We start from the raw sequence: 72,089 nt of genomic DNA, 5'->3' as shown, positions 1-72,089 counted from the left end.
ATTGTCCATTCTAAAATATGTTTGGGATCAATGTCCAAGTTGTGTAAAAGTTGAAACCACCAAGCTGCTGTCATGAGTTGAAATTCAGTTTGGATGTAGCACCTTATCCTCATTACTCCATTTACTGTGAGCAATATATCTGTACCCATAACAACAACTAAACAAAACTCAACTATGATGCTACTACCGCCATGCTTGGACAATGTTTTTGAAAGGCTCACTTTGACTCCTTCCGTTCAAGATCTCATATCTGTATAGAAATGTAAGTACAGTCTGAACACTGGATTTTATTTTTTATTATATATAATTCATGGATTGATTGCTGTTGAAGAAAACAAATTTAAAGATATTTATAATATAATGCCCAACATTTAAAGAGAGGTAAACAAATGTGTGCCTACTTGGCTGTAAAATGTTTCTCATTGTTTCATCAATAGTCAGCATTAAATAATCACTTAGATTAACTTTGCCAACTCATCCTCATATGGGTGCAGCAGATTTAGATTTTGCGATGATCTTTGCGTACTCCTGCCCAGACTGGTAGATGGTTCGACTCAGTTCAGCATCAGAGAAGTCCACATGGAACAGGCCAAAACGAACGCTGAATCCATCAGCCCATTCAAAGTTGTCCATCAGTGACCATGCAAAATAGCCACAGACATTCACCTCATCCTCTTCCATAGCTAGACAAAAATAAATAATGTAGACATGAGTTTGCAATATAGGACATTTCGCTTATGTCTTTTTATCTTTCTCCTGTTGTGTCAAACAAGTCAGAAAGTTACAAACATGAAGATTTAATCAAAACAATGGTAAGACTATGATGTAAAGAAAGAATAACTGATGCCTGCTTAGATGCTTATCTCTATGCAAACTGCATATTATCACTGTTGCATACTGTCGAAAAACACGATGTAGAAGCTCTGTGACTCTCTGCACTTCATCAACTTCACCAATCCTGTTGTATTAAATGATGCTTTAAACATCTGCATGTCATAACCCCGTCATCTCCACTTAATGTTAATGTTTACTGCACTCTTTTTTTCTTCTTCTTTGTTATACCACAGAAAACAATCTACCTTTAGCCACTTCCGAGATGGTACTTTTGTAAAACTTGCATCGGTTGACATCCTCGATTTGGACTGGGCCAACCTGAGCGAAGCCATTCTCTGTGATGTAGACTTTGGGGTTGTTGAAGACATCCTGGAAAATCACAGAACAAATGTTTTTTGTCAATAACGCACCGCAGTTGTCAGGTACTCAGAGAGGAGACAGATTGGCTGCATTTTTAACAGTGCCAGATTCAAGTTAATGGCCTGTGACAAGGCACAACTGCAGGAAATTGCTTGTTTTGCCAACAGTTATTTCCAACAAAGTAACTCTTTAACACAATGTGGCAGCATTAGCTAAGCATCAGTATGCCCCCGGTGGTGTCTAAGAGAGAATATTGGAACAGATGTTTTTATTGTACCTTAATATATTTAAGAAGTTTTCTTAATCCACATGGGACAACAGCCAGCCAGGACACCCCACAGACAGGCCAGGATGGATCCAAGACCTCCTCTGCATTCAAGTCCCTCTTCATACTCAACATCTGGTCACTGCAACCTCCTGATGTGACCTTACGAGATGTGTAGTAGTTTAGTGCAAAAAAGTCAGCTGTTCCAAGCACTGGAGGGTCATCCTTTGAGAACCTGGGGAGTCTCATGTCGCCGCTGTATCCCATCATCTTGGACTGAGTTTCTATGGCAGATCTCATTATATCCGGATAGTCTCCGGTCACAAAAATAGGCCAGGCAAACCACCCCAAGGTGAAGGCGAGGTCACGTTCGGCAGAGGTGACGTCCTCGTGACAGCTTGGATCTAATGGCTCAAACCAGTCGCTGTTGAGCGCCAGGGATACTTCCCCCTTCTGTGTTGCTCTGTATACAGAGTTGTAACTGTGCCAAGCCATGGCATGAGCTCGGAGCATGTTATGCCCCACCATGTAGGCCGCAGTGCCTTTTTCTTTTAACCCTGGAGCGTGGAGGCCTACTTCATAACCTAGTTTGGCACATGTGTGTGGCTCATTGATAGTAATCCAGAGTTTGACACGATCCCCAAATGTTTCAAAGCAAAACTTGGCATAGTCGTTAAACAGGGCTGCTACACCAGGTGACTTCCAGCCCCCAAGGTTTTGGATTGCTTGAGGCAGGTCAAAGTGGTACAGAGTGACCATCACGGACACTTTGCATGCCAGTAAGTCATTAATCACTCTGTTATAGTACTGTACACCTGTTGGAGAAACATTCAAAAATCATTATTTTTATACTTGAATTTTTTTCTGCCATAGGTCGTTTTAAGAATACAGTATTACCTCTCTGGTTAACACACTTGGTCGTCCCATCAGGCAGGAGGCGGGACCAAGAAAAAGACAGGCGGTAGTGTGTTAAGCCAAGCTGCTGGATACACTCCAGATCCTTATTCCAGAGCTCGTAGCTGTTACAGGCTACGTCCCCATTTTGATTTTCCAAAACTCCACTCTTTTCATGACAAAATGTGTCCCAAATACTCGCCCCCTTTCCATCAGCCTGCCATCCACCTAAAAAATATTCAAATTTAAATACAAGGAGAGGTTAAATGTACTAAAATCCAGAGAAACATACATTCTGTTAAAGTAGTTGTTTTTAATCCTAAATTTAATAGAACTCTAAATTCCTTTTATGTAATTTTACTCTTTGCAAGTCTTTGACAAAGTTACTTCTGAAAGCCTATATGACCTATAATTTGTATAAAGAGAGTAGTCAGTCATTCCTGGATCATTAGCAGCTAGTGTCCTATAGTTTTTACATGAACTGTCTTGGCAGAGATAGATTTCCAGCTATACAACACTTTCAAACTTCAGTGTTGCCTTTTAGGGTTCTCAATTGTTTGTTGTAAGATTATTTTTACAACATTAAGTTCAATTTAATTCACTGAGGTAAAATGGCCAAGTGCTCCAAGATCTAAACAGAAATAAATAGGTGAGCACATCTTTGTAGTTGTTCTTACTATTTTACAGAGCTGGTTACCTACTCATATGGGAACTGCTCAGAGATCTTAAGCTTTTTCCTTTTTTTATCCAGATCCCTATATCTGTTGAAGCAGACGGTGGTCGGTGCCGAGCTGGATTATGTTGGTGGTGAGTCATTCCTTTCAATAGTTGCCAGATGTTTGCTCAGTATAATAGATTGCTACAACTTCGATTACTCTATGTGACCTAATGAGCTTCCCTACTACATTTAAATTAAAACAATGATCTGAATTCATACTTCACAGTTCATATTTTAATAGTTCATCTTTTTTCATTTTTGATTCACTTTATAAACAATTTTCTTTGGTTCTAGAAAGCCGCTTTAGAAGACACCAATATAAATAAACTGAATTCAGAGGCGTAGCCAGAACATTTTTATAAGGGTGGCCAGGCAATAACCAATGTAGACTGAGGGGTGGCCGAAAGCAGATAGGCGCCAGAACTTCAGGGTCAATCAACACTGTTCCAACAGGAAAACTAAAGAGCAAAACATCCATATTTACTAAATAAAGACAAACTATACTTTCCTAAAGCCTTTGCTAACAAATAGATGCATATATTTTAACATCTGTGTTTTCTAAATAAAAGGTATAGTGGATAAAACTCTTTTAGTTTTGAGATATGGAGCGTAAATCTTTTCCATTGTCATTACTTACCTACTTGTATCACTAAACATTCTGCATAAAATTGATATTTACACACACTAATATCTACATAAATTGATTATTTAATTGATAGATTTTATTAAAATTGTAATTTATCTTTTATTTCACCGAAGACTCCCAAATGACTTGAAGAGACACATTTTCTCTTCACCCCATATAACACAAAATCTAGCTCTGAAAAGAGCATGAATTCTGTACTTAACATCTTTGATGTTAGTATATTGATGTGCATAATTAAACACAAAAAAATAAAATGTTTTGAATATTCCTCTTGAGAGTATTTTTGCTGCCACCATATGTATTAGAGAGGAGAAAATGGTAGGGGTAGCCAATGATTTGCTAAGGGTGGCCATGGCCTGCCCTGGCCCCCCATCTAGGTCCGCCCCTGTCTGAACTGAACTTAACTGAAAATCAGGTGCAGCTTGACATCTCCAGCAATACATCCATCCATCTTGCATATTCCTATGTATGGGAGGTGGGGTTCATCCTGGTACAGGTTGCCAAGCTTGACATCTCATTATTTCAATTTTCAAAAATAGTATGATTTTTTTTTAACGTCCTGCATAGATGAACTTCTGGTTTTATGAACTATGTTCATTGGTTTTATTTTATAATAGGATTTTTATTTTATTTATTTTTTTTTTTTGTGGTTATATTTTTATAACTTAACTTAGCCTAGTTGTGTCTTATCATTTCTGTGCAGCACGCTGGTGGCTGATTTTTATGGTGCAATTCAAATAAATCCAACTGTATCATTTGCATAACTCAACTGTCAGAATACTTGTCTTTAACTGCCCGTAGTATCCTCTATCTAATCTATTAGAAAAGTAGGTTATGCATATTTTTTAAATCAGCATGTATTTTCTTACAGAGAATTTAAATAGGTCATGCATCCTCACATAAATAGGATACTTTTGTTTAAATAAAGTGTCTCGTGTCTGTGTTTACCTTCTATTTGGTAAGCAGAGGTTGCCGCTCCCCAAACAAAGTCTTGCGGGAACATGTTTCCTTCACTGTGAAAATCAGATTGAGCGGCTTTTATCGCTGCTTTTAGCGATGAGAGGTTAATTATCTTTCAGTATTTGAAATGTGTCACCTCTCACTCAGAGTTTGTTAAGATGAGATCACGATTATCTGTCTTAGTGATGTCATGAAATGAGCCGAGGCTTCGAGACGCGTGTCAAGGCTTCTTCTTCTTCTTCTTCTATTGAGTTTTCTGGCAGTTTGCATCCTGTGTGCATTACCGCCATCAACTGGACGGAGATGTAATTCAGAAATATAATGTCTGTATATCTTTATATCTTCATGAAACTAAATTCTATCTATACTTACACACACGCACATACACACACTAAATTCTCCCAGCTAATTCTGTATCTTTTAAATATTTAATAAGTGCTTTAATTATCTTATCTGATTGATGCTTCCCTAATAAATCTGCCATCTTTACTGAACTCCCCATTACCCTTTCCAGTTCTTTCCTCTCTTTTGTATATTTGCTACAATAGATCAACACATGTTCTACTCCTTCGATTTCTCCGCAATAACAACAATTACCCGTTGGATGTTTCCCTATTATTTTTAGACCTGCATTTAAACTAGTATGCCCAATCCTTAACCTGTTTATCCATATTTCCTCTCTTCTACTCATTATACTGTTATATCCTATGCTAATATCTTTATGTATTTTATATAAATGTCTTCCTTTTTTTTCTAAATTCCATCTCTTCTGCCATACCTTATTTATTTTATCTTTAATAATTACTTTTATTTCTGTTCTACTTAGCGGGACATCATATTCAATTTCTCCTACTTTAACTGCTTCTTTAGCTAACTTATCTACTTTTTCATTACCTAAGATTCCTTTGTGTGCTGGAACCCATGTGAATTGAATACTTATATTTTGTTGCCTTATACCATACATTAAATAACTGACTTCATCTAAAAGATCTTGACGGCTTTCAGATTTTCCACTTTTAAAACTAGTCAGGCAAGACATTGAATCTGAACAGATAACTACATTTCTAGGCTTCACCTCCAGCACCCATTGCAATGCTAAAATAATTGCCAACATCTCTGCTGAAAAAAATTGATAAATTATCTGTTGTTCTTCTCTTGATAGAAATATTTTCTTTTGGAATATATACTGCTACTCCTGTTTTACCATTTTCCTCTTTTGATGCATCTGTATATATTTGTGCCATATTTTCATACCTTACTTCTAAATGCTGCTGAATAATTTGATACAAACCTCCACAAGACTCTTCTATTTTTTTAGTTTCTAAATTTACTATTGGCATTTCGAAAAACCATGGAGCAATTTTAGATGTACTTACAGTTTTACAGTATGTTATATTACTTATCCCAGAATACTCTGCATAAATATTTCCTTCCCATCCAAAACTGCTTATATTATGGCCATATTCCCAACATTCTCTGAATATCTGTTTCGTAGGGTGATTTTCCTCATGCCCTTGTAAATTTAACCAGTAATTTATTGACAGTTTCATCCTCCTTAAGTCCAGTGGCATTTCTCCAGTAATCACTTGAAGAGCAGGAACTGGAGATGTTCGGCGTGTCAAGGCTTGTTCACTGATCTCTATTTAGTCATTGGATTGCGGATTGCCCAAAAAAAGTGAAGCCACCGGCCGCCATGTTGGTACTCCCCACTCCCACGGAGATACGCAGTAAAAATGCAGTTTGCTGGCTGTGGGAAGAAGTTTCTCAGGGAATTTAGACTCAGTAGATCTACTAACCAAGAAAATCCATATATACCCCAATTTATCATATATATTATGTAGTGTAACATTAGTGCAACACTGAAAACAGAAAGTAGTTCACTGTGAAATATCAGCGTAGTAATTCTTTATTAAGTGGGTGATGCTGTTTTTTCTGTACTGTTTGTGTTGTATTTCTCATTTGGAAAAATCAATTGTTGAAATATATGACATGTTATATTGTATGGAAAAAATTAACTCAAACTTTTTTAAAGGCCAATGCACAGCATAAAAGTATATGGCATCATGCATGCACAATTTGCAAATAGGAAATTACTACAGCATTGGCAGACATGTACTTGTAATTCAGTCTTGATGTAAAATTTTGAAATTATATGCAATATGTTATAACAACAATAATGTCATCAATACATACTTCAGTGGTGTTATGCTCCGTTAACACATTCATTTTGTTGTAATGGATTTGTATAATATTTTACATGATTTAAAGACTTCATTGACTGCATATTGACTATGCAACGTGATGTGCCTTTTTTATTTTAAGTTAAAGTAATCTACTTATGCTATGAAACAGCAAGTTTGTCAAAGTGATTAATTTATCTTTATTTTAAAAGTCTTAAATCCCCCTTAAAATGAGAACATCATCTGTGTTTTATGCTGTAGTGCACGTATTGTTTACATTGCGACCGGTCTAACTAGGGAGTACTAATATGGCCGCCGGTAGCTTCACTTCGACCCCGTACTACCAAGGGGCAATCAGCAATGCAGTGAGTAAATGGAGATCAGTGGGCTTGCTTTATTTGGGGGAGGAACCAAAATAGATGACGTCGGAAGCCCCGCATACCATGTGACCGCTTCGGGAAGTTGAGTTTGCAGGAGAGTTGGATAGAGTTTGAATATATTCTAAGAATAGATTGGTTGGAAAAACAACTAATGTAGTTGGTTAAAACTAGTTTGGTTAGAGTAAACAATGTAATGATCAAAATCTAAGCAGGCCACTGGTAAAATAAGTAATGGGTTTTAAATAGTATTGTTGTAGTGGCGTCAGTTGTAAGAGCTGGTCTTCTGCACCTGTGATCAATGGTTCAAGACCCTCCCCAGACTTTTAAAGGTTGCGATAAAACAGTATTTTGGTTAATGTGACTAATTTGTATTGGTTTGCCCTTATACAAATATATATATCAGTAAAAACACTACCAAATTAAATTGATTAGTTTAAGCAAAAGATTGGTTGAGCACATAAATTCCAACCAAATTAAAAAACTGTGAAAAAACTATTGTTTTTCAATAAAAATGACTAACACCTCTCATTTTCCTCATCATTGCCCAGTTTGCACACTTTCACTGTCTGCTTGAGCTTTTTTCCCAAAAATCGCAGAAAAACCAGTGTACCTTAAATTATTTTTCTCTTCTAAGATATTTTACACACAAAAAACCTTCAAAGGATTTTATTATAAAGACCAATCATAAACAATTTCAGGAAAGGGGAAAAAAACAAGAAAAACACAGATAATATTACTAACTGTAGTTCTGCTTTCCACCAGTAGGTGGTGACATGTTCACATGAAGCTTCATGAACTGTTGGGATTGTTGAAGCAATTTTGCCATAGGTTCAAAAGCCTCATGAGGCTTCATCTCACCATCACTACTTTGTCCTAAAAACGCTATCGTTTTCAATACAGGAAGAGTGGTGCGTCATTCGTGACCGTGCCAACTATTTGTACCGCATCTTTTAGATCAGGGTTCTTCAAAGTTTTCCAGGTTAAAGACCCTCAAACTGAGCGGGGACCCTCCAATTATATATATTGTATGAAATGTTATATCAAACTGTTGAAGACCTCAGTTTTAGATGAGAGCAGATAAGGAACGCTTGTATCTGCCAGGTCCATCTGTGCACTTTTAGCTTGGAAAATACTGATTTTAGCTTAACGGGGTGATCTGGACCATTACAAAGTAATACAACTATTAATGGTGTTGGTAACAGTCACATGGCAGAATTTATCTGGAGTAAATGTTTACTACTGTGTCAGAAAGTTTTTTGTTGTTTTTTTTGTCACAGTGGTTTCTAGAATTATTAGACAGCAGAATCTAGGCATGCTTATTTGTAGGCCTTGAACATTTCAGTTGTAATACAATTCAAAGTAAAATATCATACATGAAGAGAAAAGAGAAACAATAAAAGTAATGAAAGGTTAGTCTACAAAATTACAATAATGATGTTTCTGTTATTTTTGAGTTGAATATTCATAGGTGACCCTAAACATCATTATTTTGTCACCTTGATTTAGATAAATTTAAGGGCTCCATCTGAAGACATAATACAATAGAAATGCATAATGCATAAATTATGATATAATTTATGCATTATAATATGAGATAATACAATTTCCCCATTGTGTGACAATAAAGAGATTATCTACTCTATTCTATTGTAAATTATGATATGAGCTGAAACAGAAAGCTTCACTTTAATTTCAGCAATTATGTCTGAATTTTATCTACTAGCTTATCTGCTGAGTTAGGTGACAAAATCAAGGTTGGCTAATGAGTTTAAGGATTTATGAACACTATGAAAAGTCTAAAATTGAAATGAGAAACAATAATGGGTTAAATAGGGAAATGTTCCCATTTGTATGAATCCAAAGAATTTTTTTTTCTTTTACACAGAGAACTGTACAGTGAGATAATGGATTAAATGAATAATTTCCTGTAGCATTCTTAATGGCAATGGAGCTGATTGTGTCTGTTGGAGAACAGCTCCTGTTGTCTCTGCAGTTTAATGAAGGGGATGGGAAGGACTGTCTGTGTTTACATGCTGTCATTTCTGTTCATTTGTTATCAATAAAGGAAGTAAATCAGATATTAGTCTCATGCATAAGATCACTTTCTTTTATCAAATGAAAATAACTAATAATTAAATAACTTACTATTGAGGCCGTATTAGTGACTCTGCTATAAGTGAGGAGACAAACATATTTAAGCCCACCAGTAAATAAACTTGCTGTCTCTTAGACAGAATATTTGCTACTATTGCTGTCTTCAACACTATACCATTTTAACAGTTCAAAAAGAGCCAAAACCAAGTTGTAATCAGATGTGAATGTGGTTTTGTAGTTATCTGGCTTTCTCTCTATATTTTTTTTTTCTTCACAAAATGAAAATGCTATTAAATTAAGCATTAATATGTAAATTAAAGAAAGCCAGAAAGGTCACTAGAATTTCAGTTATAGCCACATGGTGGCGCATAAAGTTTCTTTCAGGAGAATTCACTTTTAATCCTGGTGCTTTTGTTTTCCTTTTTACTTCATTGTGCTTTAGGTGAATGGTTCATTTCAGAAAGTGAATGGTGTCTGAAATTATTATAGCAAAGAAATAAATAGTAACTCAATGACAAATTTTAAACTGTAGAGCTTACAACATTAGAGTGATTTTTGTGGTGATAATTTCAACATCTTTACTGCACTGAAGTGTTGCAGATACTGTGCAAGTAGCAGCTTTAAAAATGCAAATATTAATTTCAGGCTCATGACCTAAGTGAGCCTTACAGATAAATCTTGATTGGGACGCCCCTACAGAACCAAAAGAAGGTTTGCATCCAAAACCTAAACCTGGGGTAAAGAGAAGAAAGAGAAAATTCAATCTGGAAGACTCTTATCAGCTTCACTTGAACCCCTTGCGATTTCCCTCATTCAGCTTCAGTAAATTAACTCGGTGGGGCGCACCTTTTCCAAAGCCAATCATCTTGCAAGATCCCCTTCATTTAACTCCTGGCGCAGCTTGTCTGGGCCCTGGGGGAAGACTACTCTCTCCTTTTCTAGGTTACTCATCCAAACAAATGTTGATTCACAGCATTTTTGTCTTCTGCTGTGGCCAGAGAGCTGAAGAATCTATTTAGTTTATGACTTCATCTGTTTCTGTCTTCTTGAACCCCGGTCAGCCCTGGCAGATGGCTGCTCACACTGAGCCTGTTTCTGCTTAAAGTTTCTACCAGTTAAAAGGGAGTTTTCCTTTCCACTGCCGCTACATTGACATCAGCCAATGTGAAACATTGTAGCAGTTGTTGAAAAGGGCATGTTAAAGTGCCCCCTTGGTAACCAAAATAAGCTCTGGAGTGCCCTCTTGGGAGTCCAAACGCATGTTAAAGTGCCCTCTAAGGGGGTGAATACGCGCTATATGCGCGCTTTTTTTCTTTCTGCCTTTCAAAAAGTCTGTGCACACCATTGTTGACTCATCTGTTGTTAACTTGTGTGACATGCATTTGTTGCAACGTATACTCTGAAAATGTAGGGCTACTTTCTAAGAATGGAAAATTGGAAAAACAACCAATCTACTTGGTTAAACCGATTTGGGTTAGATTAACCAATATGTTGGTCAGAGACTGATGGAGCCATTGGTTTTAGATCAGTCAATTTAATTTAAAGCCAAAAAACAAATAAAAAAGGTAACTGATGGTTTTACTACTCTTACTATTTGGCTATAGTCACGTTTAATAATAATTATGGACTAAGAGAACAATTACAGTGATGTGTACATGTACACCATGCAAGTCTTGGTTTTAACCTTGGTTGTAACATACTATTAAGTAGTATTAAATTCCAATAAATGTAAGTAGTGACAGTTGCATTGGATGCAGGGGTTTGCTTTGGTTTCAAGACCTAATTGAGCTTTCAATATATTTACACAAATTAACCATTATGTTGGTCAAAGTGACCAATTCGTATAGGTTTGCCCATGTACCAATATAGATTTATACCAAATTAGATGTCTATTTTAACCTAAAGATGGGTTGGACACATAACTAGCAACCAGATTGGTAAAACTGAACCAATCTTTGGTTAAAACCTAAAGAAACCTTCATATTGCCGTCTCAGTATACTTTTGACTGTGAAGGCATAGGAGGTGTTCTAGAATGACAGTGAACAAGCATCATGGATACCTAGGAACACAGCAGATGGGTTAGGAGTTTAAAGAAGGGTTAGGTTTTATAACAGCATCCCATAAGAGCAATGTTCAATCGATCCCTTAAAAAGCAATGCACAACCGTCCCCTACTCTGAACATCTAATACATAAAAGCCCAATGAAACAAGTCAAGTTTGAAAAGGTTGAAGGGATACTAATACTTTTATTAGGTGTCATAAAACAATAAACCCAACTACAACCTGCATACCTTTAAGCAGTTAACCAAAGGGATGGGTCAATGTCTTTTTTTTATTAGATTCGCAGAATGTGCTTTTTTTTGTTAGTTATCCAGGCTTTGCCTTATGAATAAAGTCAGGATGATCCTCCAACCAATTCCCACATTTAGCATGAACATATTTAGAGGCCACCTATTTTTTAAATTGCGATTATTGTTGACATAGTTAGTTTAAAGTTTCTGTCCATTAGGACTTTTAAAAGTGCAGGTGCATTTTTCTAGAATGTGAAAATTCATGCTCCATTCTTTTGTACAAAAGCTTTTGATTGGTTATGATCAGATAAACAGATTCGTTAATCAGTTTGCATCATCACCAATGATGCTGACATTATGTGATCAAAGCTGAGCCTCCTGCCTCATGATCTAAAAAAGGTGCAGTGCAATCCACTTTTTTATATGTCTTTGGCTCAAAGTGACCCAGCGAACCTGAACATAACAAAGGGAACTGCAGTGTGTGAAAAAAAGAAAAAAAATTCTTGTCTGCATCAAAGTTAGGATTTTAAGACCCCATGTGACTTCATCTGTCAGGGCCATAGCAGACTAGACCAAACCTGTTTTATGAACTCAGGGAGGAGTAGGTTGGATAAAGAATCAGTTGTTCAAGTCAAAGCTCCTAAAAAAAAGAAACTTGAAAATGCTTTTTAATTTTGTGAAAGTCTAGAAAATTGGCTTCAAATGTAATGGGAATCCGCTGCAGGATTTTTAAGACAAGAAAGCATGTTTCTTAGAACAAATAAAGAGGAGTCCTTTCTCTAGTTGCAGACAGTTAACTTAGACTTTTAATTTGGCTTAGTGTGACTTTTTCTGTAAACTAACATTTGGTCTTGACTTGTAGAGTAAAGTGGCTATGTTAAGGCCTTTTTATAGGCTTCTGTTTTTGCTTTCCTGCCAAACTTTAACTATTCAGACCAAATGTCAGGCAAAGATGACCAGACGAAAAATCCAAAGAGCAGTTTAAGGCATTTTTATTATAGAATGGCAATCATGGTTTAAAGTCGACCACACAATGTGTGGAAAAATGAAATTATGTTATATTATGAAAACTTGATTCAACTGCTACATCATTACCAAGGGTAAATTACTCCAATATCGATACTTTCCCCCTCCAACCTTTCAATGATAAAGTAAGTTGTTCCAAGTTACAAAGATCTCTGAAGAGGGCCTCCTTATGGTTGGAGGTGTCATTTTCTCTCAGCCTCAAAATGCAGCATTGCTGCCACACATACAAAAATATAGCTATAAATCTAGGATCATTTCTTTTTTTTATCGAAAGCATCTCTAGAGGTTTCATTCAGCAGGACCTTTTTTTTCATTCAGTCAGCATGTTTAAAATAGTTTCAGCAAGTCGTCAAACATTACATCAGTCCTTTGTTAATTGGCATCTTAGAGAAAAGTGTTATTTCTCATGGCTATTTTTACTAGCTTATAAAGAGAGAATTTAAATAGAGATCTAAATCTAGATTTTAAGACAGAATCCTGGTTTTGATTGCTAGATGAAAATTATTTTGTTTTCTAATCTTCCTTAAACTTAGAAATACAGAGATATCTCCTCAATAATTGTTATTGACTTTATTTGCATTGAGTAACTTCAGTTTTATTTTAGTGCAATTGGAGGAAGACATAACACCTGTAAAAATGTAATAAAATTATTTTTGGGTAATGTTTCCCTCCACACACATGCACTGGATGTAGCTGAACTGGAGGGCTCTTTCAATGAGAGATTGCTACATCCTCAACGCACAGGATTGTATACTTCCATGAAATTATTGCAAAGGTTTTGATTTTTAAATACATTCTTACTCTAGTACATTTTGAAACCTTCTAGATTAATGTGGGTTTTTAATTACCAGATTTGTACCATATGTTATTGAACTAAATCTGTGTATTTATTAGCTTATGTGATCTGGATTTTTATTTTTACTGCAAAGCCTATTAGTTTTTATTCAGAATTGTAGGGGGTTTGTTTCTGTCTGTGGTTCCCATTCAATTCAATTTATTTATATAGCGCCAATTCACAACACATGTCATCTCAAGGCACTTTACAGTTCACCAGATCATACAGTCAAATTGATTCAACGTTTTCTATCTCAGGAAAACCAGTTGATTGCATCGACTCATCGACTCGGATGCAATCCCTCACCCTAAGCATGCTTGTAGCAACAGTGGAGAGGAAAAACTCCCTTTTAATAGGAAGAAACCTCCAGCAGAACCAGGCTCAGTGTGAGCGGCCATCTGCCGAGGCCAACTGGGGTTGAAGGAGACAGAAGCAGAGATACAAAAAGCAGCTGTAAAAGGTGGCCCCGTCCAGGAAACACACAGCCAGGCAGACAAGCTCTGAGCCAGCTCCCATGTCGGAGGATGAAGAGAGCACATCCAGCCAGTCACAATCAGAGAAACAGGACACTGGAAAAACAGGCCGATCTCCAACATCTATAAACAAAGGTGTTGATGGCAACAGCACAGCTGATATTTCTCTCCAGGTTGGTGTCACAGGCAAACAGGAACAGATGAGGCAAAGCTACTATGAGAAAAAGCAGAGAGAGCAGAACGTTAGAGATTGAACTAACAGATTCTGCAGATTGGAAGAATAGAGATAGAAGCAGAATGATGAAATAGGGATGCCCATGTCCTCCAGAAGTCTAAGCCTATAGCAGCATATCTATAGAGATAGCTCAGATTGTGCTACTTGATTATTTCTCTCAATATAACTTTCTTTTAGGATCTTGCATATAGCACTCCATGAGGAGCCAGACAGACATTTTGCTGCTTGCTGTCATTGTGGATGGTATCACTGAGTATCATTTTATTTTTCCAGCTTTTTTATTGTCATTACGAAAGAAATGACAACGAAAATTAACTCTCTGCATTTAACCCATCCCCTTTGGGGAGCAGTGGGCTGACATTGTGGGGCAACAGGTTAAGGGTGTTTGCCACTCAGAGTGGCTTGAACTCTGGATTACAAGAATAGACCACTCCCTGTAATAATTGAATTTACATTTGAGAAATTAACCTCTGCATTTAATCCATCCCCTTGGGGAGCAGTGTGGGATAAAGGTGGGTCACCTCCCACAATCTGAGGGAGTGGAACTTGAACTCAGAACCTCAGGATTCCAAGCTCTATACCCTAACCACTAGGCTGCCACTTCTAGTCATTAGAATAATTTAGAACATTAATTTTGGTAGTCGCTCTGACAATCTTTTTTTTACTTTTTCCTCCACTTTTATATCAGTATTATAGAATAAAAACATATCCTGAAAAAAAAAGTTTTATTCGTATTTTATTTATTTTTTTATTTGTATTCCTTGCAATTTTTGTTTTGGATTATAAGCCCCCGAAGCTTAGTTATTGTAAACAAGGACCTTATCCAAGCTTTTATTGTGAAAGGGGAACCGGATATGGTTTAAATTCCGATTGTTTTTTTTCAAAGTAAAACGCCGAGGCAGCACTGAACTTTGTTGAGGAAGACTCATTTTATGACTCTATTATTTTCATACTGATCATTTCGATTGAGTTTTATAAAGAATTTTTTGTATGCTTTCGTTTCTCAAATCTGGCTTCGGGTTTTTCTATTTGTCGTCGTCATAGAAAGTAATCTCTGAGTTATTTCGAGCAAAAAATTCTGACCAAACCGCATGGGAGTCACGTAGTTTTTTTTTTTTCGTTAACAAAAAGAAAAAAAAAAACACACAACAACAAAAAAAAAAAAAAGCAAACAAAAAAAGAGAGATAAAACAGGAAGACATTTCCTACGTGGATAGCCTGGAATGCAGCTTTGACCTGGACGCACAGGGGAACAAAGATTGGCTCCAACCTGCGATAATGTTTATTTTACTGGCTTTTCAGCCTTTCTGACTGCAGCACCAGGATGGAATGGGGATTATGAAGGAGCCTTCCTCTCTTAAACAAAGAAGCACACCTCCGCCGGACTGGAGCAGCGTCGTGCGAAAGGGAAAACCCTTTGCGGGAAATGGAGAAGGAAGACTGGTTTGAGCCAAACAACACAGGCAGGCTGAGATTTCTGCATTGTTAGCAGCTGCTCCTCCGCCCTGCTGAGTGACAGAGCGTTCCTTTTCCTCACCACATGCAGCAACAGAGTGTTTACTAATCGGGGCAAATCAGTAAAAACAATGAGACTGGACTGTCTGCGGTTGTTGGTGGTTGTGGTGCTAAGTGGCCTCAGCGGCTCCGCGGTGCCGCTCGCCTGCAAAACATCCGATGAACGGCCGAGGAGCGGAGCGAAAAGCCCGGCATCCGACAGGAAAGTGGTCTGCAGCAACATGGAGCTCCATCAAGTGTTACCTCCGGACTCCTTCCCCAACAGAACAGTAACACTGTGAGTTTTTATTCTTTTACTTTCACATATTATCCATTGCATTTAGCCTCCTCCATGAACCAACTAATCAACAAATGAGATCCACCTGTGTCTAATTTAATCTCAGTATAAAAGCAGCCGGTCTGGTAGAGAACATCAAAGGCATCATGTAAACCAAGGGGGTTGCTAGAGAAGAGTGTTAATCTAGCAAGAGTCACAGAGCAACTATTATAGATGCATGTCACAAGTTTGGCTTTCATGAAAGAAATTTCGAAGGCGCTTTGATCAGATAAGGCAATTTGCACAGTAAGCCTATGTGTATCAGAAAAGTACCACTGCACATAACTATCCCCTCTGGGTTACATGGTGGTGGCAGCATAATGCTGTAGGTTTTTTTTCTTCACTAGGGATGAAGAAGCTGGAGAAATTTGATGGGAGGGCAAAGCCAGTGGGGAGCAAAGGAAGTGGTACAGGTGACCCCCCTGCCCCTTGTGGCTCAATTGTTGATAAACACATGCGTATGTGCTCCCCTGGAAGCTAAATCATGTGCTCAAGTGCCTCCTTGGGAGCCTAATCGCGTGTGCTAAAGTGCCTTCTTGGTAGCCAAATCGCGTGTGCTAAAGTGCCTCCTTGGTAGCCAGATCGCGTGTGCTAAAGTGCCTCCTTGGTAGCCAAATCGCGTGTGCTAAAGTGCCTCCTTGGTAGCCAAATCACGTGTGCTAAAGGGCCTCCTTGGTAGCCAAATCGCGTGTGCTAAAGTGCCTTCTTGGTAGCCAAATCGCGTGTGCTAAAGTGCCTCCTTGGTAGCCAAATCGCGTGTGCTAAAGTGCCTCCTTGGTAGCCAAATCACGTGTGCTAAAGGGCCTCCTTGGTAGCCAAATCGCGTGTGCTAAAGTGCCTCCTTGGTAGCCAAATCACATGTGCTAAAGTGCCTCCTTGGGAGCCAAATCACGTGTGCTAAAGTGCCTCCTTGGGAGCCAAATCACGTGTGCTAAAGTGCCTCTTAGGGAGCCAAATCGCATGTGCCAAAGTGCCTCCTTGGGAGACAAATCACGTGCCAAAGTGCCTCCTTGGGAGCCAAATCGCGTGTGCCAAAGTGCCTCCTTGGGAGCCAAATCGCATGTGCCAAAGTGCCTCTTAGGGAGCCAAATCGCATGTGCCAAAGTGCCTCCTTGGGAGACAAATCACGTGCCAAAGTGCCTCCTTGGGAGCCAAATCGCGTGTGCCAAAGTGCCTCCTTGGGAGCCAAATCGCATGTGCCAAAGTGCCTCTTAGGGAGCCAAATCGCGTGTGCCAAAGTGCCTCCTCGGTAGCCACATCACGTGTGCCAAAGTGCCCACTTGGGAGCCAGCATGCGTGCTAAAGTGCCCACTTGGGAGCATGCATGCATGCTAAAGTGCCCACTTGGGAGCCAACATGCGTGCTAACGTGCCCCCTTGGGAGCCAAACCGTGTGCTAAAGTACTAGACTTCTCCCTACAGTGGTGAGCATGCACTATATCTGCACCTTTTTTCTTTTCTGGCCCTGCCCTTGAAAAGGTCCTTGCACTCCACAGTTCTGAGCTGTACTGGATGAGTTTAGATTAATACTTATGGGTGTGTTTGCATCAGTTGTTAAGAGTTCCATAAGTTTCCCATTTAATTTGACTCAATGCAAGTTATCTTGCAGGCAAACTTTTTCACCTCCAGCAGTACAAAGCTTTTGCAGTTAGACACAAAAAGACTTGGGGGTTGTAACTGCAGTGAAATTTCCAAAACTTCCAACAGTACTAAAGAGTGACAACCATGTTTTTGTTTACTTTCCTGGCACACATGTGCACTAATTTGCTCTGGTGTCTCTCATTTCGATCCAAGTAAAACGCTATGAAGTGAAAACGTCAAGGAAGGTGCCGTAGTCACTACCATTTAACCACTGAATTCGCATGACACTGTATCTATGTGGCATTTATACTGGCTTACAGGCTATGAATTAAATGTGGGGCTTTTTTTGCACCAGGATGTGACTCAGACTATGGTAGGATAACATTTAAATTTAACTCTTGGCAGCATGCACCTGAGTAGACACCATGTTTTTACTTGGTAAGAGCAATCCCTAATTGTTGCTTTTTCTTTTCCTTCTTAATGCTTTATCAGCTAAATGTTTAAAACTCACACTAAACACACAAGTATGATATCACATAAGTTGATACAATTACTTTTCTGAGATGCACTTTTTTCTGATTGGTACTAAATGATCAAGGAGTGGAAAGCAAACAACAGATGTCAGAGAAAAGACATAAAAGGGGATTTGAAGGCCATTAAGTTAGTGTTTCATTTAAAGTAAGTAAAATCTACAGTTCTTAAATTCAGTTCTAAAAAAGGTAACAATAAACTTAAGGGTTAAAGAATGTATTGTTTTTTTTTTATTGTTTAGAAGCAGGAGACTAAAACCTTGAACATTGAAGTTTAGCTGCATTTTTTATTTTTATTTAATCTTCATCTGGAACCAGACATAACCTAAAATAGGCTCACCGTGGCGTGAGTCCAGGTGGAGCTGAAAAACTGGTCTGTCTTTAAAACGGACCTTTTCCTTCTAATTAAAACAAGATGTATTTTTAAACATTACTGTCTTCCTCTGTTGCTGCCCAAGGGGTTTTCCTTTGGTGTTCAACAGTCGTAGGCACTTATTAACAAGTTACCCTGAAGTGTTTCCACTTTTATACATTTTGTGAGCAATTCAAAGAGTTTGTAGGAATCATTTCCTGAGTGGGAAATCCTTTATTCCACCACTGAATTTTCTTAATGGAACATTTTATCTCATGTCAGGCTCCTTTAATGCTGGTGTAACTTAAATAACTTCTTTTAGCTCTTTTCTGGGGGTAAAGATTTGATGTAGATTCTTAGCTATATTCTAATGAAATCCAAGAGCTTTCTGAAGTTTTGGTGTTTTATTGCATTCAAGAAGAAGCAAGCATAATTTGATTTGTGGGAAAGGATTCAGCTCTTAAATATTTTCATTCTTAATTTGACTTAAAATATGACACATGGCAGTGATATAGCTGACTTTATAGTCTACTATAAACATTTTACATAATCTACACAGTTTGTTGGTGGTAATATATAACCTTTAGCTTCCTGGAGGTGTGGCAGTTCTTGTTTATAGCCCCTGATCTTGGCCTGTGTAGGGAAGTCATGACTGCAATTAGAAACCTTAGGACCGGGATATGTTTGGTTTTGCTTAAGATGAAAAGTGCTGAATAAACCAAGCCTTTATTTAATAAAATAATAGAGAAGAGGGGTAGGTGTAGCATTGGTGAGAGAGAAGGGAGGAAATCTTAGCAGTATGATTTAGAAGAACCCAAAACAAAATATAAACCCCTTATCAACAGTGCTTACAGTCTCAACAAGGGTTCACCAAAATAAGAGGTTTTACAATTGACTGCTGACCTTTAGTTTGTGGTTATTTGAGCTAACTATGAGCTTTTTACCTAACTTATTATAGTGATCCATGAAGACAGACTTCCAGCTTTAAGTTTAAGTTCTTGGAAATGTAAGGGTTAATAACGAAAAAAGTAAAGGAGTCTTTGACAGAAAATGTGAAAGAGGCAGCAAATCATAAGCTTAGAAATATAATCAGAGGGTTTAATGTGGTTTTATTCTGTTGAGCTTTTAGCTCCAATTAAAGTTTTGTGAGTTAAAATTGTTCTGCGTTTCTTATAAACATTTTTCTTAAATGTTATATTGTAGAGATGTCCCAATCTGCTATCAATTGGAATTAGTCCCATATCTGCTAGAAATTGAATATTGGGTTATGTTAGTCTGCATCTAAAGTCTATAGTATAAGCAACCCCATAGAAACTCTTTCATCTGCTTCTGTTTAAAGTTTCAGTGGTTGATAATAAATAGGTCAGTTGTTCTCATACATATTATTGTTGAATATTGTTCTCTATTTCAGTAAGATATTTTTGATAAAGCATTTTCTACCATTCTACAGTCAAAATAAGTAATAAAAGTACCGGTATGTATGATTTGTGCTGATATTATATTAGGTCTATATGGGATTACATCTGCAATGAAAAAGATGTATCATTCTATCCATATTAGGGCTGAAACAATTAATCGGATTAATCAATTATTTAAATAATTGTCAACTAGTTTAGTAATTGATTCATCGTTATCTGGGGTATATAGACTCTAAAACGTGCCTTTAGCTGACAGAACAACCCACTTAGAGCAGTAACTATACCAGCATTGTTAAAAAATATATAAACATTTTTGCATTTAAAATAAAAAAAAACCTTTCTTGTCCATCAATACGCTCTATCCAGAACTCCTCAAGATTTAGTTTCACCTGCTTTCATTTAATAAAAAATCTTCTTTAAGGAACCTTTTACTATCCGATTATTAATCGATTAATTGAAATAATCGACAGATTAATCAATTTCGCAAAATATTTGTTAGTTGCAGCAATAATCCATGTTGAATTTAAATAATTTAGGCTTGTCAAGATAATTATCAGATGTTTTTACGGGATCTTGTTCTAAGAACTCGCAGCAGTTTTTCTGAGGTTTTTATTTAGTTTATAACATCTGATTGAATGATCAACCAACATTTAGAAATGCAAATTAATTTGTGATATAAATTTTGGTCATATTTTCTAGCCGTAGCAGGGGATGCCTTATATTGGTACCCATGCGGAACAAAAACGACAAATGCAGAGTTATGTTGGTTTTTAAGGCCAAAGCCTGTACCAATTATTATTTTGAATTCAGTCTAATCAATCCCTAAAATGTACTTCAGATTTTTTTTTTATCTATTAGTTTTCCTGTTTCAGCTCATATGACAAAAGTAACACAAGTCTTAGTTTAAAAAAAAAGAACAAATGCTTGTATTAATAAAACATCAGTGTATTCTACATAGCGGGAGCGGCAATGCACAAGCTTCATGTGATCTCAGGGCATGGCTGCTGAATGCACTAGTGAATGAACGAACACATACATGGATTGGCCGAACCAAAAGAAAAAGTCTAATATCTGTAAAACAAAAACAACCACAAGATACACTGTCTACCTTTAGCACCAGGTTCTCAGGGTGATTGAAGTGCTATTTCTTTCCATCATTAAACTATAAGCTCAGCAGATCATTGCTGTTCCCACACAACAGGATGAAAAGCAGGAGGAATTGAACATCCAACAAAGTTCGGTGCTGCCCTGCACCGCTGCCCCTTCCTCACCTAACATATGCAGTCAGGTCAGTTTGCCCCAGTCTGAATGATCAGAGCAGGTGTTCACACAGATGCTCTGTCCTCTTAGGAATAAAATTTAAATTCACGGAATACAATCCTTGTAGTTTTCAACAAAAATCGTCCGATTTGCATGTTTGCATGAGGCAGTTTTAGTCCGATCAGCCCTTTTATTCCAAACACTTATGTGTAAGTAAGCATGTCCGGTGTGACAAATTAAACTGGGAGATTATTGGGGTGAACAGAAGGGGCGGTGAATTATGCAGCATTCTGGTTTAAAGATACCAGTATATTAGCCAGGCGATACATGCAGTTCTCTCGAGGATAGACCTTGCATAAAGAAGGGTAATCCTTCCTATTTTCTTCCTCTACTGAGCCATTATGTGTTTAGTGCTACCTTTAAAAAATCTGGTCTGTATTTGGTTGTTCATAGAGAGGCCTGACCAAACGGATTGTAGAATTAATTTCACAAAAACTTCTCAGTTTAGCATACTGGGGAAGTATGAATCCTGCCTCTGAGCTACATCCTTGGTGTAAACAGAGACCCGGTTATTAGAAGAGGCACACCCACTTGGTTTACTTAACAGAATATTTTCTCTTTTTACTTATCAGGGATGCCGCTTTTAATAAACAAGCAGGCCTGCTTTAGAGTAGTAGCAGAGAAATGGCCTGTTTATCTTATGGATACAACTTTAACTTTATCTATGAAAGTTTGCAAAGCTGCTCAGGGGTGGGATTTACCCCGACAGTTAGAACATAAACCAGTTCATCACTGTGAATCCCTCCGTTTAGAAACAAAGAACAGAAAAACCTGAGTAATGCATTCCCTGAATCCGACCGCTCCAAATGACACCGCATGCCTGAGTAATCCGAGAGGAAATGACACAAACGTGTTTACAGCTGGCCAGTCCTCCCATGTCAGTAGAGGCCCTCAGCTAAATTATGAGAGCTTGAATGTAGCTTTAGTTTCAGGAGACAATGAGTTCTTATTTCGGGTCGAGCTTTCTTCACTCATCAGGTTCTGTTTCTATTCGGAGTGGTTTAGTGTATTGAGGACCCTTTTCCCTGGAGCAACATGGTTGGATTGTTGTGAATAAGTACTCCTGGTTTCATCCCCAACAGAGGTGTGCAAGATTTATGTGTAAAGGACTGCAGGGAAAAGTGTGCTTAGTGTAATGGATCATTTGGGGGCTATAAACTAACTGGTTTTACTGTGCAAACTAGGGATAAGGGACTGGCTTTGTTTCCCTTCGGATTCTCTACCCCTCAACTGTTAAAGTGATTGCAAAATCCGATTTGTATAGAGTCTGATCGTTCTCTATGTCCGTCATCTCTTTGTTTTTCTTTCTGCTGCCAAATGTCTTTGAAGCATTTGTGCAACTGGAACACAAGGTGCTTGCAGTGTGGCATGACCTGAGAGTGTTTGCTTTGTAGGAGGGTTTGGAGCATGCTGGTGGTGCACAGGCATGGAATGTCCCTGTGTGTTGTTCTTGAGTGGTTTTGCAGTGTTTGCACTGAAAGGCAAAATCCTAAATATGAGGCACTGACAGCTGCATATGCATTCAGTTTGAAGCCTTTCATTTTGTAGCCTCTTTGAGCTGTTTCTATGTAGGGTTTCCCTCCAATTGTTTTTATTTCTCTGAGACAAGCAGACTCATCCAGTTTCAAGGCTTTGGTTGGTTAGGAAAGTTTATTTTGCAGGTCAAAAGTTTCCTTTAAATTGCGTTCTTTGTTTCCAGATTCCTCTTTTTAAAGTGTCTGTAAAAACACACAATATCTTCTATTATTTCAGGTTCTGCCAGTGAAACCTTATAATTTGTTAGGATCAGCCTTTTTCTGACACAGAACTCTTTAGTGTATTTTTTTTTTTATTTTACCATAATTTTCGGACCATAAGCCGCGACTTTTTCCCCATTTCTCAACCTTGCGGCTTTTATAACAATGCGGCTTATCTATGGACTTTTACAGCTAACGGCCACTAGGGTAATACCTAAATCTATGGATTTTACCATCCCCTGCGAGCGGTACGAGACAGAACGAAGGCGAGAAGGACGGACATTAAACATAAAAAACCTGCGGCTTATAGTCCGGTGCGGCTGGTATATGTACAAATCATGCAATTTAGCTTCTGTGGCTTATATTCAGGTGCGGCTAATAGTCAGAAAATTATGGTAATTTAGCTTAAATGCAACTTCAAATATGTAGACAACCTAAAAATGCAACAAACCCTCACCCTGGATTTTTTACAATAAAAACCAATGAGCATGAAGAACGTTGTTAAATAAATCTGTCTTTGCTTTATTCTTAAAACATTGTATTCCTTCAGTGTCTATATTGGAATACAGAACTATACACTTTTTAAAGGGATGGACATTGGTTTGTACCATTGGTTTAAATTAATATAAAATCTAAGCTATTTTAATCTTTGGGGGAAATTGCATATTTAAGGCTCTGCAGTTTAAAAATATAATTGAGATTAACACACACTGTATGAGTAAACACAATATGTGAGTTTTTTCCCTGGATCATTTAGCTGTTTTTTTTCTTGGCATGAATCCAAAGATGTATTTACAACACATGCCTCAAGATCAGCAATGTTTGAGGGCGGACCTGAAAAAGAAACCCATAACAAAAGCCTATGACATAAGCTCTAGGCTTTAGGACATGCAGAGGCGGGTCTGTTGAGAAGTAGATGACTAGAGTGTAAACATCATGACGGTTAAATAAGTGCTAAATTGAATCTAATTGGATTTATTTCTACCTTTTTGCTGATACAGATTTGCAATGACGACTTCTTTTCTCAGCTAAGAGTTGAAGGTGGAGGATAGAAAAGCAGCCAGCGGAAAGCCTCGTGACTCTTTGGAGTTTCCTAATTATCAGATTTACAGCCTTCTCTGAAAGACCAATGTTCTTTTTAGAATCTCAAGAAACCTCTTTACCTGTTCTTGTTTTCACCTTACTTTAAATGCCATTGAGACAAACATGGCATACTACCATTAAAGGAAAACCTTCAGCAAGTCTTCTCTGTCTAACCCCTGTAATGAAACCCCCTCAACACCCTGCAATAGCTCCAGTATCGCCTCAGGTTGTGGTAGCAGCTATAATCTATGTCACTATCCCACATGTTCCATCCCTGCAGGCCAGAAACATACTCTAACCACAAATCCCTGCTGTGGATTCCTGCACTGTTGGTTTTTGACACCCTTCAGGGTTTAATTTTAAAAGGAAAGATTTAACGCGGGAACTGAACACAAAGCTGGGGTTGTTTTATGTTGACTCTGCTGGTGCATCAGGAAAGTTATTTCTTGGAGTCCAGTTTCTCCTCCAAATACCAGCATATAAAGCTTTTTTTAGTTCTTTAAATGCAATTAAGTTATATTAAGTAAGAGATTATCCGTAAAAGTTATTCCCAGCAAAATAAATGTATGCAGGCAAGAAATGATACATTTTACTAGCTTACCTTTTACATGGGAAATGATTTGAGTCTTGTTTATGCTTTAAATCCCGCAGCGTTCTGATAAGGCAAAAATTGCCTCACTTCTACATCCCTTCCTTTAGCCAAAAAGTGTCTGTTATCAGGCTGTGTTGAAAAAAATACAACTCTGATTTGACTCTTATAATAATTCCTAAAAATCAATGTATATAGCCTAAAGCCAGTTTTAAAAAAGCACTTACAGCTGCCATTCACTACCTTTACTTTGTTAATTTTCTGTTAAATGTTAATATAATACTTGTATCAATATTTTTGCATAACCGCACAGTCACTGTTTTTAGATTAAATCAAAAAGAAATCTGCTCTAAATCTTATAACCTTTATACACATTATGTTATGTGGGGTCTGACTAGATTGTCAGGTGGGGGTCGTTTTATCCGATATTCATCTGTTAATACTGAAGCATCCTCTGTTGATGTTGCATAGTCCAGTTCAGGGGTCACCAATGTGGTGCTAGCAGGCACCAAGGGGTCCTCTAGGGCCACAGGTGGGGCTCCAGCAACTTCTGAAAACAGAACGCCTAAGTGCGAAATGTTTTTTTTTTTGTTACTCTTCTTTTTTAATCATTTATAGAGCATTTCATCATATTAATCATATAGAGCATTTAAGCATTTATAGGGATTTAAAAGAAATAATAAAACTATTTCTATTATGTATGAAGTTTAAGTTAACGCTTACCCCTCCCCCTCATAGGTCGGTATCTATAGACCATCCGATGCTCGGTAACCCTGCTTTAGTGTTGTGCATATATTTTTATATATATTCAATTGAATTCTGTATTTCTCAATCTGAATATGCATTGTTTGGTTCTTCTCTCCTCCCATGTTGTCCTTAAATATTTATTTTTTTGTTCTTTGTCCTGTGTGGGAAAAATCATTCCTGATTCTCTTCGCCTCTGACACACATGAATCTCCGCATTGTCGGGCAATAAAGAGTATTTCTATTCCATCCGTCCCCTAATTAGAAAAAGACATTTGATATCTTTGATTCCAGCTTCATATTTAATTAGCATAAATTCTTTTCGTACTTTTTGGACTCTGTCTGGTTTGCTTCAAGGGAGCATTTGTTTCCTTGCAGCTCTTACTCTGGACATGATGTATGGTCACATGACCGAAAAAGATTCAGGTGCCTGAAGCGTGCAATATTATACCCTAGAAAGGCACATCTGGGAGTTTCAGCTTGTTTTTGAGGCCGGCTTTAATTTAATTGCCTTTTTTATTTATTAATTTGATTTTGTTTTCTTTCCAGAATTCTCAATAACAACAAGATTCAAGAACTCAGAAGTGGAGCCTTTTTTGGATTGTCGAATTTGGAGAAACTGTAAGTATGTCTGCTAAGTAAAATTAATTTAACTCTGCCTTTGATTGGTTCTCTGAAACACTTTTCTGAGGGCGTTATTTTTTTAATGTGTTTTTATATTCAGCTCTAATCCATAAACCAAAGCGAAAATCTGAGCTGGACGATTAGTTCTGCTAATGCGTGAAAGTAGTCTGTCTAGAAATGCTGCTAGTAGCCTGATAACTCTACAGCAGCACTGTCTTTAGGACTGAATGAATTTGTCCAAAATACATTTTTTTGTTTGTTTGTTTTGATTTTCCTTTTGCACTAACCATAGGAATGTTTTGACTCCAGCGTTTCATTGACTTCATGACCTTAAAAGCTTGCTTGTTCAGTGTCCATTTTAAGTGGACTTTGCTATTGCATGGCTGCAAACCCACTCTAATAGTATTACAACTTTTTTGTTTGTTTAAAACCCATACTGATACCAATGTGCTGCTGATTTTTGTGGGACTGGAATCTGAAGCTGATATTGCTCTTTCTTCCTCAATTTACATGGTGTTAATTAGGGCTGAAACAACTAATCCGATTGTGATTAATCAATTATTGAATTCGTCGTCAATAGGGCTGGGTATTGTTCAAAAATTTTCGGTACCGGTACCAATACCGATACCTTCACTTCGATACCGGTTCCTGAACGATACTTTTTTCGATACCAGTTTTATAATATCAATTCGAAGAAAAAGAAAATTACTCAACATAAAAAAGTACAAATCTTGAGTTTTATTTTAAGCTCTGATTTTTCCATTTACATTTTTCCTCTTACATAAAAAAAAATAATCAGTGTCTAATATTCACTGTAACATTGTGAGGACCTTTTTACTTAGCAGTTTTCCTTTAGAAAAATTACCATGTCTGACAAACAAGCCCGTTGAATGGGATCCTACTAACAGCGCACCGCTGGTTTGGGGGGGTCTGAGCGGCTCCGACAGAAATATTGGAAGGCAGGATGAACTGACTGCACTGATTAAGTTTTCAGGTGGATTTTCCCACTTAAAAACATAATAAAACTACTTTATTCCCACTGATCACAGCAAATACAGCTGCAAGGCAAATAAAGGATAGAGTAGCTCCGCCCAACGCGCATCAGAGCCACTTTTGCACCGCGCAGCCAGAGCAGCAAAGCTTCTTCAGCCGCGCGTCAGAACTAAACTGGTACAAGAAGCAAAAAGGAAGCAGCAGACGTGATTTTGCTTCTCCTGCTGCGTCCAGTTTGAAATTGCAGCATTATTACAGCATTACTCCGCTCTGGCTTTGCTCTGCCCACGGGCTGCTGAGAGGAGGATGGTCGCGCTGGTTGCGGTCCGCTCTTCTTGCAGTCAAACACCGAGCAACCTTCTGCTCTTAAATTGTTTACGTGCGTGATGTATTGCATTGCGCACTATTAGCATCAGTCTTAATAAAGTGAAGCAGCACTTTTGACCTGGGGGGCATTTTAAAGGAGTTCCGCGACGCTCACAACCAGTTCACAACAGATACACATCAACCCTGGCTGTAGGCGTGACCACCTGTGTATTTTTCCTGGATGACGCAATCACGTTAAGTGTTACAGCCAGTCACCGAAACTTGGTACCGAAAGACGAGGCATGTTTCGATACTCGGTAGAACCGAAGCATTTCGGTCGGTACCGTAAAAGAACCGAAGTTCGGTACCCAGCCCTAGTCGTCAACTAATTTCTTAAATGAATAATCCGGGGTTCCTACAGATCCTTAAAAAAGTCTTAAAAGGCATTGAATTCTTCAATATAAAATAGAGGCCTTAATTGGTATCGAAATGTCTTAAATCAGTATTATTTAGGCCTTAATATTGTTACCACACCACATCATAAATAGGATTTTATTTTTGTAATCCGTATCAAACAATAAATTAAATGACAATGTTTTTCTTACGTTTACCGAACCGCTCACTGTAAAAAATTATTGGTTCTGTCCCGATAGCGGGACCAATAAAACAGATGTTGCGGCCGGACCATGGGATGGTGCGCTGGTAACTTTTTATCTGGACAATATGGGGAAGTTTTGAATTCAACGGAAAATAGGCTATCCATCCAAGAGTTTTCTGCATGGCTAAACCCCCTACCAGGGAATGTCGATGAAGCATGATTGGAATCAAGGCAGTGGAGATACATTTGCGAAGCGTGAAACTCAATGTGTCAAAATCAAGTAATGGAGAAGCAGCAGGTATATCTCCGTTCTGTCCCATCCTTGTCTCAGCAACGTCTTTTCTAATAACGTTTTTAGCATTCTTCCTATATGGAAAGTTTTTCAAAATTTGAAACAAATCTACTGGGCCAGAAAATAATGGTTTATGTTAAAATAAACATTTGGGGTAAATTTGTCGCTACCAGGTTTTTCTTGTGTTTATTGTAAAGTTGGTCTTAGATTTTTATTTTAAGTGGCCTTAAAAAGTCTTAAATTTAACTTGCCTTATGCTGTAGGAACCCTGTAATCATTAACTGCAGTTCAAATATTTTTCGTCCGTTAACATGGTCTATCCAGAACTCCACAAGTGGAATCGGTTTACCGGGTTTCTTTTCGTAAAAATTCTTTAAGGAACCTTTTGCTATCGAAATAAAAATCAACAAATTAATCGATTTGCAAAATATTTGTTAGTTGCAGCTGTAGTATTAATTACATAATGATAAAAGATTTTTTACACAGGTCTTAATTTAAACAAAACTAAACATTTATTACCAAATTAAACTATACAATAATAAAATGTATTGAATGGAGGAAGCAGCAAACCTCGAGCTTTATCTCAAAGCATGGCTGCTAAATGTAATAAGGATTCAGAAAATATATGGCTGTACTGTATTGGCCTATAGTGATAGAAGAAGAAAAAAAAAAAAAACGGTATAATTAGCCAAAAACACGGGCCGGATGGTTCATCAGTCTGTATCTAATTACCGTCGCCTAAAGGGCTGGAGTGAGAAAGTCAGAGTGTCTCTCTTGCTAGAAGTAATGAGACCATAATTGATTGCTTCTGTGATTTGAAAATCATATTTTGTTAAAAAGCAATTATATAGTAAACATTATTAATTGTCCAGCCCTAGTTGGATGGAGCCTTTTTGATTTTTAACACCATGGCTGTTGGAGACATTAACAAACGACTAAATTTCTTTTTCCATAGGTGAGAGGAAAGTATAGCAATGTGCATCAAATCACATCACTATTTGCTCCATGCAACCACAGAAAAAACTTTCATTAAATCTTTGAGTATTTGAAACCATAATTTTTGTTAAAACCTGCTGTACATCGATACTTTTAACCAGACCATGCATACAACTGTGTAATAAAAATGTAAAGAAAATAGTCAAATGAGTCGTCTACCTAAAAAGCAGCCCGGTGTCTTTATATGCGAGGCATTATTCAATAAAACTAATCCTACATAGGGTATTAAATTAGCTATTTTGTTAACAAGAGGTTTATATTTGAGCCTAAAAACACCAAAACAACTCTGATGAGACGTTACAGTATGATCCAACACATGTCTACGCTCTGCATCCTGAAATCAGAGTCTTCTTCTCTAATCTAATCATCCTTTATTTATGAGGCAACCTTATCCCACTTAATGCAATCAAGCGTTGGCTGTTTATATGTCAGCTTCTTATTTAAACTTTAGAGTATGGTCTTAATCATGTCAAGAGTTTGAACCATGCCAGAAGTGTGGCAACATGATGTCTGCGTTATATCATGAACGTTACAGTAAATGGCCTTAATTTGGGGGCGGGGAAGAAAAAACATTTTTTCTATAACTGCTGTTTATATGAAACCAGTCAGCAGGGACTTTAAAACTAGATTTTCCTCTAATAAATGTGTCTTTATAAATCTTTTCCGAAAAAAATATGCAAATATTGCAAAACACTATAAACTTTCCCCAACAGGTAACCACAGGTTTTTGTCCTCAAAGCCCTAAATCGCATCTAAAAGTGCATAAGCAGAAGTCATCCATCCATTGGCAAGAGAAGCTTGACTTGCAGAGAAGAGGGATTTGCAGAACACAAGCTGGGATCATGCCAGTGGAATATGAACGACATAAAAAATTAGGCATCCAGCAGCTCTTAGCCCGAGTCAGGAAAGGCTGTCGGTCTATTCTGGAAGACTGGGGGAAGTTGTAGAAAATGCTAATTATAGGAAGAGCCTCAAGGGTTAGCAGTGTTGTCTGCCTGGCGACAAGCTCTTGACAAACAACTGCTTGGATATTTCTGAGATTCTCTAGTTTCTAAATGGGAGGGTAGGGCATGCAGTACCTTGCAAAAGTTTCCACACCAGTCGGGTATTTTTTATTCTACACCCGCAAATTATCTGTGTATTTTATTAGGATTTGAGTAAAAGACCAATACAAGTGGTGCATAAGTGTGAAGATGGAAAAAGGAAAAAAAGACGCATTTATATATTTATAGCCCCGTTAACCATAACAAAACTGATTGTCTTTAAGAATCATTCGACTGGTTTGTGTAATTTGGTCATCAGAGGTTTGTTTGTGAATACTGGAGAACGAACAGTTTCACAAGAGCAAAGAAACAATGTGGACGGGTCAGGGAGAAAGTTAGATCAGGGTTTGATTTAAAGCACTTTATGAACCTGCAAACACCTCAGAGAGTCTTGTTTTATTGTTATCTTTTCAACCTTTTTGTTTATAAGAGCGGATTTCACAAGTGAAATTCTCCGTTGTGAGATCAAAAAGTTTTATTCTATTTTGTTCTATTTTATCTGATATTGAGAGAATATAACCACTTACCTTCTTAAACATGGATATCCACCAAACCTGATAGGCTGAGCAGGGAGAGCATTGACGCAAGAAGCGTTCACGAGGCCCATAGTAACTCTGGAGGAGCTGCAGAGGGTGGACTCAGCTTAAACTAGTTTGCAAAATACATTAAGGTAAACTTAACTAGAAGTGTTGTTAAAAGACTTTGACTATTATTCTGTAAATAGTTTGAAAACTATTCTATTACTTTCACCTCATAACGCCGTACTACATTGTGTCTTGAAATCTAAACCAAATACCCTTCGGTTTGTTTTTATATTGACCCTTAAGTGGCTGAGATCAACAAACTATCCTGAATCCACATAAAACTGCAAAAAGTTTATGTTTTCTGGCATCTCTGTCAGTTTTCCCTTTGCTTTCTTAACCGATTGAAAAATGTCAGCTGCATCATCCGACTCTGCTGCTGCAGCCTGGAATGTTGCAGTCCGTGCTTCCTTCCTACATGGAGATTCAGTATTGGCTCCGGGCCTGATCATATGGGCCACCAGTGATTTATCGTTAGGGAATGGCTTCATGCAGATAAAATAACCAGACCATTAATGGCCTCACATCTACCCAAGGCTACAATAACACATGAGTGCATTGATATGGAATTTTAAGTGCTAGTTCTTTTACTCAGAGCTCAGGCTGCTGGAAAAGTGAGCAAAGGTATGGCAAAACCTCATTGTAAAGGTGTCATTGTTCAGAGAGAAGATATTTTGCATGAACGCTATGTACTAAACAATCCTTAAATATTTGTGCTCATTATTTCTTCACATATTTACTCGTCTGTCGTCAGCGGAGGTTGTTTCTTGAGTTGTTAAACAGATCTCTAGGGGCCCCTGTAATTGAGCTGACTTGTTGGTTTTTCAGGCTTAGGCCTCGAGGATAAAACAAGGATCTTAACCAAATGTGCAAAACAAAAATCTTTGATCTTTCAAAGAAAGCCTTGAAGGCTCTCATATGTTTTGTCAGTGAATAGTCAGTCATTCTGCCTGTCTTTCCATAAATCCACGGGGAAGTTTTCCTCAGATAAAAAACTGCTATCAAGTCGTTCCCCCTCCCAGCCATCTACTGCAGTCCACCTCCAGATAGCTGTGAGTGCTAGATGGTTTGCTTTTTGTAATTATAATGAAGGCAAGCCAAGGCCAGAGGTTAACGCCTTAAGATTCCCACACACATTCATTTACACTAAGCATGCCCAAGCCGCTTTCCCCCATTTCCAAGGTCCTCCATTCCCAAGTCTTTTCCCTTTTTTCCATTCACCCTCTGTTTTTGCTTTGTCCACAAAGAAACTCTTCCTCATTTAGGCCGCTTAAATTCAGGCTGGAACAGAGTAGGATGAAGAATAGATCTTTGTCTGGCGTTCTCTCTGCGTGAAATTGCAAAGTAACTCTCAAGGTGCCCCTGTGTTCTGGTGGGGGGGCGAAGACGTTGCCGCGTGTTTATGAGCCACTCAGAATCCCCCTTTCTTATTCAACTTCCAGGGAAAGGAGATGGACTGGGAGGCTGTAAAATGCTGATTTCTTTCCAAATCTCCCGCTGTGAAGGAAAGCTTATTGTGAGAATAGAAGCAAAATGATGAGATGCTTGCTGATGAATCCAAATTTAGCAATTTATGGACCAATTATATGAGGAAAAGAAGTGTGCTTTGTTGTAAAAATGTATTACAATTGCATTTTCAGTACAGCATTATATTTAACTGAAAGAGTTCAATTAGTGGGACTCTTATGGTAATATTCAGATTTTTAAACTTTACTGTTTACAGATACAGTCTTATGAAAGGAATTTTACCATGTGCATTGGTATTGAAAATGGCAACAGAAATTTATTTGCACCATCTTTTAAATTCTTTGAAAAGGACTTGCAATGTCTTGACTAGATAAGTAACCATGTTCTTAAAAATATAATTTTCTATTTATACCTAAAGGTGCATTGAGCAGGTTGAAGAAAAAAAAATAAAAATAAACACGTTTATTTCCTTGCCATACATGCCTGTACAGTAAAATTAGCATTCTTCTATTAACAATAGCTGCCTCTAGACTCCAGAGTCATATTCTGTGGGCATGCACACATATGACTCTCTTTTAATATCAAAATAAACAAATGAATGTTAGTTGTACTCCAAGAAAGAATCCTTGATAAGACAGTTGCCAACAAACAGAAAAAAAGCTTTAATAATCATCCTATGGGTCCAGTATTTTAACCATCTCTAAACCTGCTGCAGTCCTCTGTAGAAAACCGGACTGTATGTTGCTGATTTTTAATGTTACTCCATTGCTCATTCATTCATAAGCTATACTGTACTCTGTAGTTCTTCTGCTGGGTAGCAGGGAAACTTGTCTTACAGTTTCCTGTTAAACATAAGACAAATTAAACCTGAAACCAAATCCAAATAACTGACTCATCTCCATTTTCCTTTTGTTTGTCTTTATTTACCAACCTTTCCTGCTCATTGGGCTCTATGCCTGCAGGTACAATGACGTAACTGACGATATGACAGTAGAAGCACTAATCTCGACTGCAGGGAAAATGTATAGCCTTTCTACAATCTATCATATGTACTGCACAGCTTTAAAAGTGAGCTGGATGCGCACCACCTGAATGTCATGTTTCAACACATGCACTGTAGATGCCATGCCAAAAGGCAGATTAAGAAGAATGAGCTTTAGGTAATCTTTCTGTCAGTGAAACATTATTTTAATGATCAATGAACACCATAGTTGTTCCTAAACTGCTAGGTTTGACGAGAACAATTTAAAAACACACCTTTGAGACTCTGCCAGCTATTTCAAAGTGAGAATGGCCAGAAAAGCTGTGCTTTCTCAATGCAAATAGGTTTAATACACATCAAGTTATGTATTGTCTTCTGTCTCTGAAAAGTAAAGGTGCAGACAGTTATGGTTAAATATGTTTTTTTTTTTTTTCCTTTAACAGTAAGAGCATTTGTGTTTAAGGTGTATTTCTACTCTTGGCCACACTATTTTGTATTTGTGGTGGTTGGAATCAGGCCCCCATGTTCTCAGCACCCTGAACACTTCACTCAACATTTTCCTTTCGCACTTCAATCTAAAAGCGGCTCTCTCTGGACTAATTTCTCTCTCAGCACCTCGTAGTAGGAAGAAGAGCTCGGCTTGCTCACATCAAAAGCTAACAAAAGATATTTTGTCTAGGACTCATTTGGAGTCTGGAACCCACCTGTAGTTGACAGTTTGAGGACATCAAACGGGCAGAGTTACCTAGTGGTGTATTGTGTGGGCTCAGGTGGCGACTGGAAAGCCTCTTCAACCTCCCTTTGAGTGACGAGGCTTAGCTGGCGCAGGTGAGCGCCGCAGGAATTCTGTGACCACAATCCTTTGAACCCCAGGAGAAGCTGGGGAACGTAGCGGCTATGTGTGAGCTTTTGAGGGTCGGGTCATGACAGCAGTTATGTAGCACCGATTGAGTTTGGAAGGAGGTCTGGTTGTTATCATTAGATTAAAAGGTGCAAGACGCTCCTTGCTGCATGCCTTAATTGTAGGTGTCTGTTTCTGCTCCCTTTAACTAGGAATTTTCTAACATTGGCCAGAATCCATTCCTCTAGGCCCTGACCTCCTTATTCTAAGTTCTTGTCTATAAAATAATCGGCATGAGGTTGAATACAATTAGAAAATGGGAAACGGAACCCTTCAACTGAAAGGAGTTGGTGTATCATAAGATTTTTGTCAAGACATTCTTCTATCAAAGAAACAAATGCAGCATCCAAATAAGTATGTTGATTTTGCCATATTCTGTTGTACAACTATATTCTTACAGATTTGTAATGTATTAAAAAAATAATTGTAGAATTAAGACAATACAATTATATACAGACCACTCAACATTATACAATGTTTTCTTACTAAATCATGCAATAAATCAGTATTTTTTTCTGCCAAACTAAGAGCGGTTTTACACTTGGGATGGGTAGTACATACATTTGAACCTATGTGGTACCACTGGAATTGATGTCTGTACTCAAAGATATCTGTTTTGGGTACCTTGCAAACGTCATTTTAAATTTTTTTTAAATAAACTAGGATATTTACCTTAAGCGGATAAAGATGATGTTGCTTCCTCATGTTGTTGGATGCAGATGACGAGCCGCCAACAGATACTAATGGCGCTTAATGCAGGAGTTGTAGCCATGGATCTGAGGATCTTGACCCTTCTGAAAAATATTGAGCTTAAGCAAATTATACCTCAGATTTAAAGTTTTCCAGCCGGTGGTCTTGAAGTTCGCTTCACAAATATCACAGCGAGTATAATCTGCATTGCATTTTAGAAAGTTTAGCCTTTCTAGTTTTTTTCTGTTAGCCATCATCACATTCTTGTGCGTGCAATGCTGCGTTCGTGTCTTCCATGGAAAATCGACCATTTTCCCCACTCCCTCACAGTGAAGCGTTTAGGTACTGAAACATGTTACCTTTTGATTTTACAAGAATAGGTTCTTGGTAGTATATCTTGGTAGTCGATATCAATAAATGTACAGAATTCTGTACGAATCCCTGTTTTACACTTTCCCATGACTTTTACAATAACGACGAAGTAAAAGCACAGCGCAACACAGTTGACATTGAATTAAATTGATTCAGCATTTGGTAAAAAAAAAAATGACAGCCTCCTTAAGAATTAAAATTTTTTGATCTTACATAATTTACATAGTCCATGTTGTTGGGTCTCCTCTTAGAAAATTAGTAGCAAGGTTTAAAAAATTCAAAACCTTTTATTTATGATCTTGCTTATTGAGAATTACCTAAATAATTAACAAAGCTGTTGTTATTATTTGCTGGATTTTCTTCGTCCTGCTGACCTAAAGGGAATCAAATTTACATTTTTCTTTCCACAGAGACCTCCGGAGTAACATGATCAGTCGCATTGAGCCGGGAGCTTTCCTTGGACTCAGAGCACTGAAGAAACTGTGAGTATCAGAGCATCTGCTGTTCCTTCAGATATTTAGTCAAAGGATTCACAACCAAAGAGATTCTCCCCTTAGTGATCACACTTGCAGGATTTAAACTCTTTGAGTGTTAAAGAAAATACGTGACATAGTTCTCTTTGTTCCTTAAGCCAGACTTAAAAAGAAAGAAAACAGTTCAGGATCAATAAGGAGGAGCCTGTTTGGGTGTAATATGGCACACACATAGCAGCAATGGATATAGAAATGGTTTAAATCACAAGATGCTGCTATAGAGACTGTACTAACTGGAGAAGTATAACACCCTTCCATGCTGTCAGGTACTCATTGTTTCCAACATGGATTGCTGTGACGTCTCTACACCAAATATACAAAGCAGTTGCATTATTTGGGCGTCTTTCAGTTGCAAGTCAATGTTTTCAATCCAGAACCTCCCTGTAACTTATTACGCCTCCACTTATGTCCTTTTCTGATTTTTCTATATATTTCCAAGTTCTTCTGAATTCTGTTTGAAGCAGGTGTACCAAAAAACGTGTTTTGTTTAAAAACTAAACATGGTTTTCAGGCCTCGGTCTTTCCTCCCATCCTTTTCCTGTCAGGAATTACGAAAACGTTTTAAACATTCCTTGTTGCATAAAATGTCTTTCAAACGTGTTTTTAAAAAGCATAGAGTTAATTATTTATATTAAGCTTTATGTTTTTAGTTTAGTATTAAAGGTTGAATTAATTCCCTTTCATTTTTCCGTGACAAAGGGAATTGTATAGAAGGAGTTGCTTTAGAAAATTAAATAAGGGCGTGAGGAACTCATATCATAGAAATTAACTGTTACCAGAATCTGCTTATTCTACCAACTGTCATGCAAACTTTCATGTAAAAAAAAAAAAAAAAAAAAAGAAGTTAGTTAGAGGTGTTCCATCCATTGTAGTAGATAAATCAAGGTGATGCAATGTGAAACCTATTCGATTGATTGACTGAGTTTATTGATCTCACAGTGGAGAAATTTACTCGGCACATCAGTTCAAATATGCAAAGAAGAATGTGCCAAAGAAAGAAAAAGGTGCATGGGATATATACGGTACATACAGTGTGTCCACATATGACAGCTTTTTAAATTTTTTATATTAGGATCATTATACAGGGTTATTGCACAGTGTGTTTACATGTGCATTTATACAGATGGATAGATATATATATGACCTGCAGTAGTTCTCCTTTTTCACAAACAGGGTGAACAGGGTGACACGCATTGACTTTATTCTTGTCTATATAAACAGGAAGTGGTGCTAGCAAGCTAATGGTCCAAAGACTTGCAATGGCCCACCTATTTAGGTCGATCTCCAGTAGCTGAAGCAGGAGCAAATCAACACGGACTCTTGCGTGTTTGTAAACACATAAATACCACGAGAATTCAGCTTACAGGGAAGGTTATACAGAAATCATAATCATCTCAACTTTGGATCAGAAAGTCGGACAAAATAGCCTATTAGATATCAGCAAATTCACTGATCACTCCATGCATCAGTGTCATACAATAGATTAAAAAGTAGATGTACTGCTCTGGAGATGTAGCTGTTGGTTTGAGCTATGCTGACAGGACAGAACAGAGGAGTGGTCTTATTAAGTGCAGGATTCTTTCCGCCATCTTTACCAGAGACAGAGGAAAAGGGGGGTCTGGCCCAGAGCTATAAATGGTGCAGAATAAGATGTCCATATGGCTTATTACAATAAAGAAGAGAATAAAACTTATAATTTGAAAGGAAACTGATTTTGCTTACAGTTCAGGGAATTTAATACAATATAGGTGTGTTGAGAGGTTAAATGTGCATTCAAGTTCAGCCTTTAGCTGAAGAAAATCCTTTTTTTAAACTAGTAATTTCTTAAATGTTATTTTTTTCTAGTTTTAATGGACTTTGCATAATGTTAATGGCTTTTTTTGCCTTTCTTACCTGAGACTTTTATATTGTTTGTTTTATTGGAATTATATCATATTGACCCAAATTAAGAAATATATTGTAATATAAGTTTTGCCAATATTGTCCACCACTGTTCATTTGTGGTTTTACATAATGTGTGATTGTAGAGCTGTGAGTCTGTTGCATGAGACCGAGGTGGATTCATCAGATTGTGTTCAGCCTGAGCCAACACAAACTTTAGCTTGGCTGCTGCTGTGGAACAATAAAGAGCTCACCAGGAAAGCAATCGTCTCTTCCTGCCTGCCTCTTCTCTGTGTATTTTAAAGCCTTTTACTCAGATCAACAGCTGTTGGAAGGATTTTTTTTTTCTTTCCCTGTTCTTTTTACCACCTTAAATAGAAGCACCTGTGAAGAATTAGTGTGATTTCACAAAATAGGAGCTTATTTACGAAAATAGGATATAATCAAAACCTGGGACATGCAGCTGTGCATCTGCTCAAAGAATTGGAAAAATCTTGGAGTAAGACTTGGAAATAACTTGCATTGATAGAAAAAAAAAATACCTTGCTACTGAGCAGTTGGTTGTATCGTGATATCTGAAAGTTTTTATGGTCAAGAATTTTTTGGGAAAGATTTTTCTCATGATTTGTTCTCTTTCTCTCTACCGAACCTGAACCACAACACACAATCAAAAGGCAAAGCACTTAGAGAAAGGGAGATTTTGGTTTGCGATTTTTCTGCAAACATTTAGCCAATTTATCATACACCACCCCGAATCCCACCATTTGTGTTTTATATTGGTGGTAAATAATATGCCTTTAGTTATGGCTTTGAAAACCAGCTGACATTTACACTGGGCTCATCTAAACTTTTCCAGCTATTAAAATTTCTGCTCTCTAATGTGAACATTTATTTTTTAAAAATAACATAAAGAGAGAAACAAAATGTACGAACCAAATAAAGCTTTAATTTTGAAATGGGTGTTTTTCTTTCGTATTGACAGTCTCTTAGCCAAAGCTGACAGTTTTCTCCGCCTAAGATGTTTGAATACATTTTAACACCCTTCTTTGCTCAGCAGTGCGGATCCTTCTGCCGGCGGCCTCCTTTAATGTACATTCCTCCAACAGCTGAAGCGGCTCTGCTCAGACCTAATCACATTAGGCTATTTTTGCTCTTGCTCAGCATGTCATACACAGCAGCTGATGTGCTGCGCTCAAACCATCCTTCCTATTAGTTTGCTACACGGCAGTGTCTGAAAGCAATGATATTCTAAGAACATAGCCTGGTTTGCACGTTGAGTTACTAGAGCAATTCCTGACATAGTTACTGATTACTATAACTATGTTCTCTGTCTTGTTTGAAGTGCTGCGAAATGTCCTTAAAACATGATTCCAGATGGGGAAAAGAAGAAAGGGAAGGGGAACCCCCTCCTTTAAAACCCATTTTTGTCTCCTTCCCTTTCCTTAATGCAGAACACGATACTTGTTCAAATTGGCAAGTCTGCAACAGGCAGTTCTCCTTCAAGTTGAGCTAATAATCCCACACAGCAAATTCCTCGTCTGCTACCTGACAGACAAACGCCAGTAATAAAAATAATGAATGCTTGGAAGTTTTAATTCAACAAGTAGTTATTTTCCTGGTATACTTTTATTCCTCAAGCAGTTCAGCTGCTTGGCATTCACTTTTCTTTTGCATCTACTTATACATTTTTCCTAACCTGACAACAGCCAGATGCATGTCTCGCTCCGCCCAGCTCCACTCACATACATCTGGGAACCCGCTCATTGAAAGTGATTTCCCCAACCGAATTTATGGTCTGTCCAATCAGGACGCAGAGTGGGTGTGTCCTGGAGTGGAGAAGCGACCGTGAGATTCCAACAACAATGGCGGCTCGCATTGAGGAAGCAAGCGTTAGCATTGATGCTGCTATTTCTTCTGTGTTGTCCAATCTATCTGATATTGTTTCATTAAAAGACCATCAGAGAACGGCTTTGAAGGCTTTTATTGGTGGAAACGATGTTTTCGCCCTTCTCCCGACCGGATTTGGCAAGACCTTGATCTACCAAATGGCTCCTCCTCTCACAGCGTCACGGGTTAGCTTCGGTGTGAGTGGTTGAAATAGCACGTCAATAAAGATGACAGACAAGTGGCTTATCCAATCATATGCAAGGAGTTTTGATAAGGCCCAGCCTTCAGTAAAGGCAATTCCTATGGCGGGTTCCCAGATGTATGTGAGCGGAGCTAGGCGGAGTGAGACATGCATCTGGCTGTTGTCAGGTTACATTTTTCCTGCCAGATGTCTGAAATTAAATTGTTGTTAGGGGAATATTTGTGTCATGCTAGAAATGTTTAACTTTATAGGTTTAATTATAGTCTCTATGCAAATGATCCATCCATTTACCATACCACTCTATAGTTGTTGACAGAGCTGTGGGGGGTGAGATGGAGCTGATCTTTAGCCTTTCATTGGGCTAGACAGAGGCAACTAGAAATACTACAAGATGATTTTTTTCAAGCAGGTGGAGTTAAACCAAGTTAAATTTTATTAGTGTACAAAAAACTTTATTTATATAATGAAAGTTTTTTTTTTTTTTTTTTTAGTTTATAAATAGGAAATTATTAGAATTTTAACTTTGATTTACCTGAGGAAAATGTTTTGGGGGTAAGCATTTCATCTTCTTTTTTAAACTGGTTTGCCATTATACCACTGGGAATTGATTAGGGTTGCTACTAACGATTATTTTGCAAATCGATTAATCTGTCGATTATTTTTTCGATTCATCGATTACCGTAATAGTCGAATTGCCAATGGCTCCTTAACGAAGATTTTTATGAAATTAAACCAGGTAAAGCTAAACCTTTTCCACTTGATGAGTTCTGGATTCAGTATAATGACAGAGCAATAATATCAAAATTATACAAAATATGTAAACATTTTGCATTTAAGATTAAAAAAGTTTTCATCTACGTGGGTTGCTCTGTCAGGTAAAGGCATGTTTTGATCTCTATACTCCAGTTAACTATTAATTGTTTACTAAAGTAGTTGACCAATATTTAAATAATCTATTAATCACGATTAATCCAATTAGTTGTTTCAGCCCTAGAATTGATGCCCTAGAGATAGATCCTCCATCCTCCATCGTTTTATTGTTTACCTCAAACATGATGATCAAAAATTTGGAAATTAAACAGGTTTAGAGCTTTAGTGTGTTGTTCAAGATTAAACGTCAGTTCAAAATAGATTAATTTGGTCAACAAGGAAGATGCAACAGATAGGCTTTGTGGACCAATTGTGAAAAAAAACCAACAAAAAAAAAACCTATGGCATTGGTTAAAGAGTGGAGACGGCACGTTCAGGAACTCTTCTTGCTAAACCAGTGGTTTAGTGGTTGTGGGATATTTTCCCTTGATTGGCTTCACATCACATTTACCAGGTGGTATCCTTGTCTACCTTCGGGGAGCACCACACCCTAGGATATCTGGGCAAGACAATCCAACATGTTGGTTATTGATCGGTGCAGTTGCCGATGTCTTTCTGGACAGATCCAATCACTCTTTGCACTCCACACACAGCAGGGGTGCCTCATTGGAAATCAGAGCCTCTCAGAAGGGGAAGATGGGGCAACATTGTGCGATAATCTTCCCATGTGAACCAGGCATTAGCCTTCTGGTTTGACAGAGAACTAAAGCCAAAAACAAAACCCTTGGATTCAACTCTACGAGCTTCAATCTGATTTCTTCCAAACCCATATGCTCTGATTAGAGGACTGTCAGCTGATTACCAGACCCATGACATTAGGTATTCATCTGAGAGTATGCTGGTCTGTGACTAAACCCAAAACTGCATTTGTTTACCTTTTTTGTTTTTAAATGCATTCTGCATCAGTCTGTTTTGAGATTTGACTTCTCTAGTGTGCATTTTCCTCCTAAATTTGTTTAACTTTGCCTCTGTATATTATGCCTTGTCTCATGACATTCCAGCCAAACTGCCAGAGTAGACCCTTGCTCTATCTTTGTCAGACAATCCGAGACACAGATGTGGAGAATCCTGAGTTTTGTCCCTTTCATTTCATCATGTTTTAATTGCTATGAAGGTCATAGAACCTGTCGGATCAGATGCCAGATCAATGAGGTATAAATTCTAAACTTGGATTTTCATGTAAACATTTCTAAAGTATGGTGTTTTTACACACACATTGTTGCTGTAGATATGACTGTACTACAAGTTGGCAGTGTTTAAAGCAGTCGGAGCCTTGTGGCTGTCCTTGCACTGCTATATGATGGAGAATGAAGTAACTGACGTCAGCAACATTCATCTTCTTGAATTTTCGTGGCTAGAATCATCAGGTGCTCCTCCTGGGAGGCGTGAGGTGTGTTGGGCATTTCTCTTTGATGTTTTTCCACAGATGTCATGTCAGGTCACATCCAGAGTTGAAGAAAACAGACACTTTTGATGTGTTTGACATTAATAGTCGGTGATTAATCATCTCCCACTGTGCCACTCTGCCTTTAAAGTTTCAACTCCCCCCCGAGGCCCACATAGACATTATCTAATGCCATCTTGGAAGTTGTAAACCTGTCTGCTGGATTTTTGAGCTCCCTGCCCCGACCTGTTGGCTATGCCTGACATTCTAACTTTTTAAATACAATCTTTTCTCCACTTTTACGATAATCAAGGAATCTGTTTTTCTTTTTTCTTTTGAATCTTTTCCAGGGACCTGTTTAACAACAGCATTAGCTGTCTAAATGGAGACATCTTCAAGGGCCTGGACAGCCTGAGTCGACTGTGAGTCTTGTTTGTTCTTCTGAATATATTAAGTGGAATAAGTGAAGTATAGACATTAACAATGTGTCTTTCTGCAGAAACCTTTCAGGAAACTTGTTCTCCTCATTGGCTCAGGGAACGTTTGACAGGCTGGTGTCTCTGAAGGCACTGTAAGTATAATAAGGAAATGGTCTACAGCCGTTTACCTCATCCATTCCCTCAAATGTAAATGTGGTCTAAATTTTGTTACATTAGGGTCAAAAACAACTAATCAGCTTACAATTGATTGTTGTATAATGGTTTTATACATTAAGATTTGTCCCATCCAATTGACTGATTACATCTGTTTTGATGGAACTTCGTTCACTGTTGTAGTGTTGCTATCGTCCTGTAGAGGGCCCTGCTCTTCATTCTTGAGTGAAGCTTCACTGATATGGGGCTGAGGCATGCTAGAGCATAAACATGAGTTAGTCCAGAGACCAGTCCAGGTTATACTGTTTATTTCTGATAAAGATGCAGAATTCACTTTATGTGTTTCTGGTTGTAAATATTAACACTAGATAAACTTAAGTTATTGCCTAAATAGCACCCATTTAGCTGTGCTAAATGGTGGAGCATCGCCAACTTCTATGCTGTGTACAAAAGGCAAAAATATGATGACAGAAAAGTGAAGGGCACTTTCTAAAACATTAGTAACTTGATAGAAATTCTGGCAATTGGCATGTTTGACTGGAACCACCCATTTAAAACTTGCTTAAGCCTCTGTCACACCTTGAAGATTTAGACCAGCGTATGCCTGACGTAAGAAAAATCTGGCAAAAACGGCATACGTTGGCTAAGTTATGGGTGGGTTTTGTATAAGTTTTGATCATGCTGAAACATGTCGACATACGGAAAATTTGTTGAGAAATTTTGAGCAAGTTATCTGCTAATTGACATACGTTAAGTCTAAGTTACTCATAAGTCGTGGCGTCCAGCTTATCCAAAACCTATGAGTAGCTTGTGCGTAACTTATCAAGAACTTATCTTCAACTTTGACGTGTTCCAGACGACCGCTGAATGTGTTTCTAACTTAGAGCTACTGTATAATGAAGTATTGGCAGCATTGTGGTATGAAAGCGGATTCACAGGAGGAAACTGTAACTTCTCCTCCAGATTTGATTCCCATCATAGGGTGAGTGAGAAGGTGAGTGTGATGGATCCTCCCTGCTCTCACGCCCACGACCAACAAGCTTCCTAGCAGACATGATGCTAAATCTGCAAACCTTCTTTCTTTTTATTTCTTCTTTTTTTTGGGGGGGCGGGCATCTTTGGACATCTTTTTATGCAGACCAGAACTCTTTTAACTGATGCTTCATAATGCCCATGGAATGATGTGCATCAGTATGCTGTCATGCATTATACATAAGTTAGGTTGTTGTTGGACATAAGTTTTGGACTTGTTATAAATACGCTATGTATACGCCCAAAATAAAAAAAAAATGTATAGAAAGTACAGCGTATGCCAGCGTTTTAGGAGATTCTTTGGAGAATTGGAGATTTTTTGGATTACGTGACAAAGCTATAAAACTGTTACTGTCAATTTTTTTGAAATATGGCAAATAGTCAAAAATTTTATGTCATATTTTAACAATTTGTGAGATTTTTTAGTTTTTTATTCAGTATTTAATGCAGCTGGTACAAAAAATGGTTAAAATAAAAATGTACTTTTTATTTTCAGGAAATTGTAAAAAAAAAATAAATAATAACCATTGATCTTATGGAAAGATCCTCTTGATAAAACTCTGTTTTTAAGAAAATTGCCACTTTGACCAATAAGATGGATCAACTTCAGATTAATTTATTTGTGGATAAGTTGCATTATTTGTCATCAGGCTTCTTTCTGATTTCAGGGAGTTTCAGACACCTTACCTCCTCTGTGACTGCAACCTTTTGTGGCTGTTGCGTTGGATAAAAGAGCGGAACCTTTCTGTGAAGAACACAAAGTGTTCCTACCCTCAGTCACTCCAGGGTCAGCTCATAACCTCGCTGAGGCCTGAGCTCCTCACATGCGGTAAAGGCACAGACTGTTTTTGTTGATACAATCACAGCCCCTCCTTTCTTGCTTTCTTGGCTCCTCCTTTCTAGTCTGTTGTCCCGCATTGTAAACTGAACTGAATTATTTTGTTTTTGGGATCTTTTTTAATTATTTTGATCATAGCGCATTGCAGGACTATGATCTTCTTATTTAGATTTAGAAGCCCATTATAATTAGAATCAAAATTAATGTAAAATCTGTAATGAAAGACGCAGTCATCACTGCACAGATGAGGGGCCTTGGTTCAGATTGATGCCTTCAGCATCATCTCCACATCACCAACCGTGGTTTGAATGCCAGCAGAGCCTGAAGATAATTTCTGCTTCAACCTTGTAATATCTTATTTAGTGCTGTTTGCAAAGTCCAAATAGAGAAGTCTCTGGTTTGAGAACTAGATCTTGAAGATGATCTTTGTTCTTTAAAGAAAAACTCACCCTAACATTAGCTTTTCTTTGCTATTTAACTATATGTTCTCCTGATCAAAACTATAAGACCAGTGGAAAAATTGTCATATGTCGAGGAAAATATAATTTATATTTTGCACTGTTTGTTGTAATCCTTCGTTCACACAAAGTTGAATAAAATATCCACCAAAAAAAACAAAAACGTAATTGTAAAGGTTAAACCCCCTGAAAAAGCTGTGTAATAAATATGCCATGCTAGTGCTGCCATTCTGCTATAGAGGGCAGAAAGAAGTAGGATGTAAAATATTAACACAGCAAAAAACAAAAATAATAAACCTGTAAAATCCTTAATAAATTAAATAGCTTCAAGCTTATGTATAGTCTGTTTTGGAGCCACTTCTTCATGATGGGACCCCTAACAGACAAGGAAGCTTGTTACGGTATATAGAACCAACCCCAGCTTTGCCTGAATGGGACCCTCTTAGAGCCTCCGAATGCAAAGAAAGAGACGGGAAAATAAGAGTAGTCAATTTATTGCAAAAACCATTAAACTAAAATAGGCTATTCAGCATCTGATTGAAGATTTGAGGTTATATCTAAAAATAAAATAAAAAGAGCCACAAAAACTTGTTAAAATGGAAACAAACTGTTCAAAGGACCCAGTAATGAGTAGCTGCACTGTTCTTGTTAATCACCTCGAAAATGAGTTTCAGCATCCTTGATGTTGGTCTTTCTATGGCGGAATCTGGCATTCAGTGTCTGGAACTGGTGTCTATTTTTTAAACTTTACTTACCATCCAACCCCAAATGTTCTCTGTTAGATTTAGAATGAAAGAACACACAGGATGGTTTTAAAGTGAATCCTCCTGCTTTTGAAGATATAAGCTGTTAAATTTGATGGTCTTTAACTTTTGATCAGATAACTCATTATCCTTAAGAAGGTTTAAAGGACTGTTTAGCTACATCCTGTTCCTGTGCTGAAGGGACTGCAGAATAACTAATTAATTTTCCCCATGACATGTTGATGCCTGACATAAGATAACTTGGTTCCTGCATCTCGACTTTTTAGGGAATGGCTTTGACCTTTCAGTCACGTGACGTGACTGTTTAAAGCAGTTTTCTGCTTTCAAACCTTGGCGTTGAAGCTTGTTCTGATCCTTTTAGCTGTGCGTTTAAGTAGAGGCAGCAATTTAACTGACAAAATAGTCCTTTGTGTGCATTTCTACCAGAATGGCCCATGTTTGGGGAACTTGAGCTTGCCACTGACATAGCAGATAAGAACAAGCCTGCCCAGGCCGGTCCTGCCTTTGTTTGGACCTTCTCATGTTATTTCAGGTCTCCTCTCATTCTGGGATTATAAAACACGTGACACAGATTTACAGGGAACTTCTTTTCAGCATGAATTGAAAGTAACCCTGAATATAAAGGAATTCAGCTTAATATTCTCTTTTTTTCTTTTCTTTTTTTCTGAACTAGGGAGAATAAAACCATTCAAACAAGGATCCCTACCAATGCTTTTTTTTTTTTATTCTAGACAAGCTTGGGGGGGAAAATAAACCAAGAAATTTCTAAAAGCCTTTCAAAATAAAACCAATTTCCTGTTTGGCTTCTTTTTCAGATGCTCCCCTCGAGCTGCCCTCCTTCCACCTAACCCCGTCCCAACGTCAGGTCGTCTTTCAGGGAGACAGCCTCCCCTTCCAGTGTCAGGCTTCCCTTGTTTCCGAAGACATGCAGGTACTCTGGTACCAGAATGGCCGAATGGTTAAACCAGATGCCACTCAGGGCATTTTCATAGAGAAGCGCATCGTGCAGAACTGCTCACTCATTTCCAGGTAACACTCACTTCTACATTTGCCCGAGTTAAAATTAATATCTGGAATCTAATCTTTTATTTCCAATTTTCCCATCAGTGCCTTAACCATCTCTAACATCCAGCCCGGGTTTATGGGGAATTGGGAATGTCGGGTACGGACGAGCCGAGGAAATACGACCAGGACCGTGCACATTGTGGTTCTGCAAAGTTCTGCTAAGTACTGCGCTCCTGAACGGGTTTCCAACAACAGGGGGGAGTTCAGGTACATGTAGAAAAAGACTCAGAACAAGCCACTGACCAACTTGATTCTGATAATGTTATATTTGATTCCAACACCTTTTAGGAATTCTTTGCACTTGTTTGCTTTAATTAGTAGCAGCAGATACTGAAATGTTAACTATATAAATCATCTACAACAGAACCAAGTTAAATAAGATGCATCATTTAATTATCCTCTTATAGGCTAATAAAGTTACCGTATTTTCACGACTATAAGGCGCACTTAAACGTCTTTTTTTTCCCTCAAAATGTGCGGTGCGCCCTATGGTGCGGTGCGCCTTATGTGTGTTGTAACTGCGACTTTTGAGACCACCTCATTGAGGAGATGATGAAAGAGTGGCTGAATGGAAGGAGACCAGGTGTTTTTTTTCCACCCCTCACCATCGCTGTTAATATGTAACTCCATGCGTGCCCATCTCACAGCTGATGTGAAAAACATGGGGAAACAAATTAACGCTGCTCGACATCGGTGTGAACCGGACCCAGCAGGTGCAGCAGAAGCAGCGAGTTTACATGCAAAGTCAATGGTTGACGCGCATATAGGTGCAGCAAAAGGTCCCGCAGCGCATTTTGGTGCAGCACGTCGGGAGCGTTTAAGCATCTGAAGCGCCGCGCTTCTGCTGCTCAAGATGGAAAAATTGAAGTTTTGCTGCTGGACGCGCCGCATCAACCAATCAGAGAAGCTGATCTGGGAGCTGCCAGAGAGACAGACAGCGCTCTGATGACATATGATATTAACGCAAATGGAAAAGGCTGGATGGATGCGTGGCTGAGGCAGGTGTATGTGAGAAGACTAGGTGGTTTTTTCCACGCATCACCATCGCTGCGTGCCCATCTCACAGCCGATGTGAAAAAAAGGTGAATCAAATGAACGCTGTGCTCGCCGTTATCCCGGGGGTCTGACAAAGGAACTTCAACCGCTCGACATCGGTGTGAAGCGGCCGTTCAAAGTAAGGCTGCGAGCGGCGTGGGAGCGATGGATGACAGACTGAGACCACAGTTTCAGGATAAGAAGGCAGCGCCGGGCAGATTACGCCACAGTTTGCGGATGGATTGTAGATGCTTGGACTAAAGTGTCTGCTGGCTCTGTTGTTCAAGCTTTCGCAAAAGCCGGCATTATTTCTGAGGAGCCGCGCTGCACGGAAAGTGACTGACAGCGAAGAATGGGAAACTGGCATGTCTGATTTAGCGCAGCTGTTTTATTCAGAAACAGAGGATGATGACTTTGATGGGTTTGATTAATACTTTGTAATAAATACATGAATAAAGCACAATCATACTCAGTTTTGCTCCCGCTGTATTTTTCTCCCTGAAAACTTAAAGGAATAGTACACCCAAAACATGATTAGCCTTCATTTTCTACTCACCTCCATGCTGAACAACACTCTGGAGTACTTTTTTGATATCTCAAATGCATCTGGAGATCTGGGAGACTTCTTGCTGTCTGCTGACATTCAAATAATGGAGGTCTATGGCGCCCGAGACAGAAAGGTCCACAAAAGTCCACAAAAACTTGTCAATATTCCTCCATACTGCTCGTCCAATGTAATCCAAGTGTCCTGAGTGGGTAGCATCCAGAATTTACTCGAAACGAAGTCATTTAGAACGTTTTAGAGCCTAAACAGTAGTGTATAGGATTTCCTAATAGCGCCCCCATGCGCGCTCACGATTCTACGGAAGCCGGCAGACCAAACCAGCGCATTCAGCTCGGCAAAGAACTCATGCTCTTCCTCAACACTGAAGTCCTCAGACATTTTTCTTTCGTTGTTTCTTTCTTTGCACAGGTAAACAGCACATTTCTTCTTCTACGCTTGCATTATCGGCAGACCAGACGCTGAATGCGCACTTCCTTCCGGTTTGGTCTGCCGGCTTCCGTAGAATCGTGAGCGCGCATGGGGGCGCTATTAGGAAATCCTATACACTACTGTTTATGCTCTAAAAACATTCTAAATGACTTCGTTTCGAGTAAATTCTGGATGCTACCCACTCAGGACACTTGGATTACATTGGACGAGCAGTATGGAGGAATATTGACACGTTTTTGTGGACTTTTATGGACCTTTCTGTCTCGGGCGCCATGGACCTCCATTATTTGAATGTCAGCAGACAGCAAGAAGCCTCCCAGATCTCCAGATGCATTTGAGATATCAAAAAAGTACTCCAGAGTGTTGTTCAGCATGGAGGTGAGTAGAAAATGAAGGCTAATCATGTTTTGGGTGTACTATTCCTTTAATTCAACAGCAGCCTCTGGGCCGCGTCTCCTCCTCTTCATCGCGGTGGCTTGCAGGTGTTTTTCATCTAAATAATCTAAATCTTGCAGCTATATTTGCTGTGATCAGTGGGAATAAAGTAGTTTTAATATGTTTTTAAGTGAGAAAGGCCACCTGAAAACTTAATAATTGCAGTCAGTTCATCCAGATTATCTATTTCTGTCGGAGGCGCTCAGACCCCCACATACCAGCGGTGCGCTGACAGCAGAAATCTCTTCATCAGCAGCCTGTAGGCTGGGCAGCCTGGGGTTCACCGCGGCTGCTGGCAGGTGTTTTTCATCTAAATAATTTTAGCTGCAGGCACCAGGATTCCGGCAATAAAAGCGAACATATTCCGTCAGCAGGTTTCAGGATTTTAAGTTAATTTAGGAGTGACCACAGCGCTGTGTCATCTGCGATGTCTCTGTCTCACGGCCAGCTGCCAGGTTTGATTAATACTTTGTAATAAATACATGAATAAAGCACAGTCATACTCAGTTTTGCCCCCGCTGTATTTTTAAATACGCAGTAGAGCTATTTAAAGGTAGTAGAGGACATGTACCTGTATATAAAAAACGCGCCCTATAGTCCGGTGCGCCTTATGTGTGTGTTAAATACAGAAATGGGACACATAACTGAGAGTGCGCCTTTTAGTCCGGTGCGCCTTATGGTCGTGAAAATACGGTATGTTGGAATCTTTGCATGCTTAAAAAAGCACTTATTGGACTAAAAGGTACTTTGAACAATAAGCAAGTCTTAGCAGCTCAATAACGATTGATGACAAAATATTTTAGATTCACACAGTTTGCAAAAATCTCTGAACCACTTCTCAACTACTTCTATTCATCACTTAAAAATGTCACCACTTAACCTCCCTATGATAGATCTACGGAGAATTAAGGTGTGACATAAAGTTAAGAATATCTAAAGTTCATATAGTCCTTAAAATCTGTAAAAGCCTATAAATTGTTTTCCTTTTTATTGGTCTGCATAAGATTGAAAAAAAAAAAAAAAACATTCATAAAAACCTAATTGTTGTAAAACCTTATTGATGAGTAACAGCTCAAAGATAAATCTCACATTCACAAACCTCCTTCGTTTTTGGTTTCTGCCTAAAGGGTTGAATTGTATCTGTGGTTCCTGACCTGTTGATCATAGTTTCTGGATCCTGAATAGGTTCACACTGAGCCGCTCCAGTAACCGGACTCTGACACCGCTAGTAGGGCTGGACCATATGAACTTAAAACCGTATTATGATAAAAGTGATGACTAAACTAACCCCATTATTTCTATACTGCTGTTTCTGCCGACCACAGCAGTCAGCCCCACAATCATAATGTAATACTAGAATATAAACCTTTAAATTCAGGCTCTTCAGAACAACAGTTACATAACAAGTATCAATTATATCACTAAATATCTCCTAGTAACCACATTTTATCATATACTTTAAAAATTTCAATGCACCATTGGGGGAAAAAAAAAAAGAAAAGTGAAGAACAAAAATAGTTTAAAAAAATCTGACAATTCATTCTGTTTCTGTAACTTTAAATAATCGATTCTAATTTATGGTTTAGACTTTGAATTAAATTCTTATCATTAATGGAAACTTATGACAATGAACGATGAAAACACAGCCAGTTGTTCTCGTTTTGATCTCTGTAAGCTATCCTTAAAGATTTTTAAAGCATAAAGCAAACTAACATTTAGATTCCAATTTGACCCTATTTTAGATTTTCAGCAAAGACCAATGATTTTTAGATGGTCGATACTATAGCTGTCAAAGATCTAGCAGGAACAGAAGCCTGTGGATTGATTCAGACGGCTTGTGGTCAAAGTAAATCTTACTTTATTCTGTGTATTAGAGGAAATCCTTTTGAAGTTTGGTCATGCAGCCTTTTCTTTTTAAAAATGGTTATCATTGTATGTTGTAAATAAGTTCCTTCTTTAAAAGAAACAGTTAAGATAATTCATTCAAAGTCAGGAGCTCTGGCATTTTTTGAAGGAGGTTATTCAAGATTCACAGTACATTTCAGTGCATTTATATCACAGCATTAACATTTTGTTAGATCAGCTCTTTGTTAGTTTGTCAGCAGCACAACCTGGTGGCTGAACCTATAAGTGCAGCTGTATAGTTCACCTCAGAATGATGGTTGGAAAAGATGGTTCACAGACCAGTGAAATTCTGAATTCCTGCAGGTGGCCCCGCACTCTGGCAGGAATAAAAGCCTACCTGTCGTGTAGCTCATCGCTGTCTAGTGCACGTGCCAACACAGGCATCCTGGGGGAGGAGCGGCAGGCGTGGCGTTACTGCAGTCCAGAGGGGCTGTGGGGGGAGGAGGACTACTCCCATTGTCAGTTTCAGAAAGAGGTCACAAGGTATCTCTACCTCTTCAATCAGGTTGGTATTTTACTGCTTTTTTTTTTATTTCTCTCCTCTTTTTCTATAAATATTAGATTCAATCTCTTTGTGTCTTTCTGGCAGATGCCTCTGAACGAGAGCAACGTTGTGCACAAAGCTCAAAGCCTTTTGGTTTACACCATCGATGCTGCCAACTTGTCAGACAAGATGGACATTATCTTCATTGCTGATATGATTGAGAAGTTCACCGAGTTTGTGGAGAAGTTTAAGGTTGTAAGTTGCCAAAGAAGAAATTATTTTTTTTTTTTTTAAGCAGCTGGCGTTATAAACCGTGATAAGCGTCTTCATTTTTAATGGGTTTGACCGTTATTACTTTTTAACTTTTTTTTTTGTCTTAATTTTTCTGTCTCGCATTATTTTTTATGTCTGGAAGTTTAATACATTTGACATAAAAAAAATCTTAAACTTATCTTATAAAATTGTTTTAAACAATAGGCTTTTTCTATTGATTTAAGTTCTCTCAAAAATATAGATGGATATAGCTGTATGCTAAGGGTTTGTTTTCCTGGAAGGTCAACCCCTACCTTCTTTTTTAATTGGGATAAAATTCCAGTTTGTTTGTATTTTGGATAAAAGTGTGACTATATTCCTTTATTTTGACCACTCTCCCGTTGCCCAGCTTGGTGAGGTAATGGTCAGCATGGCCAGTAACCTGATGTTGGCTGATGAGAGAGTGCTGTTGATGGCCCAGCGTGAAGCCTTGGCGTGCACCCGCATCCTCGCCTGCCTGCAGAGAATAGCCGTCAGTCGCCTGGCCACGGCACAACCCTTCTCCCTGGTGAGTCTCATTAACAAGAATTTAGGAGATTTCTGATGACGGAATCAAATATTACATTTTTCTACCTTGTCTTGTTAGACGTCCCCAAACATCGCGCTCGAGGCCCAAATAATCAGAGTCAGCGACTGGAACGGCATGACCTGCATGCTTTTCCAGAGCCGCCAGCTCACGTTAAAATGTAACACCACCGGCGCCTTCTCCACGGTTTTCTACAAGGTCAGCTTCCAACAACAAGACCCATAGTTTTTAGTTGATATAGATGATCAGAACAGGGTTTGTTTCATTAAACATCTCTGTTTGCAAACAGAGCACCGTGGTGGAGGCTTCGCTGCAGCTTCCACAATCTCTCTTTAACCAGGCTGGGCAGACAGACGATAACGTCTACAAGCTCTACCTGCTGGGCTTCCGCAATGGCAAGTTTTTCCCGTCGACTGGGAATACCTCTCTTCTGACTGATGGAGGGAGGAGGAGGAGTGTGGTCACCCCCGTTATCATGGCAAAGATAGGCATGTCCTGCATACAGTTTAAGAAACCTTTCAAATCATATATATATGTGATAAAATGTCCAACATTTGACACATGTTTGCCATCAGAGGGTATCTCTCCGCGTTCCCTGAGGACCCCCATCAACATCACCCTGCGGAGGTTGGCTCGTGGCTCTCACGCCATCGCTGCCCGATGGAATTCCAGCCTGGCAGGAGGTCAGGGAGGCTGGAGAAGTGAGGGCTGCCGCATCCTGGAGAATCAGGACAACTTCACCACCATGTCCTGCAACTCTCTGGGCAACTATGGTCTGCTCATGGTACGGCAGCTCACCAGATACCGCTTTAAATGTACTTGTTTAGATGTAGAGGAGTCAATCATATATTTTTATTATCCAGCGATTGCACCATCTAGTGGTCATTAGACATTGCTGCAGGACTAGTCAGAGTTAGGACAAGTTAGAAACTGAAATAGAGATTTCTCTTTTTTTCTCTCTTCCAGGACCTCAACAGTGTTGAGCAGCATTCTCCAAGCATCCAGCCTCTACATCCAGTCATCTATGCTACAAGTATCATCCTCCTGCTCTGCTTGTTTGCAATTATTATCAGTTATATATATCTATACAGGTAAACACCACTGTGAGGTTTACTTTTTATGTACCAAGCTACACAGTTCATAGAACTTTATGGTTCCTACTTTTAAAAGTTTTAACTGGAATATTTAAGCAAAGCCGTCCCTTTTTTTTCCAATTGTTGTTCTTCTGTTGGCGGCAGGACTGTTCGAGTGAGTCGGAAGTTTTGGCACATGCTGGTCAATCTCTGCTTCCATATCTCCCTTACTTGTGGGGTTTTTGTAGGCGGTGTCAATCAGACACGATACGCCAGTGTCTGCCAGGCAGTGAGTATAAAACGCTCTTCCCTTTATATTTCCGACTTCAACTCTGGGGTGTTTCTCCTTCAAGCTTTTATGGTCCACTGTCTTAAAAGAAAATGTGCATTAGATGTTTTCTGGAATATGTAGGCTTAAATTAAAAGGTTAGATTTCTTCAAAATTAGTAATTGTGGAATTATCCTGTTTTAATAATATCATAATTATGAGCAACTGAGAACATTTATTATTAATTTGACCATTTATGTTTAAGATTCTTTGAACTTCTTTTGCTAAAATTCCATAGATGACATTGCTATGCAATCTCCTTTAGGTGGGCATTTTGTTGCACTATTCGACTCTTTCTACTGCCCTGTGGGTGGGCGTGACTGCACGCAATATATACAAGCAAATTACACGCAAAGCCAAACGCTACGAGGAGTTGGATGAGCCGCCGCCGCCCCCAAGGCCGATGCTCAGGTTTGAATTTCTAACTTTATTTTGTTAGTGACATTTAATTATGACACTGGCTTGAAACGTGCTGAGTTTAACTGTTTTCCATGTCTTGATAATTATGTAAGTAGGATGTATTTCCCTTTCCCGTAACTGTCAGTAATCTCCATCTTCTTAAAGCCCAATCATCACATATAAATAGAATAGTCAATATTTTCTTCATAAATTAAATATTGTTGATTAAAAAATAATGAAAATGTGTAGCTAAAATAAATTTTACACTTAAACCGTGCAAGTTAAAGGATTGCTAATAAAACCAGGGGTTGTCAATGCATGCATGATTTATAGTTTATCCTTTTGTGTGAGAAAACAAATGCTGAATTGTTTTTTGCTTTTTTTTAAAGGTTCTACCTAATCGGTGGAGGGATACCCATCATTGTGTGTGGAATAACTGCTGCAGCCAACATTAAAAACTACGGCAGCCAAACAAATGCACCATAGTGAGTAGGACCTCATGTACATGCTGCCGTTATATCTGGAAGTGCTTCAATCCACAAGTTCTCAAAGGGAGATTTATTTTTCTTAATAGAACAATAAAGACTTTCATTTTTTTTTAGAATAATGCAGATTTCTATGAGGGAAGGTGAATGTTTTTCCCTGAAGGTGTGATTATGGAGTGTTGATATTTATATGTTCTTCCAGACAACCAGCTGCTGTTCCCTGTAGCAGCGTCTGTTCATATCAGTCACCATGGCTGGATAATTATGAGATCTGTTTATGTTTATCTTCTGACATGCATACTTTTATTTTAATCATTTAGAAAAGCACACAAATGTGTTTTCTGAGGCATTATCTAAATTGATTCCTTTTAAAGCTAAAGTTTGAGATTTTTCTTTGGCTACATTTCCAGGCTTTATTGTGCTTTATTAGAATTTATTAGAATAGAAACTAACTAAAGTCTTTTCTTCATCTGTTAGTTGCTGGATGGCCTGGGAGCCGAGTATCGGGGCCTTCTACGGACCAGCGGGATTTATCATCTTCGTGGACTGCATGTACTTCCTCAGCATCCTGCTGCAGCTGCGCCGACACCCTGAGCGACGCTACGAGCTGAAGGAGTCGAGTGAAGAGCAGCAACATTTGGCTTCAGTCAGCAGCGATGCAGGACCAGAGGGTCCCAGAAGCCACTCCCAGCCCCTCACCGCGCAGCATCAGCAGAACGAGGCATCATCCTCTGTAGGTTCGGCCCCGCTGCCGCTCTCTGCTCTGGAGAACGAACACACCTTCACCGCCCAGCTGGTCGGGGCAGTGGGAGCTTTAGGGCTCTATTCAGCTCTCTGGGTGTTCGGCGCTATGGCTGTTTCACAGGACCACCCTTACGACATGGCTTTCACCTGCCTCTTCGGCCTGACGGCTCTGGCACTGGGGGCGTTCATGGTGGTGCATCACTGTGTCAACAGACAAGACATGAGAAGATTTTGGTCGCAGGAGTTTTGCTCCAGAAGGCGACCTTACTCTGCGCAGGAGGAGGTCCTTCTCCCTCAAACAGGCATCGCTGTGATGTCAACTGTAACGTCTGATACTAAAGTCGACAGGGATTCCACAAAATGTGGTCATAGCAGTACGGATTCCTCGCACACTAACAGGAGCGCACCAAGTGTGCGCAACTCAGGGCATGGCAGCAAGCTGACAAACCTGCATGCAGAGGCTGCTCAATGCAAAGCTGCCTCTGCACCGCCGGCGGCTAACGGCACAGCCGTTCTAGACAACAGTCTGACCGAGCATTCACTGGACAACGAAATAAAAATGCACGTGGCGCCGGTGGAGGTGCAGTTCCGCCCGATCAGCAACATTCACACCCCAGCAGCTAACGGAAGCATAAGCAGGCATCAGAAGAACAGAGCCCGAGCACACAGGGCGAGTCGGCTGACCGTGCTGCGAGAGTACGCCCACGATGTGCCCACAAGTGTAGAGGGCAGTGTGCAGAGCGCCCCCAACAGGCGGCACCATTACTATGACATGGCCGCACGCAACAGTCGACGTGCCGCCTACATGGCCTACAGGGAGCGCCACCAGAGCCAGCTGCAGCAGGACAGCAGCGACAGCGCTAGCCTGCCGCGGCGCTCCCGCTTGTCAGAGAAAAGAACTGGCGCTGTTCTCGGAAATGGGACGGCAGTGACCGTAGAAGCAGAGCAGGCGGTTCTAACCGGATTGCCAGCTGTCAGTAAAGACACCGTACAAATGCCAGGCAGTTCGGAACCCGAAAGCCAGAACAGTAAGTCGTACGGACTTAACCTGGTCACTCAAAGCGGCGGCACGCTGAAGAAAAAGGGACAAGCAGTGCCTTTAAGGAACGGTGATGGCGTCTGTATAAAAACAGGCCTGTGGAAACATGAAACTACTGTGTAGCACACGTTTCCCTCCTGAGGTCTGCTTTAATAAAACCCTCATACCTTTTAAACTGTGAAATATCTTTAATGTTGACTGTTTTTCAGAGAAAACATTGGAAATAAGCAGAACTGCTGCCACTTAGCTGTCCTTGTAGATATCCTTTTGTAAATGTTCTATTTTTATAATTTTCTAATCCAACACTGTTGATTTCTGAGTTCTGAGTGAGAATGCATATCTTCACTGTTTATTGGAACCAGAATTAGTAATAAAACAAAGTTTCATTTATCTATTTAGAAGACTACATTATTGCAATACCCCAAACATTCGTATTTAGCTTTTTTGGGAAGAGACTCGGAGCTGTCGCCTTCTTATCAGGACATGACAAGCTGGTAATTGGGTTCCTCGCTAACCTTCAGGTGGCCCCAGGTTTCTCTCTTTGCTGCCATGCAGCAGTTTAATTGCAACCAGCAGCGAGGTTGGCCAACCGTAGGCGCTTTCTTCCTGCCTTGTGACAGCATGGTGTGCGTTCTAAGCTCCAGCTGACTTCATTTCCCCACAGGTTGTGATTGACAGCTGACTCTTAGGGGCGAGTAGAGGCTGCAGAAAAAAGGAGAGGATAATGAGAGACGAGTCCTCTTCCTTCTCCTGGAGCTTCTTCAGTGCATTTCACGGCAGGGCTGTTGAACCTGGGTCCAACTCGCCCGGCTTGACATTGCCAACAGCTTGAATGAGACACAGCAGAGGACTGGAAATTGATTAGCATCACTTCTTGCTGTAGAAGAACCATGTTCTTCCATTGGGTTTCTATTTGACCACAGGCACGAATCGCAATGGTTATTGACTTTTCATAATTAAGTTTGGCTCTTCTTCAGGATGGAAGGATTAAAACGTACAGCATCATGTGAACTAAGCTGGTTTCCTTTTCTCCAACTAGCTGACTTCATTTTTAGTTGTTTTTGTAAGATCAGTGCTTGAACCCTAATATTTACCTCCTTTAACCCTTTCAGCATCTATTACGGTGTGTAGTCAGGATTATATAAATCCTAAAGGTGGGGGGATTTATTTTTTAAGCAAGATAAGTAATCCGAGTAATTTCTGTCATTGTCAGAGGGAACAAAATAAAAGCAAACGGTTTGCAGCCTCATAATGGTCTACAAAATTCTAAATGGGATCATAAACATTACATTAAAATAACCAAACATTCCTAACCCTTAGTTTCATTCTATTTGGTAAGATTTAAAAATACAATTATATAACAAAAAACAAAGGCTTATTTCTTCACAATTTTTGCTAAAGTTGTTTAATGTATGGAGGTCCTCAATAATCACTTTGGGTTCTGGGATTCCAAACCTCTTACTATACAAGGCGCAATGAGGATAATTATAAACTGTTTTACTGGCCTTCAGATGCACAGCTGCCTGGTTGAAACTTGGAGAGAACTGACTGTTCCAACATGATTATGATCCAAAATACATTAAACTTTAGAATCAATAAAGAAGGCTAGACATAAAGACCATGTTAAGTGTAATTAAATGAGTGTTCTCAGTTTATCACATGACAGAATTATGTTTTATTAATCACTCATCTGGATATTAATAACAAAAACTAACAATATAAAATGAGGCCTTTAAAGTAATAAAAAATATCAGGGGATTGGATCAGAGGAAGCTTCAAACATGTGACGTTCAATGAGGAAACAGGAGAGTTCTCTGACTGCTGATAAAGGCTGCAGATGCTGCATTGGAGTCCCTATGTTTCAGAGAAGGGAAGGGGTCGTTAACTGTTCATTAAAGACTGTAAACCCAATGCGATTGGTGCTGTGTTGTCACCAAAGTCTCCAACAAGACAGGAAAAAGCAGAAAGATTTGTGGCTAGTTGCCTTTTTGAAAGAAAAGTTGCTGGAGGGGTCTGATAAAGCGCTAAACATAGATACTGAGGTGGGAAGAATACAGAAGCAGCATCATTGTTCAATTTTATACTGCATGGCCAGCAGGGAGCAGGCCTATGCTGAAGGCAGCTCCATGAGGACATGAGGCTGCACTTCTGACAGGAACCTGACAGGAATATTGAAACCCAAATTTACTTTTACCGTCACAATGCAATCATAAAAGATTGAAGACTCTATAAATGTGTAGAACAATACTTCTAGGACTATACAGGTGCTGGTCATAAAATTAGAATATCATGAAAAAGTAGATTGATTTCAGTAATTCCATTTAAAAAGTGAAACTTGTATATTATATTCATACATTACATACAAACTCATATATTTCAGATGTTTATTTTGTTTAATTTTGATGATTACAAATGACAACAAATGAAAATCTCAAATTCATCATATCAGAAAATTAGAATATTACTGAAGACCAATAAAAACTAAGGATTTATAGAAATGTTGGCCAACTGAAAAGTATGAACATGAAAAGTATGAGCATGTACAGCACTCAGTATTTAGTTGGGCCTCCTTTGGCCTGTATTACTGCAGCAATGCGGCGTGGCATGGAGTCGATCAGTCTGTGGCACTGCTCAGGTGTTATGATAGCCCAGGTTGCTCTAATAGTGGCTTTTAGCTCTTCTGAATTGTTGGGTCTGGTGTATTGCATCTTCTTCTTCACAATACCCCATAGATTTTCTATGGGGTTAAGGTCAGGAGAGTTTGCTGGCCAATTAAGAACAGGGATACCATGGTCCTTCAACCAGGTACTGGTAGCTTTGGCACTGTGTGCAGGTGCCAAGTCCTGTTGGAAAATGAAATCTGCATCTCCAAAAAGTTGGTCAGCTGCAGGAAGCATGAAGTGCTCTAAAACTTCCTGGTATGTGGCTGCGTTGACCCTGGACCTCAGAAAACACAATGGACCAACACCAGCAGATGACATGGCACCCCAAACCATCACTGACTGTGGAAACTTTACACTGGACTTCAAGCAACGTGGATGAAGTGCCTCTCTTCTTTTCCTCCAGACTCTGGGACCTTGATTTCCAAAGGAAATGCAAAATTTACTTTCATCAGAGAACATGACTTTGGACCACTCACCAGCAGTCCAGTCCTGTTTCTCTTTAGCCCAGGCAAGACGCTTCTGACGCTGTCTGTGGTTCAAGAGTGGCTTGACACAAGGAATGCGACAGCAGAAACCCATGTCTTTCATACGTCTGTGTGTGGTGGTTCTTGAAGCACTCACTCCAGCTGCAGTCCACTCTTTGTGAATCTCCCCCACATTTTTGAAGGGGTTTTGTTTCACAATCCTCTCCAGGGTGCGGTTATCTCTCTTGCTTGTACACTTTTTTCGACCACATCTTTTCCTTCCCTTCGCCTCTCTATTAATGTGCTTGGACACTGAGCTCTGTGAACAGCCAGCCTCTTTAGCGATGACCTTTTGTGTCTTGCCCTCCTTGTGCAAGGTGTCGATGGTCGTCTTTTGGACAACTGTCAAGTCAGCAGTCTTCCCCATGATTGTGTAGCCTATAGAACTAGACTGAAAGACCATTTAAAGGCTTTTGCAGGTGGTTTGAGTTAATTAGCTGATTAGAGTGTGGCACCAGGGGCCATCAATTTTGAACCTTTTCACAATATTCTAATTTTCTGATATGATGAATTTGAGATTTTCATTTGTTGTCATTTGTAATCATCAAAATTAAACAAAATAAACATCTGAAATATATGAGTTTGTATGTAATGTATGAATATAATATACAAGTTTCACTTTTTAAATGGAATTACTGAAATCAATCTACTTTTTCATGATATTCTAATTTTATGACCAGCACCTGTATGTTTAAAAGAAAATTGGGGAATTGTCTTTGCACAGTCTTTAAAGTTTGCCAATGGATCTCCATACCTACAAACATAGGTGTTAGTTCTGAACAGAGTCTGACAGAACATCTTTCAATTTAGCTGAGCTATCGTATATCCATAGACACATTTCCAGCTAGAAGTCTAACAGAACCTTTTGACTAGTTGTGCATTGAATTCAATCTCATGCCCTGGATCTGTGTTTTCAAAATACCTTTTTATTTTTCATACCATCATTTCACTTTGGAAAAAGAATAAACATTACATACATTTTTAAACCTCTTAAGTTTATATAAGTATATAGGATAAATACCTATAGGGAGCCCTCACTCTGTGGTAAGGGGCCAATGTGGCTCTTTTATTACAGAAGTAATCACACAGTCATTGCAAAATCCTTTAAAGGCTCTTCAATGCTTTTTTTTTTTTGCTGTTGTTGTAATAAGGCAAAGAGACTGGTTTACCCCCAAATGATGAATTAAAATGATTTGGCATGCCCCAGCAGTGTACTGCATTAGTTTTTGTCAGTAGAAAATGCGTCATCAGGTGGATAATAACTGAAAGCTCATGGAGATAAGTCTATGTATGCCTCGCAGATTCCATGATGGGCCCTTTCTTTTATCAATGCCAGCCTTTACAGGACAGCTGTAACATAGTCGCTTTATGAACCACCCAGTATTTTTCCATATTATTTTTCCATAATGAAACTCAGCAGAGACATAGCCAGAAATTTTTTATAAGGGCGGCCAGGCAATAACCAATGTACATTGAGGGGGGGCCGAAAGTAGATAGGCACCAAAACCTCACGGTCAATCTGCACTGTTCCAACAGGAAAATTAACAAGAAAAACATCCATATTTTCAACAAAAAAAAAAGACAAACTATACTTTCCTACAGCCTTTGCTAACAAATAGACGCATATATTTAAACATCTGTGCTTTCTAGATAAAAGGTATAATGGATAAAATTCTTTCAGGTTCGAGTTTTGGGCAAACATCTTTTCCATCGTGATTACTTACCTACTTTTATCAGTAATCATTCTGCATAAAATTGACATTAGCAAGTACTAATATCTACATGAAATGATTATTTAATGTTTTATTAAAATAGTTATTTATCTATGATTTCACTCAAGACCCATCATTTTCTCTTTACCCCATAAAACACAGAATCTAGTTTTGAAAAGAGCAGGAATTCTGTACTTATCTTTAATGTTTGTATATGGTTGTGCATAATATACCACAGTGTGTTTGTCGTCAAGTAATTGTTAATATATGAAAACTTTAAATATTTTGTATATTCCACTTGAGAGTATTAGTGTTGCCACCATCTGTATTGGAAGGTAATGAATGGTAGGCAGTGGTGGTTCTAGACCAAATGTTCCAGGGGTTCAGAAGGGGGACAGAGTGTTTTTTTGGGGGCCCAGAAAAGCATGAAATAAAAAACAGGGCAAGGGATTCAAGTATATTAATATAGCTGCTTGAAGTGAAATCTCTATTCAATTAGGTTTAATTTAAATTCTAATTCATATTAGGTCGATATACATTCATAATAAAAATTACAGTTTTCTATAAAATCTGACTTAGAACTCAAGAAAAACTGATAAATTAAGCTGTAAAAAATAGAGCAATTTGTTTTGGAAAAAAAAAAAGCAGATGAAAACAGGGATCCTGTCTTAATGCCACTGAAGGTATCGCCTTATTGTTTTTGAATAATTAGTAAAACAGAATTTGTAAAGAAAAGTAATAAAATAGATCCAAAGGACCTATCAATAACCATTTCTGTTCCAGTGCATATCATCATTAGAATTTCTTTGAGTTATATGTCTTCAGTACAGGGGCCAAGACATGATCTACAGGGGCACTGGCCTCCGTTGGCCCCTGTCTATGATGGCTGGGGTGGCCAATGATTGGGTAAGGGTAGCCATGGCCACCCCTGGCCCCCCATCTAGCTCCGCCCCTGAATCTCAGCACTCATACATCAGAAAATGTAAAAGGGAATTGTAAGGAGATTTAATTTTTCCCACAGCACATCATCACTGGCCAGACCTATAGTGTAGAGATTCAACTCCCTATATGTGTAAGTTCAGTGTTTTATTCTACTACAGACCCTTTTTAATATCAAATTAACCTGGTTTATTTAGTAAGATCCACGTTAGTCTTAGCTCTTCCAGGGGTAAAAAAACCAAAACCAAAACATGTTAAAGCAAATCCTATCTTTTAAAAATCTGAAGGATGAAAACCTCTATGTGAGATCTGATCAGATTAATCTAATCACAGCAGACAATTAGACACTGCTGCTTAATTTTCAGATGACACGTTAATAAAATCTATTTTTCACTTTGGCAAAGATGTACCACCTAGCTGTACTGGATGTGACGAGCCATAATAAGAGTTCTGAATAATGAAAAAGGCAGTTAACGCATTGATTAGTAACATCCTAGTTGATTCCCTTGAGATACCAAAGAGCCATTTTCAAATAATCCCCAGGATGCGTCGCCATCTGTTTCAATTCATCCTTGCAAAGACGGTGACAATCTAGAGGGGTTTGTGTTTAGAAGAAGGAGCAAACCAGATAATAAAATGTCTCCTTTTGGACCATAGGGGAAAATAGCCTTGTGAATAAATCTAATCAAAATCAGGTCAGCATTGTCTCCCGTTGGTCTCTTTAGACCAAGTGTTATTTTGGTTTCTTTTAAAAGACACAGGAATGAATAAAATGACCTCCATTATGTTAGATTGACCAGTCACATCAAGAGGAAACTTCTGTCACTGTCATCTGGTGTGAATTCAAAAATATACAAGGAAGAACATGAAGCCTCTTCCCGTAAACAGGCAGCTCTATATCTCCAGGAGATCCAAACTATTTTTAACAATGACAGAGAAAAAGATTATTGCACCGACATATGGAGAAAGGCTGTAATCAGCTTTCAGTGTTGCCAGAAACATTTTTTTAGCAAACAAAAAAAAATAATAATAATTTGCACCTTATTTCTTCTGGTGGAACATAGAAGCCTTGTAAGAAAAAGAAAAATCAAATATGAGCATGCCTTTTTCTAGGCTGTTAAAGTTTCAAGTTCAAGTACATCAAAAAGAGATTTATTACTATCAGCTATTTTAGAAAGTGAAGTTTCAATACACATGTTAAGAGAAATAAGTATCAATTTACTCTACTGGAACAATTTTAATGAGTATGTCTTCAGATAATGAAAATCCCAACTTCAATGTGTCAGAAAATTGAAATATTGCATAAGTTTTATGGTTCATTTAGATACAGACTTACTATCTACTTACTATCATCTGCTCTTAATTTCATCAGACTTTAAACTGCTTTATATACACTGTAGTCTGATAAGAGGTTCAAAGGACAAATGTGGCAATATTGATTTAAAGGATTATTTTTCTGGAGATGTTCTATGGGGTACAATCACAGACACTATTTTCTATCATATTTTTCTTTTATTAGGTGAGCTAAATGCTAATTATTCTTAAACAATGGCTATTTTCTCAAAACGTGCTTTTCATATGTGCTTTTCAGGGGCATTGAACTGTGATGAATTAAAACTTTCACCTTTAATAAAGAAATACTCCTTCATTTTAGGATTTTTACATATCTTAACTCAATGAAAGCTTTCCGATGGTATCCAGATGCTAAAGAAGCATTTCAATCTAACCACGGCTGTGACGCATTAAATTCTGTGAACACCTTTTGAGGACAAAGGATAAACCTCAGGATTCTGTTCCTTGTAGAATATTTATGGGCTGTTTTGTTTTCTTGAAATGTGTCGCTTTGCACCATGGTAAACTATCTTTATTCATTTGATCTGTGCAAAGTACTTTTTTTTTATGTCTTCAAGGTGTTTCAGGTTCAGCTTTGCAAATCTAAGCTGTGCTGCCAGATTCTTTTTTAATAAGAAAAGCCTTTTTTTGTCAACACCTCCCATACTTCTTGAGTCTAAGCTGTCATCTTCCTTAACTGTTTAATCTGAAGTCTGAGGCTGTTTTACTGCTTGGCAGTTTCTGTGAGCATTCCAGGTTGGATTTGCTGTGTCACATCCAACGATAAAAAAACTCCCAATCACTTTTATATGTTTCACGCTGAATAATAATCTTTCTCATAGCCAAGTGATTAAAATCTGATTGTTGGAAACAATCTAAACTTTCAGAGATCCAAGACTGCACTGCAAAAAATGGAAACATAAGTCATTTTTTCTTAAAACAAATGTAGTTTGTCTTGAATTGAGGTGGAAAGTGAGACACTTTGCCAATGATACAAGACTATTTACATTTAAAATAAGAAAAAACAATTGCATGGTCTTATTTCAAGTGCTAATTATCTTAGTGTAAGAGTAAAAAAAGTATTTCCATTGACAGATCATCTTATTTACCTGCTCAAATTAGGAGTAAACACACTTAATTTAAGACATTTTTACTTATTTCTATATTTTGCAGCGTAGCTACACCTGCTTCTCTAAAGCCATTGCTAATGTTTTTCCACCTACTGCAGGCATAATGATAAAGCTGCAGACTAACAATTTGCAAAAACAGTTGTATGTTAAAATCTATATAAGCAGAAGATGGGTACTTTTTTTCACAAGCATCCTTCCTATTTCAACTGTTTTTAATAAATGATGATTAAAGCATAAATCAGATTAGATTCAATTATTTTAGAACCTGGTTAATTATGTCCTGACGTATAAAAGCTGAGAAGTCAAAAAGGGTGTATTTTCTTGACAGGAATTCTACAGAGAATCAGAATCAGAAGCATTATCGATATACGTAGCACAATGAGATTAAAGGCACCAGTATGGGTGCAAAGACAGAATAGAGAAACATGAAATATATATAATGTACAATATAAACACGTGGATATAAATATGGTGTATATGCAGATATAGAATAAATATACGTTTCTCATAAATGTATTTTATCCAACAGTGAAAAATCTGGAAAAAATAGAATACAAAACGTGACTTTGTTGAGTGGGGAAGTCCTTGCATGAATGATTCTATGGTCACCTATAAGCCCCCATGAGATTAATGCTTTAAGTTTCTTCTCTGATTTCATTCCAACTGTTTAAAACGTCTGAAGGACTCATTAACAGGAATGCTGCCTGTTAGTGCCATGTTGAGTAATGGAATCTTCCAGGCTTCGGTTGTAAATTTCGGCTGCTCCAGTGATCATCAGTCAAGGCTGACCGTAAAATCACCTTACCATGGCCTTTTCTCCAATCTAGTGCTGAAAGAAAAAATTGCAAAAGTTTTCATAAAGTCATTTTGTTCCTATTCTCTCAGTGCGCTGTGATGAATCGAAGTCATTCATGCTAATATCAGCACCGTCCCCTCCATAAAAACAAACTGCATGGTCCTTGTGCAACTCCAAATATATCATGATTAAACTTAGTGCAGCATCACAGATGAGGACAGAAATAGATAATCATTTGGTGTACTTGCAGGAGGGGATGAACCTGTTTCTAGCATGGTTATTAGAGCAGAGTTATTGTGTGCATGTGGGACTATGAAGTCCAGGAAGTTTTGAATATAGATGCTTAGAATGAGATGGCCAAATAGAGGGTTAAAAACTAAATTTTCACTTGACCTAAATAGCCCATTAGCCATCTGTTCAACTTTCATCTCCATGTGCCCTCATTAATGCTTCTTATTGCCATCATCCCACCTGCGCCAGTCTGTCTGGGCATATTTGGCTTAAATTCTCTGTCCAGGTGCTCAGGTATTTAGCTCTCCCTTATTGACAGATTCACATCTGATGTAGGTGAGACTGGGGATGGTTGCAACTCTTCTTTTTCTCCCAACTCCTCCAGGACGATTGGGCCTACATGTACACCAACCAGTCATTTGCATATTCAGCTTACATCTGTCTCCTTATTGCGCATACCTTTTAGACATATTATGCACAAATTTTCAAAATATACGTACATTTACAAAAGAAATATCCCTGGGACTGTTTCAACATGTCATAGATCCCTTCATTTTCACAAATCAACTTTTTTTTTATGTCGCAATGAAAATTTGTATTGTTTATATAACTAAATTGACAAATAAACTGCAACTTTGGGCTCTCTAAAAGACACACACAGACATTTAAAAATTAAGGAATACCATTTTAAAACTTTCTTAAACCCTTCTTTTATTAAGCATCCAAACTAAATACAATAAACACAACTTAATGTGTCAACATTCATGAAAGGCTTGGAGTAGAGCCACTTCTCGTCAGCTAAGGTCGCTTGGACATCTTTTTCAGAAGTTCCCTCGATGCCTCCCTTAGGAGGTGTTCCAGACCCGTCTCACTAGGAGGAGGCCCAGCAAACACTGGAGGGATTATGTCTCTTGACTGGACTGGGAACAACTTAAGCTTCCCTCAGCAGAACTAGAAGAGGTCACTGGGGAGAGGGAAGTCTGGGAGTCTCTGCTGAGACTTCTGCCTCCGCAACCCGGTCCCTGATAAGTGCAAGAGAGAAGAAGAGTATGAGTAAGGCAAGACAAGTTTATTTAAATAGCACATTTTAGTGCCCAAAAAAAAAATAAAAGTGCTGTGTATTAGAAAAAGATAAGTACCTTTCAGTAGCATAGAAACCACAAACTAACTAAAGATAATTGAAGGGACACATTCAATTAAGTGGATTATATGGATATGTTTAAAGGAAAGGAGAAAATAATTAATATATATAATAGAAACAAAATGAAATCAACTCAGGACAACCCAAAAGCCAATTTTGAAATAAACTTTTTAAAAACTGATTAAGGGCACAGAAATCTGGAAATGTATAAAAGTTTTCTTAAAAAACACACACATGATGGTTGTCCAGGTATCTTTTGGAGCAGTGTGGCCCTGAGTGCTCTGATGACCACGAACACTCGTGTTGCCCACACATTGCAGGCTCTTTCTAGTTCTTCCATGAGCCCTTCATATTTCCCGGGTTCTTCTGTTTGTTTACTCTGTTTACTGTTTGTTTAACTTTGGATCGTTCCTCCTTTAGTCTGAAGTTCATTATTGCTCTTTTTTTTAATTTATTCAGTTGCTGAAAATTATGATGAATGCACACATTGATCTGCTCTAAGCATCTAGCAACCACTCTGATGGGTTCATAGATATAACATCACATACATTGATATGTAAAGATGCATGTCGTCTGCATAGTAAGGGTAAATGTTCTAATCTAAGATGAGTGGGGGAGCATGTAGATACTGAATAGCAGGGGCCCCAGAATAGAGCCCTGAGGAACCCCTCATGTGATTTTTCTGGTCCTTGATTTAAAATTCCCTACTGACAGATGAAAGTCCCCGTCCTTAAGATTTAAATCTTAATAGATTTAAATAAAATTGTGACAAATGGTTAGGTGAATAACACAATAAATACATTATAAAGAAAAAAATATATTTTAATCTTGTTTGTTTAATAAAAATAATAATAAATTATTCATATTTATTCTAAAGCAAAGTGAGGTTTTAAATTAACAGTTTTAAATAAGAAAAGCAAAAAGGAACAAGTGAAAAATATATTTTTCTATTAAGCTTTCCTAAAAATAAATTTGATCCTGATAATGAGCTGGGATAATTGAGAGGGAATTTATATTTTAATCTTTGTTTTGAATGTGTAGATCAAAACATTGACATTTTTAATTTAGATACTTATTTAAATGATAGTTACTGATTTTTTCTCAAGATTTAACACACTTCACGTCATCTCATTTGCATATGAAACAGAGCACACTCCAAAAATAAATGTCTAAAAATGGCATAAAGTGTCTGAAACACACTTCAAGGCTGAAATTATTGTATATTCAGTTGGGTCTGCAGAATAAAAAAACTCCCCATTTCATGATAGTCCAATGCTGTCTATTGTGTTTAAACCTACAGAGTACATTTTACAGTCTGACAGAAACCTCTATTGTTTGTTGTACTCTAGGGAGGGAAAGTAAAAAAAATTATAATTTGCATTTGCTGTTTTCCCTGCCAAGAAGCATATGTTCAGTGTTCCTAAAAAAGTTCTGATCATTACTACAGCTGACAGCCGATTTACCAAGAAGCACGCATTGCTTGTCTTTTTATAGCAGTAGCTTAATCTCAGCTGTTTTCAACAGATTTTTTTCTTATTTCAATCAACTTATGTAATTTAGTGCTCATAATATGTGTGTAATGTTTATGTGTTAATGTTGGAGAAACACAGCTAGTGCTGAGCAATGAATGCACATGTTCTGTGGTGACTGTTGTGCAGAAATTTAATAAGCAAAATCCAGAGCAACTGTACGGTGCTGAATTATGTGATTCGAAATTACTGGCATGTTGAGAAGGCTTTCATGAAATGTATCATGAAAACACTAAAACACTGTTCGAATGGTCCCAGAAGCAGGATTTGGGTATTTTATGGATCAACGCAGCTTGCAGCATGTCAAGCAAACAACACAGCAGTGGATATGGATGAGTTTATCATAGGGCAATGCATATACTTAAAATGCATAGGACAGTTTGAGCTGGAAATTACTTTTTAAGGATAAACTTGAATGACAAAAAAACACATTTAGATCATTATGGCCAAACGTTACTGAAGAACATGGGAGCTATGTTCTCATCGCCATGGAACAAATTATAGAGGTTTATTGAAACTGCTTGCAGAAAACAAAAAATTTGTCATATATTATGTTTACTTTTACAAATGTCACCACAAATTTGAATGCCTAGTGGTAATATGAAATTCATGTTTTTCTTTTTGTATCCAGTTCCCTTCATTTTAATACCCCCAAATAAAAGCAAAAGCATGCAAGTGCCTTCAGAAGTCACATCATATGTAAATACAGCAAACCTACAAGGGTCGGGATTATACTTCTGGAAATGTATTAATAACTGGGTTCAATCCATTAACAGAAATTGAACATTTTTATGGAAGCAAATGTGGGCGCAGCAGACGTCACTCTACTGCACCCGCCGCTCAGAATGTTTTTCGTTTTCGAGTTAAGGACAGTACTTTGCTGGCAGACCATGAAAACGAAAAAGCAATGTCCGCTGTGTTTTCTCTTTGATTATGTCATAAAATGTGCAGTCTTAAAGAAGAAAATGCAAATAAGATGATTGATTACTAATTTAATTTATGAGTCAAGTAATGCAGCCACATTCTTAAAATGAAAAAGCATTTCTGGAAATGCTTTTTCATTTGAAATATGGTAACAATTTGTTCCATACATTTTGAGGATATCCTTGCAAAAACAAAAACAAAAAAAAAAACAAACAAAAAAAAAACAATACAAACAAACAAAAAACATTCTGAACATATTATCCCACGGAGATAGTAGCATGCTGGTTTTTATATTTAGGCCTATTCATTTATTTTTACAAAAGTAAGACGACTTTTTACATTAAATATACTTGGATGTCAGTATTTTCCCTAAAATTTAAGATGTGTCTAGGGATATTTTATACAACGTTTAACATTGAGAATGCCAGCCTGCGCTCCAAATAATCACTTCCCAAACTCCACCTTCCTTCCTATTCGCTCGCTGCTTGCCATAGCCGCGTGCATGAGCACGCGCCTCTCAACAAAACTTGCGAACTAACGCGCAGAGAGTCCCCTGCTTCCATCCGCTCCTCGTTTGCGGCTGCTTTAAAGCTCCCACGGCGGAGAAAACAACTATTTGTTCCTGCAAACAGTTCATCTGATCTCCGGAATGGATGCAAAGAGGGTGGCGACAGTTTCTGCGCGTGTGGACGCTCCTGCTGTCTCATCAACTGGTAGGACCGATGTGACATATCTTCAGCTTTTTACCCCTAATACTTTTTTTTTTTTTTTTTTTTTTTTAACCACTAATACTATTATCCATATGAATTTAATACATTTCGATTGTTTGCTGGCATGCAGCTGCTTGTGTGGGGTACGCTTTTTACTATTGCCTAAAGTATACATTTATTATTTTGTGTTACTATTTTAGAATTTGGTCAACTGTTTTATTACTGTTGCTGATAACTCAAATTTTAGTAAAAAAATATATATTTTTTTGAATTTATAGCTGTTTATTTATTTTTTTTAAATTGTTTTTCACTTTTTTTCCCAGAACTACGGTGGCTGAGAAGTGCAAAACACATTTACAATTCAAAAACACATTAACAAATAAAAAACAAAATAACATTTGAAGAAACAAAATTATATTTTACGAAACAATTTATTTTTGAAAAAAAAGTTACAATTTTTAAAAACACATTTACATTTTAGCAAACAAATTTACATTAACAAATAAACAAAATAACATTTGAAGAAACAAAATTATATTTTATGAAACAAATGTATTTTTGAAAAAAAAAGTTTAAATTTTTAAAAACACATTTACAATTCAAAAACACATTAACAAATAAAAAACAAAATAACATTTGAAGAAACAAAATTATATTTTATGAAACAATTTATTTTTGAAAAAAAAAGTTTAAATTTTTAAAAACACATTTACATTTAAGGAAACAAATTCACATTTTAAATAAGTTAGATTTTAGGTGAGAGAAAGTTTCATTTTAGAGAAAAAAAATACATTATAGGGAAACAAATTTACATCTAAAAAAAAATTGACCGTTCGGAAACACTTGTACAAGTGCAAAGACAAAACTGCAAGTGGCAAAACACATTTACATAGCCAAAAACAAATTAACAAAAGACGGCTACACGGAAAGGGAATGTCCCAGTGGCCGGATGTGACGTCACGATTACCCTGACTTGTAGTACAAACAGCTCAATCTGTAGTCCTCCTGCTTCACGTGAAAAATCAGCGGCGATTTTAGATGGAAAGAATTGCACTGAAGCTGTTTTTCTTAAGTTTACGCTAACCGAACAATGTTTTCAGCCAATTTACACCATTTTGTTCTTCGTGCGGACGGTCTCTGGAACTTTTACGGGACACGGACCAGGTGGCAGGACCAAGCAGCAGAGCCGGGCGTATTACTGGCCGGAGCCACTATTATTTTGTCATGTAGTTTTTTAATTACTTTTCTTTGGTATTTAATTATTTTTTGGGTATTTTTCCTGCGGTTTTTCGGCAAAAGCCTTATTTATAGTACTTCTAACTAGATTTTTATATATATATATATATATATATATATATATATATATATATAGGCTATATATTGTGATGTTATCGCTTAATAACCTGTATTAAAATGTATTCTTTATGGGTTTCTTTTTATTGTGATGTTAGTGCTTAATAAACTGCATTAAAACTTTTATAATGTCACATTTACTTGATGGAACGGAGTACTTTATCTGCGAATAAGTGGCCTCGGCCGGCAGCAGGCACCATCGGCCTCTCCGATGGCAGGCTCTGCCGGCAGCGGCCACCATCGGCCTCTCCGATGGCAGGCTCTGCCGCAGCCACTGCCACGAATTGAGCTCGGCCCTGCTGCTTGGTCCTGCCACCTTGTACCGTGTCCCGTAAAAGTTCCAGAGTACGTCCGCACGAAGAACAAAATGGTGTAAATTGGCTGAAAACATTGTTCGGTTAGCGTAAACTTAAGAAAAACAGCTTCAGTGCAATTCTTTCCATCTAAAATCGCCGCTGATTTTTCACGTGAAGCAGGAGGACTACAGATTGAGCTGTTTGTACTACAAGTCAGGGTAATCGTGACGTCACATCCGGCCACTGGGACATTCCCTTTCCGTGTAGCCGTCTTTTGTTAATTTGTTTTTGGCTATGTAAATGTGTTTTGCCACTTGCAGTTT

At 38.3% G+C, this 72,089-nt stretch overlaps 2 protein-coding genes across 3 annotated transcripts; one reads left to right on the top strand and one right to left on the bottom strand.

Annotated features, from left to right (window-relative positions):
- Window positions 1–280: 280 nt before the first annotated feature.
- On the bottom strand, window positions 281–4,904 carry gba3 (glucosidase, beta, acid 3). The gene is made up of 5 exons (XM_038272573.1): window positions 4,666–4,904; window positions 2,357–2,581; window positions 1,472–2,274; window positions 1,080–1,203; window positions 281–683 (listed from the first exon to the last, which is right to left on the bottom strand). Exons 1-5 carry the CDS (start codon window positions 4,718–4,720, stop codon window positions 481–483), a joined length of 1,410 nt encoding a protein of 469 aa, XP_038128501.1. The 5' UTR covers window positions 4,721–4,904; the 3' UTR covers window positions 281–480.
- A 10,428-nt stretch (window positions 4,905–15,332) lies between these two features.
- adgra3 (adhesion G protein-coupled receptor A3) lies at window positions 15,333–56,880 on the top strand. Of its 2 annotated transcripts, none has more exons than XM_038272572.1 (19): window positions 15,333–15,984; window positions 25,925–25,996; window positions 35,631–35,702; window positions 42,328–42,399; window positions 42,477–42,548; window positions 44,271–44,431; window positions 46,478–46,691; window positions 46,770–46,934; window positions 51,400–51,601; window positions 51,686–51,832; window positions 52,242–52,400; window positions 52,479–52,616; window positions 52,708–52,906; window positions 52,994–53,202; window positions 53,385–53,509; window positions 53,657–53,780; window positions 54,085–54,230; window positions 54,608–54,703; window positions 55,181–56,880. In XM_038272572.1, the coding sequence occupies exons 1-19, from the start codon at window positions 15,779–15,781 to the stop codon at window positions 56,607–56,609; spliced, it is 4,008 nt and encodes a 1,335-aa protein (XP_038128500.1). In that variant the 5' UTR covers window positions 15,333–15,778; the 3' UTR covers window positions 56,610–56,880. The 2 variants fall into 2 exon arrangements, with proteins under 2 accessions (XP_038128500.1, XP_038128498.1); XM_038272570.1 differs by having other exon boundaries at window positions 51,686–51,835.
- Window positions 56,881–72,089: the final 15,209 nt, after the last annotated feature.

The sequence above is a fragment of the Cyprinodon tularosa genome, unplaced genomic scaffold (genome assembly GCF_016077235.1).
Source record: "Cyprinodon tularosa strain WSP-4 unplaced genomic scaffold, ASM1607723v1 ctg838, whole genome shotgun sequence".
Taxonomy (NCBI): Eukaryota; Metazoa; Chordata; class Actinopteri; order Cyprinodontiformes; family Cyprinodontidae; genus Cyprinodon; species Cyprinodon tularosa.
Note: the sequence above shows the minus strand (reverse complement) of the source record. Positions and strands in the feature narration are given on the sequence as shown.

Coding starts and splice junctions, on each gene's coding strand:
- gba3 (XM_038272573.1), bottom strand. CDS start 4,720: ATGTTCCCGCAAGACTTTGTTTGGGGAGCGGCAACCTCTGCTTACCAA. Junction 2,582..4,665: donor CTCTGCTTACCAAATAGAAG/GTAAACACAGAC, acceptor AATATTTTTTAG/GTGGATGGCAGGCTGATGGA. Junction 1,204..1,471: donor AACTTCTTAAATATATTAAG/GTACAATAAAAA, acceptor GTGATTTTCCAG/GATGTCTTCAACAACCCCAA.
- adgra3 (XM_038272570.1), top strand. CDS start 15,779: ATGAGACTGGACTGTCTGCGGTTGTTGGTGGTTGTGGTGCTAAGTGGC. Junction 44,432..46,477: donor GCCTGAGCTCCTCACATGCG/GTAAAGGCACAG, acceptor CTTCTTTTTCAG/ATGCTCCCCTCGAGCTGCCC. Junction 52,401..52,478: donor CGGCACAACCCTTCTCCCTG/GTGAGTCTCATT, acceptor TTGTCTTGTTAG/ACGTCCCCAAACATCGCGCT.